The sequence below is a fragment of the Lutjanus erythropterus genome, chromosome 19, assembly GCF_056507025.1.
Source record: "Lutjanus erythropterus isolate fLutEry1 chromosome 19, fLutEry1.hap2, whole genome shotgun sequence".
In the NCBI taxonomy this organism is placed as follows: Eukaryota; Metazoa; Chordata; class Actinopteri; order Lutjaniformes; family Lutjanidae; genus Lutjanus; species Lutjanus erythropterus.
The window spans coordinates 1,548,816-1,617,279 of record NC_139335.1 but is presented as its reverse complement, the minus strand read 5'-3'; the positions used below and the strand labels follow the sequence as shown (position 1 = coordinate 1,617,279).

Here is a 68,464-nt window from a genome sequence, read left to right as displayed (position 1 = left end):
AGAGCTCATCAGTGACCGCCCACTTTTACGCTCCCTTTATGGTCCAGAAAATCCTTACAGAGTGGAAACTGAAAATCTGTACTCGAGTACAAGTACTGCTACACTGCTAAAATATAATAAAAACTCCATTATAAGTATGAGTGCTGGCATGAGACACTTAAATAAAAGTGGAAAGTATTTGTCGCAAAAACTACTCGTTGATGTCATCGTCACTTCTCCAAACAAGGGCTGCAAATTATGTTCATTTTTCCTGAACCAGTAGTTGAAAATACTAATTATCGATTAATCATTAATAATTGAATAAGATACAAAACACATTTTTCCCCTCATTTTCTATTCTATTTCTGGGGGTCATTTTATCAGGTGCAAATTACTGCTCTGACTATTGATTAAATATTTATGAACACATTTTTAATCGGTTGAATTAAGGGACTTTAATTGATGATTAATCATTAACTCCACATGTGCTACCACAGCATTTTTTTTTTTCATTCATATATCCTCGTTTTCATTGATCCATTTGTGATCAGATCACCTGATTGGCTACTAAAATGCAGATGAAAGTTTTGGATATTGATTCAAATTGTACTCAGTACTCAACTATGATTTTAAAAGTAACTGAGTACATTACACCCAGTAATGCATACTTAAGTACAATTAAAAGAACAGACCTGAAAATCTACTCATAAAAGTACAAGTACCCTCAAAAAACTACTTAATTATAGTAGTTTGAGTATTTGTAATTAGTTACTTCCACCCAAAAACTTAGTGCTTCCTATCTTATAAATTATTAATGATCAATCAGTTCTTTACATTTTAAACTATTGGTTCAGGAAAACACACAGAATTTGCTGCCTTAGTTTGGAGAGGTGACGTGACATCAACAGTTAAAAGTAACTAATACAGATTTTCAGTTCTCTTTCCACCACTGTGGCTTTGTTAAATGCTTGATTCTGATTGGTTGATTATTCTAAGGTCGTCGTTTCTTTATAACAGACTGTTGCCATGAAGAACAGACCTGTTTTATGGATGGAGTTCTAATCATAGACTCTGGAGGAGCAATACAACGATTTTTAAATCTGTAAAAATCATTTTAAAATTAATATTTTATCTCAAATTATTGATTTTGTGTGTTTGTGTGTGTGTGTGTGTGTGTGTGTGTGTGTGTGTGTGTGTGTGTGTGTGTGTGTGTGTGTGTTCAAATGATGGCTAACATATTTCAACTAGTTAGTGAGTTATGAAGGGAAATGTAAAACAAAAATGTTACAGTAGTCCCAGGTCTCCCCTGCTTCTTGTCTGGAGTTCTCCCTGCTTGTTCTATTGACTAAAATAAAAGATACATATGTACAGTGATAATTTTTCCTGTTTCAGTTGTTGGGTGTTGAAGAAGCGGACTGGACTGCACACAGCACTGACCTCAGCACCTCCAGGATTAACTGATACGCCGACAGCGAGTCAGGTCTTATCACCAAAACATCAGTGGCTGACCTCACTAAAGCTGCTGTGGCTGAATGAGAGCAAATCCCTGCAGCCAGCTTCCAAAAATCTGGTGGAAAGCCTAAAAAATCCCAGAGGAGTGGAGGCTCTTCCAGCTGCAGATTACAGGAAATACATGTTTATCAGTCACATTTAGAGTGTCCAGATACTTTTGGCCATATATGTCTGCTGCTAATCTAAAGTAACTGTCGTGGACTCTGAGCCAAACGCTGTGTGAAATGTCATCATCGTGCTGGACTGTATTATCTCAACGTGTTTTTAACATTGTTTTATCCTCCACATATGCAAATGAGGCTGGCAAAATATTAGAAACACCTTTTCCATTAAAATGCACTTCAAAACGGGACCACCGCAAAGTGAAGCGTCCTTAAAACTGGGTCAAACAATTATGCAAACCTCAATGACTGTAGGCATAACAGGTGTTTCTATTTTTTCTATTAACCTCTACTTTTCTGCTCACCGTGTCTGAAGAACCTGTCGAGCAAAATCTCCCCTCTGAAACGAACTCTGTGTTCATGTTTCTGATTAATTATTAAGCACCATGGTGCAAACAGACCCAAACATCAGACAAATTAACTGAGGTGCATTATCATCATCTGCCACCAGAGGACGACGCAGCTGAGCTCACACACACACACACTCACACACACACACACACACACACACGCACACGCACACACACACTTTGAGTGATGATCTTGAGCTTAATGAAGGATGAGGTTATTCTACTTCACTGTGGAGAGTCTTTATTTTCTCTGGTATCAGGTTCCATATGAATCACACTCAGTGATGGATCTGGACAGAAGAGTCACATGGGCCTAAAATGCCTGATTTCACACCAGCTTTTCTTAAAAAAAAATTGCCATGCATGTTGCGATGCTTTTAGGCACTTTTTGCAACGAATTTGCAGGACCAAGTGAAAATTGCACAAGAAAGTTGCATTTCTTTCATATTATTCATTAAAAATCAAAGGCAACTTGTTCCAGGGAGAACAGAACCGCACTTTGTTCTGAGTGTTCTAGCTAACCTCACCAAAAATTACAACATTTACACAAATCTGCTTTACTTGTAAATGAAGAAGTGCACCAGATGGGTATTTATCAAAGAAGCAGAATCTTTTTGGAGCTCCGACTCAGACAGAACAGCACAAAATTATAAAATAAAAGAGCACAGAGTGCTGATGAATGTCACTACAAATGACAGATGCTGTGTTTCTTCGATACCTGTGACAAAAAATTAAAATAAATACAAAACAGTGAACAATAAAACAAAACATTGTGTCGGTTCATTGAGACGTTCATGTATGATGTTGGCGCGGGGGACTGCTGTGATTGGTGGAAGGGAACCGGATGGAAGCAGGATGATTGGTCAAATTTGAACTGACTGAGAATTCCTGAAGGGAATTATGAGGATCAACACCAGGCGCCCATTCCTCTCTGGTTCAATCACCTGTACAGACCTGTAAAGGTGTGTCACATCCTTGTCTCCCTCTTCTCGATCACTCTCATCCCTCCGTCACACACCTGATCCCACCCATCATGAATCCTCTCACCAGGCTATAAATCAATCTGGACTTGACTTATTTATTATTATGTACTGTGGTTGTGTCTCTTTTTATGTTTTGGTGTCGCTCTGGTATTATTATGTACTATACCTTAAAGGGATAGTTCACCCCAAAAAATAAAAAACACATTATCTATAATCATTATCTACTCATCCTCATGTTTTTCAGTCTATAAAACACTGCTGGAGTTTCACAGGAAAATATGGTGCTGCAGAAACAGCACGACCAAACAATGTACATAAAAAATACATAACACATAATAAAGATTTCACACAAATATCTAATAGGACAATCCAAAAGGTCAAAGGTCAACTTCACTGTGACATCATAATGTTCAGATCTGTATTACTACTCTGTAAAAAAAAAAAAAAAGAAGAAGAAGTCTCTAAGTGAAGACAGCATGTTTCTACCTGGAATCACACATCAGTTACTAAAAAATACATTTAATAACATTTATTAAATCCTCTTTAAAGTCTGGGTGTAAACTGCAACTTGATTGGCTGACAGAGTCTTTTATAACAAGATTTTTTTTCATTTTATTGCAGTGATTTTACAGTATTCTACCATTTTTCATGACGCTCTGTATCATACGGTCACATACAGTCGGGCTGTTTTAGTAGTTTTTCTGGAAACCTGCTGAACATTTTGAGGTTTGTTGAGGTTTAAAATGCATCCATTAAGCACCGCTTGCTCTATTACAGCTATCTTTTTTTTATTGTTTTTTTTTTTTTTGGTCTAGATGATACTAAATTCGGTGCGACCACTCCAAAACCACTAATGCACGTCTAAGCATTGTAATTGTGTTTGCCGCTCATTGAGGTACTTAGCTTTTACACTTAAGGAAAACCAGTGTTGATGGATATCGATCCAAGACAATGTGACGATGAGCACCAAAAAATGGACGGCTTTACCTGCGATCTCGCTCCCTTCCTTCCTTCCTTCCTTCCTCCCTTCCCTCCGTCCTCCCCACCCTGCCGCTTCCACCTTCCCGGCTCAGGGGACGCAGGGGCCGACGCTCCTGAAGAAGCAGCAGCAGCCACAAGGTGATTCAGTTACACTGTTGAGATCCGAATGCTCTCCAGTATTGATCTCAGGACACATCAATTTTCCCACTTCCTACATCCTCCTTTGAGATCACCCCTGCAGCACCTCTGACTAACCCCCATTCCTGATGACCCTGACAGCTCTTCTCCATCCATACAGGCTTCTCTGATCCGCGTGTCGAGTCCTTTGTGTCTGTTGACCAGAATCACCAGAACTGTAAAGCAGTGAGTGTGCAGTTATTCAGTGATGGGCTGCAGCTCCAAATCATCTCCCAAATAAACGCTAATAATTCATATTAACTTCACTTCAGCCATGTTTGATTCCAACAACAGTGTAACAGAGATGTACTACAACTGTGAAATCCATCCATCCAACAGCCAGAAATAGAAAAATGTCCTCTGAATGTGAGCTCTATTAGTAGTGATATGGATATATGGATATGTGCTGACAGGGCCTTTGGTAGGATACATGTATTTTTCTCCGTACATATCACGTTTCCAGCCATACGATTGGTCAGCGAAAGGAAATGTCATGTCAGTCCACAAGGTCACTAATAAAATACAATCATGATGAAGATGATTCGCCGCCCGGCGGGAGTCGTCAGGCTGAGTAACAGAAGGGCAGCGACTCATCAAACGACCAGCAGCTCGCATTAATGAATTTACAAAAACTTAAAAACTCATAATTTCAAGGTAGCTGCCTTCACTACATTTTTGTTTTGAATCAAACTCTCAAAACTTTTAGAAAGTTTTAAAATAAACCAAACAAACTAACTAGTAACTAACTAGTCAAAGCAGTAGATTAATCAGACTGTTGTGTATTTTTCTCATAATTCTTCCAAATTTAACATCAAACATAATTAGATTAGAATTAAAAAGCCGACTTTGACATCTGAAAAGGTTGCTGGAAACAACAAAATATGAAAGAAGTTTTACAATTTCACAAAAAAAACATTTTTCTAAAAAAAAAGAGTTAAAGTGCTTATTAATTCAGAATACATCATGAGATCCTGTTACTGACCACAAACAAATGATCAAGTCACTATGATTTTCTGTTATGACCATCAGATAAAGAATGTTAATTCACTGTTACTTCATACATTAATGGATGTACATCAAGTTGGATGGATTCCAGTTACATCATGTTTATATCAGACTCATGTTTGTTCAGCCTCTCTGAAAGCAGAACTTATTCAAGCAAAGATAAATACATTTTTATGTCATTGAAATCCAGTTAATGTATGGAGCGACGGTGAATTAACATTCTTCAGTCGATGGTCTATCATCTTAGTGGTGAATATCAGGATCCCATGATGCATCCTGCATTAATTCATGGATTAAATCATCATAAGTCATTAGTTAAGCATGACTTGATTAGTGACTTGATGAGACTTTATTGTACTGAATTTGTTTCCTCTGGTTTAGTTTGGTTTCTTCTTTCTCTTCTCTTCTTCTCAGTTATTAATGAAGCCGACACTGTAAACCCAAATAAGTTCACAATACTTAAAAACTTTTTTTTTTTGAGTTGATAAATATAAATGTTGGGGGTTATCAAAGCTTAAATATAGTCTGTGCTCCATGCACTTTTAATTACAGTTAAATTTACATATTTGATTGAGCAAATCCAAATATTTTCATTAAATGCAACAAGAATTTTCACTCACACCTCCCACTGCAACAAGTTAATACACTGTATTAGCTAATGCTAATGCTAACTGGACTAGAGTCAGCTGAGAGTCTCCAGCTGATGTTTTAATGTTTCCATCTGACACAAGACAAGAACCCTGTGAAAGTGTTTATGTAAAGTTAGCTAACAGCTGTGTACATGATATAACATTAATGCTAACAGACTGAGGCTAAAGCTAGCTTACATCTCAGCAAACACTGGTCAGATGGTGAAATCCAGCAGGTATATCTACATGATAGATGACAGAAATACACTCATTAACGTGGGAAAAGGAAGAGCAGGGACTCGATTAGTGCAGCGGACCTTGAGACGGGTCACCCAGCCAGACCAGCTGGACCACGATCACCACAGGAAGAGAGCCGGGATAAGAGCTAAGCTAACCCGGCTTAGACCTGAGACAGCGAGCCAGAGAGAGACGCATCTTTGATTCTTTATCAGCCCACATCCTCCTCCTCAAACCCCCACAGAACAAATGCAGATGCAGTGGGATCTGACAAGTTAAAGCTAGCATTAGTTAGCCACACACGCTAACGTCTGCAGCTTATGTTTGAGCAGAGTTTAATCCATTCACAACACATGTGCTCTTGCGTTTCACGTTTTTGAGAGACGGAAAAAAGACACAACAGTCCAGACTCATGAAACGCAGAGTGTCGCTCTTCTCAGAGCCTCCTGCACTCCTGTAGTTACAGTTGCTAAACTATGATTGGACAGTTGCTGTTTGGAGGCGGGGCTAGGTGGAAAAACATGGCTTGAGCTCTAAAGGAAATCAGCTGAGTGTTCATTCTCCTCCTGCTGCATCTGTTGGTGGATATAAAACACAGATGTTGTGCTGTTAAGACACAGATAAGTCGAGTCGAGACAGTTTAAAGATGGCGAGAGCCTGGTATGAAGTTACAACAATGCAGTGATTTCTTATGCTTGTGCGGTTGGGACGACAGATTGGGGCTGATATAAGAGTTGGATGGCCACTGTATAAAGTTATGGCCCAGCATGTGTTGAGGGAACTGCAGGGAGAGGACGTCCACTGAGCTGAGAGGGGGTGGACACCACATGTTTTAAACAGCCTGCCAAGTGGGGGATAGGACATCACCTGTGGCTGGTTACACATCTAAAAACAAGAATTACAGTTCTCGTTTAAAACGGAGGAGGAGACGCATTCACCCTTCACAAATAGTTTTGCAAATATAAACCACAAAAAGTGAGTTGCTGAAAGCTGGAGCTGAGCCAGCGCTGCGAGGGGAACGTACACTTTTCTGCTGGCAGGCTGTCTTTACGCTGTCACGTTCATGGTTGGGCTTTTTTCTCCTTGGTTAACTTTAACTCTGAAAGATTGCCCACGTCCAGAATCTTAAGCTCAAATATCAGCGGTTCAAAGAGAAGGATAAAAATGGATTTTAAAGCAGCTGATCCCATCAGAGTCATTTAACTGGCCTTGTTGCAACGTTATTACAGGAACCAGAGAGCTTTTCTGACCAACTGTCCCCATATATATTTATGTAAAACAGACACACTAAATGCCATCTGAGCACTGGGAACTTTTTCATCTCAAAAGTCAACTTTATTTTTTACCACAGACCAGAGGTGGGGAGTAACGAAGTCAAGGATTTATTTTTCTGTCTTTTTACTTTTACTCCACACATCTGAACACGAATATCTGGACTTTCTACTCCTTATATTTTCAAAACAGGCTCGTTACTTTAGTTTTAATGCATTTGAGGGGAATTATTGATTTTAATTTTGCATCACCATGTGTAGGCTTAACAACATCAAGACTTCAACCTAAATGGACACAACAGTTATATATAATATAGATAATTCTTTGGTGAATCCATTGGTGCATATCACTCACGACAGACGTAACAAGACAAAACTAACATAAAAGACTTAAAAGGACAAAAATGACTTCACAGGACGAAAAAGATGCAGGAAGACCTACCAAGACCCAAACAAGACAAAAATGACTTAACAAGAAGAAAGATGATGTAAAAGATGTAACAAGATGGAAAAAGACATAACAAGACAAAATTAATGTAAGAAAAAAAGGATGAAAAAGATTTTTTTTAAAAAAAGCAATTTAACAAGACAAAAACAAGACCTAATGATGAAAAACAACATAAAAGACGTGTTAAGATGAAAACAGCGTAACAAAACAGAGGGAGACTAAAGAGAAAACAAGAAGTTAATTTATCTTTACACCGAGACAGTCAGTAGAAATGTCCTTCAGAGGACGACTTTTTACTTTTATACTTTGAGGACATTTCAGATCCTGAACTTTTTCACCTTTACTGCAGTAAACAGTATATATCAGTACTTGTACTTTTACCAGAGTCTTTTTTTTACAGAAGTATCTGTACTTTACTCGAGTACAGACTGTGTGTCCTGTTGCCCCCTCTGTCCCAGACTGTCTTTGTCTCTTGGTTTCCCTACAGTGACCAACATCTGCTGATAAATTTAGCCTCCCAGCGCTCTGTGACGTGTTCAAAGACACATTACTGAGCTTTTTCTCACCAGCTCTTTTCACTGTGAGCAGTGCTAAGTGAATTAGTTAAGCATAAATGAACTCCTCTGTTAATTACAGTAGGTGAGTGATTAAAGACTTCCACTGCGTTTGGATCCACTGAACAGACTGAAACCTCATTTCTCCTCACGTAGTTTTCATAAGGAGGGTGTGTGTCTGTGTTTGTGGAGGAAAATGTCCCCCTGGGTGGCTTCAGTGACTCGTGTTTACTCTGCATCTTTACAAAGCCACATTTTTTTTCTTTCTGTTCCTCAGTTCAAGAGCAAATTTATTGGAAACACTGTTCTGCACAAAATCAAAGCAGGGAGTCAAAATTCAAGTTTCTCTCTCATCTGTTGTTCTCGGATGTTCAAAGCATTGTTTTCAGCCACGTACTGCCAACGTACATTCCATAGTGAAGGAGCAGCAGAGCTGACCTGCAGCCAACGCGGGACGCCAAGCTGGAGGCAAACATCAGAAAACTGAAGCAGAATTACAGGCGTAACAGTTTACATAAATTACACAAATCCAGAGTAGATGCCAAGAAACAAATAAGGATTAAATCACGAACTAAATGCTGATAATTTAAAAAAAAAAAAAAAAGCATCCAGCAGCTCCTGATGAAGTCTGACTGTACGCAGCAGTAGAACATGATACGTTCTGTAATTAGTGCGTGATGATTAGTTCTGGATCTGCATCAACATAATAAAAGCTCTTGTTGTTCTGGTCTAGTTGTTCGACATCCCCGCAGAATCAAGACTACAGACTCCCATCAGCCTCAGCTGTACGTCGTGTTTAGGCTGCGGCAGACGTGGAAAAAGTCTCACATTCTGTTCTGTTTCTGTGTGTAACTGTTTCATTCATTTACCCTCAAATGCATTTAAACAAAAGCCTGTTCTGAAAATGTGAGGAGTCGTTCGTACAGATATTTGTGTTAAAATGTAGAGAGAAAAAAAAGTTGTCAGAAAAATAAATACTACTAATATTAAAGTACAGATACCTGAAAAATCTCAATAAGTACAGTATCTAAGTATTTGTACTAAGTTACATCCCCCCTCTGCTGTTTAAGTACAGGAGTGGACCTATGATGTACATGTGGCACTGTGTGTTTTATAAACATCAAAAGGGGTTTCAGAGACATTAACAGTAAAAGACTGGATTAAAATATCTTGCCCCCCATTTAAAATTGAAACTCAATAGAAACAGCTAAGGACTTTAAAACACGTTAAAAATGATTGTATTGATATTTCTGTGTGATTTCATTCATTTTCTAGCACGTCTGGTTATGTCTTACCTGGTTGAAATATCGGGTCAGCAGAGGGCGCTGTGCGCCTGAGGTCTCTAGGGGCGACGGCAGCCACTAGTAGAGTGAGACGTTAGGCCGAATGAGTAATATAGAAACAGCACAGACGCTGAGTACTGATGTTGATTTATGTCTGCCGTTTCTACAGGTAAGATGCCCAGAAATCATAACCAGAATGAATTAGGGAAACAATACAATGTGTAAAAGCCTTAGACTGTGACAGCGACATGTAATGAGTGTGAACGTAACTTTGAATGGAAACGAGTGAGCCCATGGTAATAAATAGCAGTCCAATGTGGCGGGTAATGCGCAGGATGCTAAAAATGAACTGTGAAACTGTCTTCTAAAGTGCAAACTGCGCAACGGTAAACAAAATCACAAACAGAGGTGATAGTTGGAAGTTAGCGTGGGCTAATGGACAGTGTGGGAAGATTTAAAACCGTTCATTTGTGTGTGAATAAGTTAAGGCTAATGACACCGGTGCTAGCCGTAGCGAAGCCCGCGCACATGTCAGCTCTGGTCAGTGGCGTACATGTCGGCTCTGGTCAGTGGCGGACCGGAGAGGCAGTAGGCAGTTTCCGGTGGGTTTTCAAAGTAAGAGCCTAAATGGTGAAATTAACATAGGTTTTACTATTTTAGTGCAAAACGAGTTTATATAGGAAACATGATGTCAGTAGATAAATTCATGGATGTTTTGGTGAACATGGGGTAAACAAAACAATAATAAATACTGACAGTTTAAAAACAGTTCATTTGAAAGCAAATGGAGAGTTAAAAGAGGAAGTTCATCACAGATGGGTTCATGTTTATAACGACTGTGATTTCATTCTGTTTGTTTAAATTGTAATGTGTGTTTGGAGTAAGGCAGCCACTAGTAGAGTGAGACGTCAGGCCGAATGAGTAATATAGAAACAGCACAGACGCTGAGTACTGATGTTGATTTATTTCTGCCGTTTCTACAGAAATAAAGATTTAATGTGCTACACCAAGGATCGGCCACATCTCCGTTCTTGAAAGTGTAACATACACAATTAAGTTCTGGCTCATATTGAAGATTGTGTAACCAGCAGGCCTCATGCATGAACGTTTCCTTATTTTTCTCTTATCTTGGCTCTACATACGATTCATGAAACCTAAACCAGCTTCTTCTGACCCACCTGAGTGTGCTGATGAACTGCATTTGATCTTCAACTGGACGCACGTGCCGGGAAGTTTGCAATTAGCATATAGAAACGCCCCATTCCAGGGCAGCAGACTTAAGAAATCTGTTCAAACCACAAACCAACAAACCGCTGATCGTCTGACAGCTGACGTTCGAGAAAAAACAGAAAGAAAGAAAGAACTCTCTCTGTCGAAGGGCAGGAAACTGATAGTGGTGAGTTTTTGCAGATGAGGTGGATTAGATCATTTTGTCTCTGATCTAAAATGAGGATCCAGAACAGCAAAAACAAGAATCTGATTATCTTTACGAGTAAACATTTAAAATTTTTAAATGAATAAATAGTTGCATGCGAGTTGACACTTGTGTGCGCTGGCTTACATGTGGTCAGGACAAACATTAGCTAAGCAGGTTTTCATCTCCTGCAGGTGGCGTGTGGCACAACCTGACCAAGTTCTTCGTAATGTTTCTTCACAAATGCACCAGATAAAGAAACTGCTAAACGAGTAAATGATGCACGAAAAGGATGTTTTGCACCTTTTCATCTTTCCTAGTCATCATTAGCTCGATACAGACTGAAGAAATGCTGCTCAAACGTAACCGACATGAAATATTTTCTTGCATGTAACGTAAAACATGAGTTGATGTTGTGCATCGATCAACACACCTTAAATGTCAAAATGACAACTTTCCATTTTGTCGAGCTTTTCAGGCCCAATTAAAGTTCTAGCAGGATTGAGTCAGTACTCACAGAACCACTTGCATGGCTGCAGACTCTTCATCTTGGTGCCTTGTGTCATTCATTCCCAGTAACAAGCTCTTCCCAGCCTGCGACATGTGTCACCATGATTAAGACCATGCTTATCGTCCAGCTTGATGCAGTAAAATTGATGCTTTGTGGCCGGTGAAGCTCATTAAAAATGTGGTTTTGATGACACATGATGTACATTTCTGTTCATGTTTTTTTTTTTTTATTATTGAATGTTTTTATTTGAAGGTATTTTTCCAATCACAATCAATTTAGACGAGAGTAAAAAGTTGATTTACTCCACACAACTGCACGCCAGATCTCCGAAGGTTACGGCTTTATGTCTGCATGAGATAAGAGGCTGTTTTGGAGCAAACCGCACATTTTTCATCCAAACTTTCTCACTGTGAAATGTGTTTTTTTTTTTTTTTTTGCTCCTAAGAATTCTCTTGTCTCCTGCAAAAGTAAAAGAAAAAAACTTCCAGAGAACTGGTGCGATTAGAACTTATAGAACAATTATTTAGACTATAATCAGTGCTGTTACTCCAGTAGCATCATCGAGTGAGAGCAAATCAGCAACCACAAAGTGTTTGGCCATCATAATTCCTATTAATTTATCAGCCATTAGTGAGTTCCTGATATTCTCCTCACTTCTTTCTGTGCAGCTCCTCAGGCTTTTGTGCACTCAATTGTAAACTATTAAATTTAGATTACGTGTCCTGCATAAGCACCTCCATCAGAGCTGTGCTTATGACCGAGGGGGGTCTTATTACAGACTCTTCATAACTTGCAAATCCTGTCTTAACTGTTTGGTAACCATGGTAACCTGATTTAGGAAAAAAGCCATTACAGATGAACAGTTCCTGAGTCAATGTTCCTATCCTAACTTAAGACAGGAAAAGTTTATTCCAGTTCAGTTCCAAGTTCTGTCCTACGTTTCACTTTCCCACATAGCTAACTTACAAACTAGCTAACAGTATCTAACAGTGTCACAGTCTGCATTCAGCTCCTCTGCTCTCCCAGCACTTTTCCACTCACCCCGCGTCTGCCTCACTCCACCTGTCCGCCACTCCCACTCCATCACCTCACTCCACTCACCTGGTCGTCAGCCCAGTATATGAGCCTCTCTCCATGCAAGACTCTCCAGCATTCTGAGTGATTCCCTGTTGCTGATCCTGCTTGCCTCTGACTCTTCCATCTTGTCTGGACCATCTCTGACCACAGCGGAGATGAAAGACTGTCTAGCTTCTGACGAGTGTTTCCAGTTCACATTGTGAAGACTGCCTGTGTTTCTCTGAGGAGAAAATCTACGTACGTCACCACTGGTGCCTCCACCAGGTGGACGATGCTCCGGCTTCTCTGGTTGCCCGACTCTCCCCTGTGCTCCCTGCTGGTTTGTTCGCTCAGACCACATACCTACCTGCCTCTCGACCCCCTGCCTGCCTGATGACATCTCTCATCAGCTCCTTCACGATACTGAACTGTACAAGTGCAAACTAACTGTACTGTGAGTGCGAGTCTGTCTCACACACCTTGAACTGTTGCCTGCCTGCTGCCTGTGGTGGAAATAAGTCATTACCAGCTGTCCTTGTTGTACTGTGTGCTGCACTGGGGTTTGAACCATACCTGCTAGAAAGGGTCGTTTTTGCTCACAGTAGCTAATGGCAGCGTTAGCTTCATTTTTTAATCTTTAACGCTGCTCTTTTTGCTTTTACACAGTGGATGCTGTCTTCGCCCACTCTTATCTCCTGAGTTTACATTGTAAATTTCCTTAAAGAACATCTTTCATCTTTCTCTACAGGTTTTACCAAACACGTGGCTCGTCTGTCTTGAAGCGGTTGTGGTTTCTGCTCCATTTTTGTATGTTTAAAATAATGTTTTCAAACATAAAACTGGAAAAAAAATACTGTTTGTCTGCTGTAATCAAAGTCTCCTAAAGTTCTGACATGTTTGCACACCGTCACACCACATCACACACACACACACACACACACACACACACACACAGTTCAGACAGTGTGCATGTGAACGTGGCTCCAAGCTAAAAATCTACAGTGAAATTTTCGGGCTAAAAACATGGAGTAAATAAAATTTTTAGCCATCTTGGCATGCTGGGGCTTTAAGATAGGAAGTTTCTGTAACGCAGCCTCTGATCCATGTGAGCAGGATGATCATATCTTTTCAGAAAGCCTCGGGTGGATTCTCTGTAGACCCCTGAGGTTCGTGTTCTGCCCTCTCTTCGTGCCCCAGACAGACACAGGATGCAGCAGCGGTGCAGTAAAGCATCAGCCTTGCCATGCTGCTGACCCAACACACACACAGACACTAAACACCAGCCCCTTTCATACCTGACAAAACCAGACACACACGTCTTTGAGCAGGTGCACTGTCTCATTCCTGGACAAAAAAAAAAAAAAAACACCAGTGCTCTTCCTGTTTCTGTCTCTACATGACTGGTGGTCGGAGCAGCGTGCTCGCCAGCAGATCCCCTGCTGTCACAGCGTGGGGGGGCACGAAGGCAGCAGGTTGTAAAACACGTGACCCCCCTCAGAACAGATGACCCCGAGAACCAGAAGCTGAAAGGTGCAGAAGAAGAACACGCAGAGGCAGGTCGTATTTTCACAGACAATCCTCCAGAAACTCATGTACAGATAATTTTACTCACACACTCACTGCAAAAAAAAGTCCATCTTGACAACTCATTTCATCTCATGTTTATTTAAAAATAATTTTTCTTGGGACAAGTGGAAAATCTCTAGAATAATCACTTTAGAAACAAGTGTCTTTGTTTTGAACCAGAAAGCAATGAGCTTATTTAAACAGAATAAATTCACAAATTGATCGATTTTGAGCCTCTATCTCACTTTCAGGAAAATAAGACTTAATGCATCATTTCACTCCAATTTCCAGAATTACATTTCCTCACTTACCCCTGAAGGTGACAAACCATCCACGCAAACAATCTGTGTTTTCTCAGGTTAGTAACTTAGTGTTTTTTTATAAGAGCAGTTCTCGATTATCCAGAGTAACCAAGAAAAACAATAACGTGTCCTTTCAGAAACAATGTGGTTCCTCAGAATGATCACAGACCTCAATGTGAACAGGTGGAACTACTTTCTACCGAAGAACTAGTCCCATATGAAAGCAACTGACAGTGAGGTCTGTGGATCTGTCCAGAGTTCAATGATTTACACTTGATTTTGTGGTGAAATCATCAACTCTCAGAGCACGTTGGATTGTTTACTGGCGGTTCTTGATCTCTCCAGTATGACGACCACACTGATGCATCACAAACATATGAATCAGCAACAAATTTCTGTATCTTTGCTTGGTGCTAAAGTAGCCATTAACAAACAAGTTAACTCCATTAGCCGTGCAGCTAACTATACAGCTCATATACAGACAGATCATCTGCTGTCCTCCACCAATGATTGGATTTAAATGAAAATGCTAACAAAATGAAACTCATGATGCTTTTAAATTTTATAATCAACAATTCTCTTACATTTAAGCCTCACATTCAGCTCCAACATGGTCTGCCCTGTCCACCCATAGACTCGGTCACTGGTACAGTCAAGGCTGTTCTTGGACTGCTTCCTTCTCATCTGCAGATCTACATCCAACAAAAAAAGTACAGGAAGTTATTGTCTTTGTTTCCAGGACTTATTCCAACTGACTGTCCCCAAAGTCCGTACTGAACTGGGAAAAAGAACAATTAAGTCTGCAGTAGAAGTGTCTCTGAATAACTTAGAGAGTTACATCTGGCTGTAGACACCTTTGAATGTTTGATATCTCTGATTTTATTTTTCATTTTATATTGTTAGGTTTTGTCTCATGTCTGTCTTGGTCTGGAGACTCTGCATGCATTAATGTTTTCTTATTTTTCTCTCATATTTGTTCTTAATCAAAGAGTTTGTACGAGGAGAATAAGAAGATCCTTTGTGGGATTCATAAATCGTGCACCGACAGACTGTTCTTACCCACCTGACTGTGTCAGTGAATCACATTTGATCTTTTGCATTCATCAATACTTTCGTTCCTCCTGTTAATTCTTAGTTAAGATCCAAAAGGAGCTTTTTGCCTTTCTTTAGAAAAGATAACCTGTTCTACAAAAAACAAGCTTGATAATGTTCAGACTTTTGCAAGTTTCTGGAGAGATATAATCACCCTTATCTTTAACTTTTTTATCCCTCAGGACTTCTTTAAATTTGTCATATTTTATTGTCTAATTGTCTGAGTTATTGCCTTGATCATTTTGTTCCTCTTAAAAACGACTGTAAAGATTTTATGAAGTGTTTTTGAGAGCATCCTTTTGTCGGTAAGCAATAAAACGGTTTCTCTATTTGTCACCCGCTCCTCCTTCAGGAGTGGAGTGAAGCGCTGCCTCAGATAAGACCATTTATGATCTGCTGTAATCGAGAGAAGTGGATCTTATCTGCTTTCTTACCTCCTCTCTGCGTCCTCTTCATGGTGACGCCTCGGCTAACCACTATAATCAGCCAAATGGATGAGCTGCTTCACTCAAGGTGATGGTGATGGAATATTGATGGCGCTGTGTGATTTTTAAACCTTGACGTCTATCGAGGCGTTACTCGCTGCTCTTTGAGTGCATCAGTGGATAAATGCACCACCATCAATCAGAAAAGCTATTGTCAGGATGCACAAATCGCCATTCAAATGTATTCAAATTTGAGAATTGCAATTATATTCTCGCTGTTTCCTCAAATAGAAGAAATAGAAAATCTACATAATTGCCCCGCAGGTGGAGACATTTACATTTCACTTGTCTAACGCAGAGCACAATGTCCCGGGATCAAAGGAGTTTAACGTCTGTGAATAAGGCAGGACATTGTTGTTTTGGGCTTCCTTTGGTCTGCGCGGGCATCCTGGGATCAGAAAGGCCGCCGCTGCGTCGACGGTTTAAACACCTGGAGGAAGAGAAAACGTCGTGCAGCAGGAGAGAAATTAAAACGAATGAAAAGAGGTGTTAAGAGCAGAGAGGAGGTAAAAAAAAAAAAAAAGTGAGCTGATGACTGAGAGCAACCAGAGGATGAATATTGACAGCAGGACACAGAAAGGAGAGTAACATGATTAGCTGGTTGGATGGTATTGAATAGCAATCATAGATAACCCGATCCTCTTCCTCTGCCTTCCTCCAAGTGTCCTTTACTTCCAGAATGTGATCGTCCCGAAGCCCCGGGCTTCCATAAACAGCTCAATAACGTTAAATAATGAAGGCTTTGATTAATCACTTTCCATGCACGTGAATATATGTGTGCATTTTGGTGTTTCCTCTTCCTTTTAGTCCAAAACAGAGGTGCAGAATCTCCCAAGAAAGTGGACAAAATAAGAAACAACTGATCGAAATTATTGCCAGATTGATCAGTAGTCGAAAAATAGGTCCAAACATGTGAAAACTGTTTACTGTCTAATTAAACATTATTTATAGTTTTTGTTTAATTTCATACAAAGTACAGCTTGTTAGCTCTTATTAGAGGGATCTTGTGTTTGTTTACTGTCTGATAAAATATATTATTTTTAGTTTTTGTCTAATTGAATCCAAATTACAGCTTGTTAAGTCTCATTAGTGTACTGTAAAATAATATACAGCCCATTTTTTAGGTGTGTAGTCGTGTTGTGTTTCCATCCCATCATGCTCCTCGTCTCATTGGCTGTGATCAAAGGCCGTAACCTCGCGCGGTTCGGTCGTGTTCACTCAACCAGCGTACATGTCTGGCTGCTAATGTCCTGGAAATCCTCGACTCAGACACAGAATAAATCATGTTTGCTCACATATGAGTTCATGTATTCTGTGGCTCCGTTGGCTCTAAACATAAAATCTGTATTCATTCGCCTGCATTTCTTTCCTGTCCTTGTTTTTTTTTCCATTATCCTGTTTTCCTGTGAGCCTCTTTCACACACCTCTGCATCCCAATAACCTCTTTACATCCCTTTATGTTGTTGTCATTCAGGCCACAGAGCTCAGGCTGCTCTGCTCAGACTGGAAAAAAAAGACCAGCATCATAAATCTACAGACGATTAAAGTCAGTCATCCAAATATAAAGTTACAGATCATATCGATGCCAGACTATCCATGGATCCTGCCGTGTATAAAATAACATCTGTTAGCATGTTGATGTGGCACAGCAAGTAAACATGTGATGAACTTTTTGGGTCTGTGACTGACTGAAGTCACATGATAAGATGTTTTTCAGTCACGTTTGAATGCACTTAAACCACAAAGTGATTTTCCCTCCTGAGATTGTTTCATTTGAATACATTTTGGAGGCGTAAAGAGGTAAAACATCCTGGCGTTTCACAAGAAAAGAGCAGAGATTGCAGGAAAATATTCGACTATTTGAATTAATCTGTCAACCTCAGATATCCAGGCTGGCAAAAATCAGTCCTCTCAGACTCCCAAATGAAAAGGACGGCAGACATAAACATGTTTACAGCGTGGTACAGAAAGTGGTTTTGGTTTCTGCAGCTAATTTCCCCGTTCATGACAGCTGTTTGGGGGTTGAACTTTTATGTAACTCACCCGTTTTGATTATATTAAGGCTTAAAGTCATGAAAGAGAATCACAATAGGCTCTTGAGAAACCTGTGGGTGACGCCATGAAGACTATATGTCCATGTTTGAGTTTGAGTCATTTTTAAAGAATCTGATAGTTGAGTTTTTTCAGTCAAGACCAAAGTGGTGGATCCACCGACAGACTAACATTGACATTCTGGGTTTAAGCTGCTAGCGTGGCTAAAAAATGACATAAATTGATCCTCTGACCCCTTTATCAGGGTCTCTGGGCTGGAAAACACACAAATCATTGAGTGAAAATGTTTTCATATGTGTTTCAAGCCCAAACTGCTTTTTCTTCACCGCTCATGCTTTGCTGTTCGGCTGCAGCTCTTCACACGGACAGCGGTGATGCTGTAAGAGCACAGATGGTTATATATATCTTATTTAAGTGCTACTGACATATTGCAGTGATAAAATGCTGTGAAAGCATTCTGCCGTCGTTGGGAGCTAACTGTCTGAAGGTGAAATCGACTTCAGGGTCAAACCACAAACCCAGTGAGCCTCCATTGATTTACAGGGGGCTCTCCTCTCATCCCTCGCTGTAACAGCTCCCGTAATAACCACTCGCGACGCAGATGGCGGCTAAATTTTTAACATGCAACCGTGTTGTTTTTCCTCTTTTGTGGTCTCCAGCCACGGGGTTAATGATTTAACGAGTGAGACCGTCTGAAAAACAGACACATATTCAGAATGGAAGTGGAATTCGGTTCGCTGGTGTGCAGTTATTTCCCTTAATTGTTTCCTGAACTTTGCCCTTGAGGTTTTCCCTGACCCGGCATATCCTGATGGAGCTCAGTGACAGACGTGGATTTGGGAAGATGGAGGAGTGTGTGTGTGTGTGTGTGTGTGTGTGTGTGTGTGTGTGTGTGTGTGTGTGTGTGTGTGTGCGTGCGTGTGTGTGTGTGTGTGTGTGTGTGTGTGCACGTGTGGGTGTAGTCCAAGCCAGGTGGCAGCGAAGCCAAATGTAGCTCATTTACTTCTGACACACACTCCTCCATCACCTCCACACTTGAAGCCTTCAGAGTATTTCTGAACCGTTCCAGGGAAATAGTTCCCATCAGGCTAAATGTGACGCTGTAATGGAGGCTCAGCGAACTTCAGTCGGACTTACGTCACTAAAACAAGGACTTGAGGTGGACTTTGCTGCCGTGAGACTGACTCATGAAGACTTGACTTGATTTACATCCATCCTTCCCAGAGGCCTGTCCCCTCTGAGGTCCACGCTCCAGCTCCTCCAGGGGGATCCAAAGGCTTTCTTAGTCCCAAAGGACTCGACTTGAAACTTGAAAGCAAAGGCCTCATCAACTTGCATCATGCAGTTAGTGGTGCTGACCCAACGTTTGGTTGAATTAAATAAAGAGAATAAAACAAAGAGCAGTTTTACTGCAGAGAATTTGCAACAAAGACGCCTCATTATAGCTCACACATAGTTTACAGTGGTTCCTAGTTTTTGAGGATTGAAGAGCAGATCATCTGACGCTGATTTAGCCTCTGAAGGCAACATGTTTCGGGACTTTCTGTGTAGCCAGCATTCATCTGGATGACAGAAATCTGGGCCATGTGCTGATTATTGTTTAGCAACTTGAGACAAGAGAACGATGACAGCCAACAGGCTCTGAGGTTGTATTTCCACTGATGCTTCACACAGACTACAAACTAAATAATGCTTTGTTCCTGCTGACTGTTGAATTTTGCCTCATAAATGTTGCACAACTTCTTAACAAACAACATAACTCTGCACACTAAAAATGGCACTTTGCACTTTGCACTTTGCAGTGATATTTGGACTTTATTAGCAAGATTTTCACATTTTGTATCAGAAATGTATATATTTATATGTCAGCATTAGTTCAGCGAACATTAAGTTGTTGTGTAACACTTACCTGTCCTCTGTTGTGTCTGCTCCAGGGTGTTTGGCCAAAAGAGTCGTCAGGCGACCAAACACTGAGATAAACCTTTTGGAAGGGACCAAATGGGAGGACAGAAGCGTGGGAAAACCCTAACCCTGGATGTACCTGTACATTTATTTATGGTAATTATACCTTGGGTCCTTATTTGGGGGGTTAAATTGCAATGAGAGGACTTGTGTAAATCATTTTTGAAAACATAATTTAGCCAGGTAATATTTTGTGAACATCTGTTGGTGGCAAAGTGCATGTAGTCTAACAGTGACACAGTATAAAACAGTTTTGTGTTGCTGGTTAGATCTCACTGATGTTGCTGCTGTTGTACAGCTGCTCTTATCACCTCATGGTTTGGTTCATCTTACCATTTGCCTGCAGATACCTGCATTCAAATGCAAATATGTTTATAGCGATTACAGTAAGAGGGACTGATGCAGAACCATCACCTGATACAGATGTTTCTGTACTCTTCTGTCAGTTTCAGCTCTTGTGAGATCAGTATCAGTGTGAAGTCATAATGCAGACTTTCTTTATGGGCTGGAAAGGGTCGAAAAGTTCAGTCCTCCCGCTGAGGTGGGCCGGTCTACGCCGCACCGCGTCCCAGACATCACCCCTGGGGGGCCGTCATCGTATCAGAGCACGGAGGGGAAGAGGAGAATGGATGAGCCCTTTACACCAGGTCTAAATCATCCCCCTCTTCCTCTCTCGTCTCCATCCATGTTCCCAGCCTCTGTCCATCTCTCCACCCGGCTTTCTTTTTTCCACCTGGAAAAATAGCAGCCAGTGAAACGTGATACAAGGCAGCGGGGTGGGATTGGGGGGTTGGGGGGTCGTGCTGGTCGCTGCGCCGTCCCGCTAATGGAGATGGATGTGGGCTCAAAATTGTCTCCCGAACAGCTTTTCAATGATGGAGAGACGGAGAGAGGAGATCCATTTCTCCTGCGCTTCCTTCCCAGGCTGCAGAAGTCCTTTAATGAGAGCTGAGCGCTCACGACCTGCAGGACTGCAGAGAGGACAGGATGGAGGAGGAGACAGAGACGAGAGGAGGAATGACATGTTGACAACAGAGGAAGATAGACGATAAGACAGCAGGGAGTGAGGAGACTGAAGGAGAGATGATATTCAGAGAGGAGGAGAGAAAACCCTCAGATGAAGACTGACACCATGATTGTCCACAAATCACTGCTTTTCTATTATACTTCCTATGAGTCCATCTTCAAAATGTCTCTGTCTCACTCCTGTGTCCCCGTCAGGGACGATAATCAATCAATCAATGATCGATTAATCGAATTTAATTGATCATGTGAAATTTAATCGCTATATTATCAATTAAACATCTGAATTATGTGGCTCTTTGTTTCTTAGGCTACACTCTTAGAAATAAGGGTTCTAAAAGGATTCTTCCTGAAGGGCTACGGTTCTACCCAGAACAATTTGCTTCTAAAGAACCCTTTACAAAGGGTTCTTTAGAAGACTAAAGCTTCCCTTATGAATCATTTTCATCCAAAGAACCTTTTTAAGAACAAAGAGTTCTTCATGGATTGTTGAAATCCTTGAAGAACTCTTTCATCAAGGGTTCTTTGTATCAATATAAGATGGTTCTTGGTAGAGCCTCCAGGGTTTGTTCTAGATAAAAACCCTTGGGATATAAAAACATTCTCATAGAACCTCGTGAATGTGTTCTAGATAAAACCATTGCAATAAAAGCAATATTAAGAGGTTCTTGCTAGAACCCCCGGTTGGATTCTTGTTAGCACCCTTAGAAAGGTAGAAAGGGTCAGAATAGAACCTCCAGAGAGGGTTCTAGGTGCAACCATTGCAGCATGAAAGGGTTCTCTGTAGAACCTCTCACAGGGGGTTCTAGGTGAAACCTGTTGGGTTCTATGTAGAACTGTTTGAAAGGGTTCCAACTGAACATTTATTGATTTATAAAGTTTTAACAGGAACCAAAAATGTTTCTCCTTCAGGGACAAGCTGAAGAACCCTATATGGTTCTAGTTAGCAGCATGTGTGTAACGCTGGAAATAAAACTGATTGAGGAGGAAGAACACATTGTAAAAAGTTTTAAAGATTTTGTAAGTCTGATTAATCGATTAATTAATCATTAATTTTTACCAATAATCAATTAAGGAAAGATCTTTCAGTTTTCAGCCTTTGACCCACAGCTGAGCTTTTCTCTCGTCTTTTATCTCAACATCACATCTTTTTTGGCTGAAGGTTTATCTGTCAACAACACTGTGGACGATCAGAGGCGAGAAAACAGAAACTTCACTCCAGCAGCAAAGAGGAGAAGTTTATTTAGAGCTGAACTTCACGGTTTTTATCTGAAAAAAACAGCTGTTCCATGAGTCACACAGTCAATAAGTGTGTCTGATACCAAATAAAATCTCAAAAAAGCGTGATTACTTCTCTGCAGAAGCTCAGTTTCTCTCTAATTCCATCATAAGCAACACAACGCCAGAATGTGTGACTGTTTCCTTCATGGTTTCATTTATCAGCAGCGCTGCAAGAAATTACCAACACAAACATTTTAATTCAGCTTTAATGTTCTCTATAACTAAACTTTAGACAACTAAAGCAGTGTTTCACAAAATCTTTATTCTGGAGAGACACTTTTTTCAAAATGACAAACTGGTGTGACCTAATTCACAACAGGCCTGATCAATAAATCCTGGGAAGAAGTGATTTGTGCATAAATGAACACTGTCGAACATTTTTTCTGCCATTTCTGCATCACATTATATTAACTTGATGCATGTGATTGAAAACATATACACTCGACGTTAAAGGCACAATATGCAGATTTTTGGCAAATCCTACTGATTCTGCCTTTAAGTCAAGATTTTGTTGTATCTTATACTGCAGTTATGAAGATCTCATTACTCTGACTGACACTTGTGACTCACGATGAGTATTTTTTATTTCTATCATGTTTTTGTTTTCTCTGCAAAAACAGGCGTACAAGAAGCAGCTAAACAAAACTCAAACTGCAGGCTCCTACACAGCAGTGGGTCAAACATATAAATCACCACAATGCAGGCAGATTGTGCGTGACATCGCCTTTCATCATATCTGGTTATTGAGGTTTAAATTTTTCAGGCGGTTATCTCTCGCTGCCATGTGGAGCCACGGACGTGCAAAGTTGCCCATAATGCAGCTTCAATAAAACAGATGGAAACACATTTGATATTGCTTCAATACATCAAACCTGAACAGAGATACGAGTGGAAACAGAAAAATGACGCTTTCAGGTTTCAGATATTCCACAGTTTCATTTACAGATCAGGAAACGACATCAAACAACTTTACCTGCATCGTAAAATCCAGCTGGTGTTACCGTACATTTAGATCTGTTGGTATTTAAACAGCGTCGACAGCAGAGGACTTTGACAGCGTTTACTCTGCAGAGAACCAGCAGCCTCTGTATTCTGCAGTCGTGTGCGTCTCTGTGTGTGACTCACCTTTGGTTCTGATGAAAAAAGGCTTTGAATGGAGGCTGTAAAGATTGGTTTCTTAACAAAGAAAATGTCATCTGGGTCAGCGTCCTGTTTTTAACCACTATCAGAGCGGCTGGTTTTGAACTTAGAGAAGCACACGTGTGCACAAATGCACACGGTTCATTTCAACCTTTAATGTGAGTGACTTGTGAGAGAAACATGCAGCCAAATCCCTGCTTTGTCAGTTATGTCTTCCTCTGGTTAAACTTCTCCTGGTGCCAAACAGATGTGGAATAATTTTACAAAAAAATGTGCCTTTTATTTTCTGTTTAGATCCTGGATCATCCTTAATACAGAGACTTCCTGTTAAAGCTGTGTTTTGAGTGTTACACTATATGACCAAAAGTGTTTGGACACACCTTTTGTGCTTCCAGCTTCCACTTTTTTTTAAGTTCTTCATCCTTCCTCAGATACTGAAGGGTAACCAGATGTCCTGGAAAATCCAGGACAGTCCTGAATTACAAACAGTTGTCCTGAATCCTGAATCTTGTCCTGTTTGTTCCCAAAATAAACCAGATGGTAAGAAATCAGTGATTCCCACAGTGTGAGCTGTGAAGGCCCTACAGGCCGGCATGCCAACTGGGGAGAAAAATGAAAAAATAAATAAATAAATAAATAAATAAATATAGTTCATCCCGAACCCAACTGTGAAATATGTGAGAAATAAGACTTGAGCCAACCCGGGATCTGCTCACCCTCATGCTGATTCAGGGTTGGGTTTATTTTTAATACCTGTGGCGACCTTCATGGAAGAGGAACAGCACCCTCTGTAGATATTATCAGCTCATTCTGAGGTTCTTCTGTCTTATTTTCAGGTGATTATACACCAATGAAAACATACTTATAAATATAACAATCATTTTCTGCTTTATTCTGACAATAAAAATTGATTGCATTAAGCTGAAGTCTTTTTAATGTTCTTCCTTCTGCACAAACACTAACAAAGTGGATAAAATATTATTTAATATACCTTTCCAGAACACATCACATTCCCACTTCCTCAGTCACACTCATCGCCATTTTCAGTTCATTCATCAGATGATGCCCTCAGACTTTTTTCTCCTGCTCCTGCCACTCCCTCCTGCCCTGCAGTCAAGTCATGGGTGGAAACATGCACAATAAAAACAGCCCTTCAGTGTCTGTCTGAGGCAAACTCTTCATCACAGGTTAGTTAATGATGTTACTGAGTAAATGACGTGTGCTGATTGTGTCTGTAGACCAAAGTGAATCAGAAAAGAGTCTTGGTGACAGTTGGACTTAAGTTTTTACTGTGACAGAATATGATCCTACCATAAAACACCTGATTTTAGAATGGAGTTTGGTTCAACAGCACAAAAACAGCCAAATAAAGTGTCTTAACAATATAAAAAGTGACAGATACACATGAAATACATGAGCTGAAGATTCACCTTCAATCAGCAGTTACTTTGAGGATTGAGATTAAAAGTACAAAATATAATAAGACTTTTTTAATGGACTACTTTTTTTTTCTGGGGACCCACTTTTTTAAAAATGACAAACCATTGCAGAATTTCTTCCATCATCTTTTATTTATTTGGTGACCCAAATAAAATCTCCTGTGACCCCCCTGAGGGTCACGACTCAGGGTTTGGGAATGATTAATGAATCAATAAGTATGATCCAATAACATCAAATACTCTGAAATTCTGCATAATGAATACTTTTACTTCTGGTACTTTAAGTGAATTTTGATGCTGCTTGAATGCAGGACTTTTACTCGTAACATGGTATTTATACACTGTGGTACTGTTATTTTTATTTAAGGAAAACACAGAGTTCTTCTTCACCTCTGCAGCAGTGTGATGGTTCAGTGGCCACATGGCCTACTCTTATACAAGAGCTCCCCCTTGTGGAGAAGTGTCAGAACAAAATTGTGGCCCCAGAGAGTCAAAGAAAGTCATGTTTTTACTATATCCTGGAGAAAAACAAATCCTCCTTCAGGGCTTTGATCAACTTTTTCTGACATTTTATGGCACAAACAGCTAATTGATTAGTGGAAAAAAATATTGCCATATTGAACACCAGTTGAAAAGTAGGCCCAAACATGTGAAAACTGTTTGGATCTATTTTCCAGTTGACAAGCCTGACTTGTTTAGTTTTTTTCTCTGACTTGCTGTATTTCCTTCCAGCTGTTCTCCAGACTCGTCCTCAGCTCGGACAGATCCCTCCTGATCTCCTCGAGCAGCTCCAGCTTTGAGAGTTTCCTGTCGATGGATGCGAGCACCTCCTCCTGCGCAGCCTCCTCCTCCTGCTGCTCCTCGGGGGGATGATCAGGCTCAGCCGGCTGAAACGACCCCATGGTTTGTTCCCAGACCAGCTCAAAGTACGAGTCGATGAAGGCCTCCAGCTCCTCCAGGCTGCTGTGGTCCGTCCAGCGGTCGATGAGGGCCTGCAGACCTCCACGCTCGCCGAGCTTCCTCAGAGTCCGCTCTCTCAGTGCAGGGTGACACAGGGACTTCACACTCATGACGTTCTCCTCTGTGAGCGTCCTGCGTTGTGTTTGAGGTGAAACCAGCAGCTGTTTGGATGAGAAAAGCTGCGCCTGGCTGTCACCGTTCTGCCTCAGGTGGAGATCATCAACACAGAACCCTACAGGCAGATTTATCATCCACCTCAGTCTCTGTTTCCCAGAGAGCACAGAGACCAAACAGGACATGACACTGTCTCTGTCCAGGATGGTGAGTCCAGTCCATCCTCCTGTTCTTCCTGCAGGCAGCGCCACGATCTGACCCCCCTCATCTGAGCAGTTCAGTGATGTCTGAGCTCTGGAATCAGCTGATTCAGTCACTGTGAAGGAAATAAGTGTCATTTCATGTGAGGCATAAAGATCCCACCCAGCCTGAGAATAAATCTGCTTATCTCTCTGTCACAGATCCTGCTACCTCACTGTTTACTACACCATAAACCAGTGATCCCTCCCCACGACACACCTGGTATCACTTCTACACTACAGAGCTTTCACTACAGTCACGCTGTGTGTTTTCTCCACTTCTCTGTTGTATGTTTTAATCAGAGCCTGATAAAATCACATCATGATGTTTTATACAGTGCATAATTTCTACGCACATATGTTTCATTATTCACTTTTTTTTGCATTTATTGACATTTATCAATGTTCTGTGCACATTCTTAGCTTTCTTACTGTTTTGACTGAGTTTGAGCTCCAGAAAGATTCAGTTTCTTTGTTAAATATCCCCCCTGATGTACTTCTTCATTTACAAATAAAGCAGATTTTTAGAATTTTGTAATTCTGAGTGTGGTTCTGTGGTTTTGTTCTCCCTGCAACAAGTTGCCTTCAAGTTTTAATGAAGTCTACAAAAAAACACTCATTTGGTCCAATTAAATGTCTAAAAATAGAAATCCTAGAGGGAGAAGATAAAAATATGTCGTTCACGTCACCTTCTCTGCTCCCATCTTAGTTTTTTTTTAGTTTTGTGTTGGATTTTAAAGTGCACAGTCTACCATGTTGTTGTTGTTTCGAGCCAGAACAAATGAAACATGAGCTTGCAGAATCAGCTGGTTCTCGGCCTAAAAGATCAGTGAAATGCCTGAAAAAATAAAGATAGTTTTCTCATTGATATCCTGTTAGCTGTTGCACAACCCCACAGATTTGTCTTGCAACCCCTTGAGGGATCTCTACCCTGAAGTTTGGAACCACTGCTCTAAAAGAACCAGTGCCATTACAAATGTTAGTGTAGAATAAATTGAACCTGAAGTGACAAAACACTGTGAGAGAAAACATGAGTGTGTGAGTTTTACTTACAGCCATTGGACAGCTGGTGTCTGCAGCTCGTAAGCACCTTTAAATCTCTTTTATGCAGCATCACTGCATCCGCCTGCTGCTCTCCTGCTGGACAAACACTTTCCCACATGTGATCACCTCTGTGAAGAACAGCCAGCCTTTCTTCAACCAGCATCTCCTCGATCAGTTCGATTAGGTCTCTGACCTGAGCTCCATCCTCCCGGTGTTTATTATCCAGGACGTGATATCTGTTCCCACACTTCTCCACCAGCCTCTGCAGGGCTCCTCCTTCACTCTCAACGCGCTGCTCGATGCTCGTGTCGCCCAGCCAGTCACCGTGGCTGAACAGGACCACAGCTCTGCTCCACATCTGGCCTCCTCCTGCCTCCAGCTGTTTCTCCATGGCCTCCCAGTGTGCGTCTTTGAATGAGGAGCTCACATTGACGACCAGGAGGAGAGCGCAGGATGGCACGAGGAGGTCAGAGGTCACAGAGAAGCAGCCTGGTGTGTCCACCACTGCCACCGTCACGCCGCTGATTTTGGCTCGTTTTTCAGAGCAGGAGGTGGTTTGTGTGTCGGTGTGGAAACGATCTCCTCTCAGGATGGTGTTTCCACAGGAGCTCTTGCCTGTTTTCCTGCCACCAACAAGAACTAATCTCAGTTCTGGAAGAGGATTGAGCTTCTCTGTTGGAGAGAAGTTTTACAAATCTGTTAGAAATGTGGCAAACAAACTCAGTCTGGTTAAACTGTGTCCAAAAATCAGCTAAATTAAATACTGTTTATCAGAGGGGGGAAGTAACTAAGTACAAATACTTTGTAACTGTAGTTAAGTAGATTTTTCAGGTATCTGTACTTTACTTGAGTATTTATTTTTCTGATAACTCTTAACTTTTACTCCCAACATTTAACACAAATATCTGTACTTCCTGCTCCTTACATTTTCAAAACAATACATTTGAGGGGAATTATGAATTATTTTTTTAATTTTGCAACATGCACACTGCCTTCCTGACATCAAGACTGATTTCAACCTGAATAGATGGGACATAGGAAGGATAATTCCTCGGTGTATCCATCAGTGCAGATCAGGCAGACTGATGTTACAAGACGTATACGATGTAAAAAATCTAAAAAGTCAAAAAAGATCAAACAAGCCAATAAAGATGTAATGAAAGGAAAAATAGCACAACAACGCAAAAAACAACGTAAAAGACAAAAAAAACAACAAAAAGCAATGAACAAGATGTAACAGGAAGAAAAACAACATGGACCAAGATATAAAATGATGTAACAAAATGAAAAATTGTAACAATGTAACAAGAAGAAAACAAAAAAAAAGAGGTAAACTCGACCTCAGAGAAAAGCTGAGGTTCAGTTGTTTTGCACAGAAACAGTCAGTCACTTTAATACTTTGATTATATTTCAGAGCCTGTACTTTTTCACTTTTACTTGAGCGAAGACGTTGATCAGTACTTCTAGTATCTGAGTGTGTACTTTTGCCACCTTTATTTAATAATAAATGAAATAAGTGAAGCAAATTGATGCTGAGATGGTTTATCAGACTCACCCAGCTGAGACCTCGCCATCTGCCTTTGTTTCTCCTTCTTCATCAGTCTCTCCTTGGCTCTCTCCTTCTCTTTTCTCATCTTCACCTCCATCTGCTCCATCACTTCTCTCTTGATCTCATAATGCCAGCCACCGTCGCAGCCAGCCAACATTTCTTCAATCTTTCCGATCAGTTCTCTGACTTGAAACCCGTCCCCTCTGGTTTTATTGTTTACAACGTGATACCTGTTGCCGCATCTTTCGACGAGCCGCCGCAGAGGCTCCCCCTCGCTCTCAATGCAGTACTCGGTGGTCGTCCCTCCCAGCCAGTCTCCAAAAGTGAACAGCACCACGACTCGACTCCAGACGTGCTCACTGATCAGCTGCAGGTGTTCCTGCGCCGCTCTCCTGTAGGTGTCGCTGAAGGCTCTGTCCGCACGGATCACCAGCAGGAAGACATGAGGCCCCGGAGGACAGAGAGACGAGCTGAACGCCACCTCCCTCCGGTCGAAGACGGGACTCTCGTCATAACAGTAGTTCGTCCACCAGCCCGGCGTGTCCACCACGGTCAGCTGTCGCCCAAACACCACACCTGTCCCAACCTGGCACCGGGCCGTCCTCCTCGGCTGACGGCTGCTCTCTCTGCCCAGGATTGTGTTCAGTGTGGAAGTTTTCCCAGAACCCTTTGCTCCCACCAACACGATCCTGATGTTCGTAATGGGACGCAGCCGCTCTGAAAGGATGAAAGTGGAAATGTGGAACACTTCAACATTTTGGGAGGCACACATCTTCACTTTGTTGTTGAGAATTAGTTGTAATTCGTACGTAACAAGACAAAAAAACAATGTAACAAAAGTTTTAAAAAACACATTGCATAATAAGACAAGAAAAGGACGTAACGAGACAAAAAATGATGTAACAAGAAGAAAAATTATGTATCAAGATGATAAACAGAAAACATCAGTCAGTCCAGGTGACATGTGACCCCTGACTGTGGTGAGCTGGTGGATTCACACCTGTACCTGTGATCATCCAGTCCTCGTGTTAATACCAGGATCAAACTGATGAACTCACCTCTCATGAGAGATCTGTGTTTCTTCATCGTCATAAACCTGTGCTGAACTCTCTCCTCCACCCTCCTCTTCTCCTCTGCAGTCGCCTGTAAAATCTTTTCCTGCATCTCAAACACTCTGTTTCCATTTTGTGTGACGAGTTCCTGAATCTTCTGCAGCAGCTCGGGGACTTCAGCGTCATCACCGAAGGTAACGGTGTGACACCTCTGACCGCACTTCTCAGTGAGCCAGCAGAGGGCGTCACCCCCCGCCTGCACCAGCTCCTCCGTGCGTTTAGACCTGTCTGCAGAGACGAACACCACCATGCAGTGACTCCACACCCTCTCACCCAGCAGGGCCACGTGCTCCTCCACGGCCCTGCAACGCTTCTCCGAGAAGGCCGAGCTCGCTTTGACTGTGATCAGAAATGCGTGGGGGCCCGGTGAGCACAGAGAGACGCTGCTGACGATCTCCCTCTTCACCAGCTCGGACGTGTCCTGAGCGCTGAAGTCGCACCACCAGCCGGGAGTGTCCACCACCGTGAGCCACCGCCCGGCCACCGCGCCCAGCCTCCGGGAGCACGACGTCCTCTCTTTGGTGACGAACTCCTCTCTGCCCAGGATGAAGTTCCCCACAGAACTCTTTCCAGAGTTTCTGCCACCAAGAAGGATGATCTTTAACTGTGACGTACACCAGCCGTCCCCTGACAAAGACAAATACATAAAAAACAGAGAGACAGAAAGAGGGACAACATGGCTGAGGTTTTATTTGTCTTTTGTGAAAGGAAAAGACAAAGAAACTTTTTGGCTGAAAAAAGCAGCGATTTAGATTTATCAGCTTAATCTCTGAAAAATTATAATCTATAGACCGAACAAGTGATCAAATAATTGAGAAATTAAGCAGAAGATTAATTGATAAAGAAAATAGTTGCAAGTAAGAAGTTGTTTACATTTTCATCTCAAAACCTTTAAAATGAAGAATCCAAGTCAAAATCCTGGAAGTTATTAATAAAAACTTACATGTTGTCACTTCGCTGGCTGCCATCAGACATTCATCTGATAGATTTTAACACAAACATCATATATTCACGTCTCGTCCGTGTTCTCCGTGTTCTCTGTGTTCTCTGTGTTCTCCGTGTTCTCTGTGTTCTCTGTGTTCTCCGTGTTCTCTGTGTTCTCTGTGTTCTCTGTGAAAGAACGTGACCAAAAGAGCAACAGCAGAAGTTTTATGCCTTTATGAGTCTGAAGGTTGTCTGTAATGAGTAATCACAGACAGTGAGGAACCACACCTCCCAGCAGGCAGGTCGACAGTCCACTCAGTGTGTGAAGCATTTATCATTGACCAAACACACACACACACACACACACACACACACACAGAGCAGAGTCAATTTACAACCAGGAAACAAGAGAAATAAGTCCAAAACAAGAAATATAATTTCAGGTACTTGAGTTTTTTAAAGGTGTTTATGTAAATTCTATGTATATTTAGATATTTTAATGATGTTCTTTTATATCTTGTTTTTCTGTCTCCATTTTATTGCACCTTCTGCTTGTAATGTTTTCTTTCAGATTTATTTTCTGTATCTTAACTTGTGAAGCACTTTGTAACTTGTAAAGTTTATTATTGTTGTTGTTGTTATTTTAGTATACTGTAGTTCAAATGGAAACATTGCACTTTTTGCATTTATTTGAGTTACTTTACTGATTAATATTTTAACAATTAAAACATCTGGTTAGTAAATGAAATATGATGCATATTGTAGGTCAAAACAGTACATAAAATAATTATAAAAAATAATAGCTCTCAAACTCAACTCAACTAAATACAGCAGGAAAATTCTACTTACAACTATTATTATTTTTATTATTATAGGGGGCATTTTACTGCAGTATTCTGATACTTTAACATACGGTATGCACTATGATACCAATTTTTAAAGAATTTTTTGCAATTTTTTGCAATAAAATAGACCAAGTAAACATAATTTAAAATATTTTTTAGATTTTTTTTCACATTTTATGGTGTGCTACCTGTTTAAAATCTGAGTAAAATTGATTAAAATACTTGAAATGGAACATCAGAAATCTATCAAACCAAACTATTATACTGCTCATTAAAGTAAGACAGTGAGTCACATTTCAGTGTTTGATCATTTGTGTTTTATTTTAATGGTTGCACATATCAAATAAAGTAAATTTAACAATTATACATTAAACTTTACTCGTCTATTATTGTGAATCTGTTTTTTCCAGATCGTAAAATGACAGAAAAAGATGTTTTTAGACGACAGAGATGGTGGAGCTGTGAGGAAGACCATGAATTCAACATGAACTCCAGAGTCATGAGATAAATTGTAACCCAGCTGTTTGTGTCCTCGGGCAGCAGCACAGTACCTGAGGTTTAAGGCCACCAGGGGTCACCAAAGCTTCACAGCAGATGTAAAGGCCTTCCTGATTTTAAGAGCTGTAAGAAAACCTTTGAAATATATATACAGTAGGCCTATATGTCAGCATTTCATTCACCTCTGTGGAGAAAACTAAATGTTGTTTTTAATGCTGGTGTCATTATTTCAGAAATAAAATCTGACAGGATGAAGGTGCGGTGAAGGAACGGTGCAGAACAGAACACAAACAGAGTCTTCAGTCACTGTGAAAACAGCCTGCAGCTGAAAAGCTCTCAGTTACAGAACAATAACCAAGAATCACTGAGCTCTAAAAAAAAAACTATTCAATAAGAATGGTTGTTAGAAATAAAAGAAAATACAGACAAGCCAACGACAAAAAATTATGTAACAAGATGAAGAACAATGACGTAACAAGACAAAAATGAAAAAAGTGAAGAAAATACACAATAAAACTTCCCCCTTTCATGAGAAAAGCTCGTAAAAGGGGGAAAACTCAACTGTGATGCAACGAACAAGAAATAATCTGCTCAAATTTCCTCCAAATCACCTGTTTTACACAAAATGTCTGCAGTTATTGTGTTCACTGTTGGTTTCAGTTGTAAAATTGATCATTTCTGTGCATGTGCTCTTATTGTTATGCAGTGAATATAACATGAAATATCTATCAAATATGCGTTTGTCAAGACTCATCAGTTTACCTAATGATAGAAGCTGCAATATGTTTCATATTCCAGTCAGCTTGAGCCTTTCGTTTCAGAACTGTTCTTATTTTATTTCATATCGAGTGATAACGAGTCCTGTGATCTGACGCCAACATGATTAATTATTTCTATCATTTATAATTTACACAGCTTTTCAAATTTGTTGATGAAGTAGAAGTTACTCCTATATTCAGCTGATTAAGTGAGAACAGATGAGCTACATAAACATTAGAAAACAGTCATATGTTTCATGTCAATTACATGATCAGACGTGTTATGCAACTTATAAATATGCAAATTGATTTTTTTTTTATTAAATCACTGAGATCAGTTGAAGTTCAGTGAATCTGAGACCTCTGGGGTCCTCAGGGAATTTTAAGGTTCTTGCTTATATTTTCATTTTCTGTTTCTTTTCTGGACTCCAGCTCATTTCAGATGTGTTTTTATTCCATTTAACTAACAGTTATATTTATGATGATCACTTAAAAAATTACATAAACTAAGCCAGCAGTTTATAACAGCAGGTTATACAAAGTCTTTTAAATATGCTTTATGTCAACCTGTTGCAAAATTCAAATGCTGTTAAACACTTTTACTTTTGATTCTTTAAGCAGATTTTTCTCATTAAACTTTAACTTTTTTATGTTGGATGCTGGACTTTTTCTTGTGATGGTGTATTTCTAACATGTGGTATTGATATTTTTTAGCTAAATACTTGTCCCACCACTGGTATAAGGCCCAGTAAATGTTTTCAGATGTGCTGAATTGTATAAAGTTAGAATAAGAGAATAAAAGACCTGGCTTCCCATGGTGCCTTTCAAAATAATAGCATGTAATCACGGCAGTCATTCTTTTTACTCTTAAAACATACAAAGTTGAAAATGTGGATTAAATGAATTCAGTTGTTTTTGGCAGTAATGTCCTGCACTCCGCCTGTTTTCACGTTTGGACACATTTTTAAACCAGTGATCAGTCTGACAATATTTTTTCCACTAATCAATCACTTATTTGTTCCATAAAATGTCAGAAAATAATCACTGTCAACAGCTCAAAAATATTCAGTTTACTGTCAGTAGTTAAAAAGTAGGAGCCCATAACTGAATACTTAATTCTTCAGTTTATCAGAGAAGTTCAAATTTAAAAACACCAGATTTGGAGATTTTTTTTTAGGGAAGGTATGAATATTTGTAATCTGGAAACTTTATGCCTTTACACTGTAAATAATAGTCCCCTTATATTTGGTTCCGGTCAGCTGCTGTATCCAGGGGAGTTTAAACCCCGCCCCTCTCCGCGGCTCGGTGTTATAAAACCAGCGCTCAGTCCAACCCTCACGGATCTGTGTGAACCGCTGCGCACCCAGAAGAAGAACAACAAAAACAATGGGGGGAGTTAAAGTTGAAGTCGAATACTGGTATTTATACCTTTAACTCTACTCTGTTTCATTTTGGTGAAGTTTTTAGATAACTTGCGTGTGTTAATGTCGAGGTTCGCACCATAAATCCTAATGAAAAAGCGGTTGTTACGTAGATTAGCATCATTAGCTCACAGCTAAGCTAACGTAGCTAGCTCGGTGACTGGGCAGCGCTGACTGACTGTGGCGTGTGTATTCTGATATCTGGTGTTTAAAGTACGTGTGTTTTGTCTCTGTAGTGGCGGATGAGGGTACGAGCCCCGCTATAAGGAGCTCGCCCACACCGTGAAGGTCGAGTTTCAGGATGCGGATGTGTCGGGCACCGTGGGAAGACAGGGTAAGACATAAATCAGGCTAACACAAGACAGATGACTGAACTACGACCCTGTACTACTAAAGGCCAGAGAGAGCATGACATAAAATCTTATTTCCTTGTTTATTTTGCAGGAAGCTTTGAAATTCAAATCAATGGACAGCTGGTCTTCTCCAAGCTTGAAACTGCTGGTTTCCCATATGAGGAGGACGTGAGTAACATATAGTTTCTGTATAACTTTATTTATAAAGCACCTTTAAAAACAAAGTTTACAAAGTGCTTTAACAGACAAAGCAAAAGAGCAGGAGGCAAAAACAACAGAAGGACAACTGGAGCAAGAAAAAATAAAACTGAAGTAAAACCAAGACACTGAATATCATAATAAATAAAATGGTAAAAGAGAAGAAAACATGAGATTACATAGACATTACATGATGATTAGTTAATATAAACAAATAAAAAGAATGAAGTAAAACAACATAAATAAATATTATATTATAATAAGTTCATTAGAATAGTTCTCAAAAATCTCTCACTCAAAAATGGAAATTGAACCATAATCTACTCACGTTAATGCTGACTGAAGGTCAGGTTTAGTTTTTTAATCTTCAAAACACAATGAAACGCCTCCATACTGCTCGTCTGGTTTAATCCAAGTCTCCTGAAGCCCTGACATGCCATTTGCACACCGTCACACCACACACACACACTTCAGACAGTGTGTGTGTGTGTGTGTGAACGTGGCTCCATGTGAAGATTCAGGCTAAAAACATGGTGTAAAAAATATTTTTCAACTCAACTTGTCATGTTGGAGCTTTGTTTGTTTAAGACACGATTTGGTGACAGTATTTTTTCCAACAGTGTTTAACATTATCAATTAATAAATTGTGCTCAATTTTAACGGCTGTCTGAGAGTTTTCTTACTGTTAGACTAGTCAACTAGTCTAAATTAAATTTTGCGTTTGATCTACAGGGAGAGTATTGACGAGGAACATCCCTAATCGTTACGTACCTCATACAACCTTAACACTGGTCATAACACATAAAGCACAACAATAACTGCTTTTGTTTCCTGCCACAGATCCTGAATGTGATCCAGGACGCCTTCGATGGGAAACCCCTGCAGAAGATCACCAGAAGCCGTGTCCGATGTGTCATCATGTAAAACCTCCCTCCGCCCCGCTCCAACATCAGCAGCATCAAGATAGGCCAGTGCAACTTTTTACTGCCAACGCCACCACGGGTCTACCTCAACCCTGGGATGGAACCTCGCTTTATACGAACCCAGCAGAGATGCATTACGACCACTAGGTGCTCTGCTCTGCCATCCGGTTCCCCTCTCTGTTCTCGTCGTGGTTCTCCTGGCTGTTAATGATTACTGTAGCCTAAAAGTTTAAAGGGTTATGGTATGATGAGTCCATCCATGGAGTTCAATCTTTATGAGAACGGAGACAGGGAGAGGATGTCGCAGAAATGTAAGAGGGAGTTCACTTTTATTTTACTACAGCCTCATTGCCTCGTTGATCTCACATGCAATTAACATTTTTCTTTGGATGCAGGGGCAACGCAAAGTAGTCGCATTTTTTAGCATAAAGGCTCTTTAAAAGCATTTTTCTGGGATTGACTTATTTCTGTACATGTTGTGTATAGTGAAGCAATGTCATATAATTTGTGTTTGAATGCAAAATTAAGCTTTTCTTTGTTTATACATATCAAATTGGAATAGTTAAAAACTTTAAAGCGATCGTCTGTGATGCTGCCGTCGTGGGCAGCAGCTCACCTCTGCCAAATGTCCCGATCTGAATCTGTCCTTCTGATTATAAGCACTTCTGTCATTTCAAACCTGGTCCAGTACGAGAGCGATCATCAGAAGTGCTTCTGAAGACCACCGCCCACTGGTCTGTCAGCTCACATGAACTTAGATGTCAGCTCATTTTTTTTTTTTTTCTCACAAATCATCTCGCATTGTTTTCTCTGATATCAGAACTGACCCAATAAAGATAACGGTTGTTTAAGAGCTGGTGTTTGTCACTTTTTCATGATGTCACAGCATCTTTTTCTTCTTTTCAATCCACCGTGCGACGACATGCAGACATTAAAATTATTATACAGGAATCTTCTCTGAGTGTTCGGTTCTCCAGTTTTGCATGTCTTCATATCTGATGGTGTTAAATGAGTCACATGTGTTTATCATACGTTTCCTAACCTCTCACAGGAGCAGCTTTAATATTAAAGCTGCTCCTGTGAGAGGCGTCGCTGTTTGTTTGTCAGGATTCAGTCTCCTGACAGCATTTCACAGCAACTAATAACTTTTCACTGCAGTTTTCTGTCTTTGTTCGCAGTTGGTTTCAGTTTCTGCACCTACATGAAAATGACATTTCTTACAACATATTTACATCAAGTTTCATGTCCAGGTGTCCAGTATTGTGACGTATTAACTCGGGCTGCAAATTATGAGCTCATTGGTAAAATTAATGATCAATTAATCGATTAATCATGCTTAAAAATTCTTGTAAAATTTGCTCATATCAAACTAAACCAAATGTATTTATTCCTGCTCAGAGTTTTATTTCCAGCATTACAGGCACCCTTAGAAAAAAAGCTGCTAACTAGAACCATACGGGGTTCTTCAGCTTGTTTCTGTAGGAGAACCATTTTTGGTTTCTGTTAAACTTTTTTGTAAAAGTTCACTTGGAACCTTTTCAAACAGTTCTACATAGAACCCAACATAAAGGGTTATACATAGCACCATCTGTGAAGGTTTCACCCAGAACCCCCTCTGGAGGTTCTGTCTAGAACCTTTCTGCCTTTCTAAGGATGCTAACAAGAATCCATCCAGGGGTTTCAACCAAAGAAACACATTCAGGATGTTCTACTGAGAACATATTTACATTCCAAGGATTTTATCTAGAACACACCCAAGGGCCTCTACTGAGAACCTTCTTAATTACGGCACAAAGAACCTTTGTTCGTCAAGAGTTTGTCAAGGATCTCAATGCTGGAAGAACTCTTTCTTCTATGAATGGGTTCTTAAAGGAACCTTAGTCTTAACAAAGAACCCTGGACAAGCCCTTTCTTCCAAAAAGGTTTCTTCAGAATCAGATTGTTCTGTGTAGAACCCTTGAGCTACATAATTCAGATGTTTATTTGAAAGTAGATCAATTAAATGTTAAACGTCGATCAAATTCTTAACGACTGATTATTATCATCTCTAATATTGACTCTTAATATATTTTTTGAACTTTATGTTCCCCCGGGGGAACCACAGATGATTTGACCACACAGAGGCTACAGTCCTGTGGTTTCTGATGTTTCCACTACAGATGAAACACATCATGAGTTCCACCAGTGTTCTCATGCTGCAGGTCAAAAGACAAATCATTTAGTTGTCAAGTATTTTTTTCTACCACTTCGGTTCCACTGAGGGGCGCCAAATCCAACAAAGACTGACATTTCCACTCCTCTGGTCCCACCCTCAAAAAAGATATACTGTCCTCCTGAGGACAAATTTAAAGTGAGACATCAAATGAGGACATGAGTATTCAGTGTCCTGACAAATACTGTTAGAACCCTGAAGGCTGTTTTCAGTTTGTTCTGCTACAGACTGATTTTTATACAGTAAACAATGAGAACGTTCTATTTAATTTGTGTTATTTGAAGTAGTGGTGTGACTCTACTGTATTTTATTTTTGTATATTACTCAATTACAAGTAAAAGCACAAAGTATTCATCTCAAAACCTACTCAGCGTATTAGTTAATCAATCATTAATCATTTATAACATACAAAACATGTTTTTATTTCCTGATTTTCTTTTTTTTAGTTGGTTGAATTCTTAATGACAATTAATTGATTAATCAATCAGGACTCAGCTATGGGTTCAAAAGTAACTTAGTAGATTACATCTTGCAATGCATACTTAAGTATGAGTAAAAGTACAGACTACTCACAAAAGCTACTTTATTGTAATTTGAGTGTTTGTAATTAGTTACTTCCACCCCTGGTTGTAACTACATGCCACAAATTTATTGGCAAAAAATTTTGAATTTTTTGTCAGAAAAGGCAAATACATCAACTGAGAACTTGCTAACGATGTTATAAATAAAGTTTTTCTGTGTTTTTGCTGCTGGTTGATGGACGGTAGGTTGTGTAGTTTAGTGTGACTAGGTGGGTCTTTGCTGCTGCTTCTGTGTCTCAGTGATAACTGACAGCAGGCTGCTTGTTCTAAAGCTGATAGAGACCATCTGTCTGCTCTGCATTAGTCCCACAATGAGACGTTTGGACGTGGACACCGACTGTAACGTGTATTTGAGTTGAATCGTCTGAGCTGAAAACTTTTCACTGCACACAGTTTTTCAGAGATGATTTAGTTCAGTTAGAGATGAATAACATGTATTTTATATTGGTGATTCATTTCTATCACTTTGAAGACATTAAATCAACGCTGTCAAATAATAAAACATGAAATAATAAGTTCTAAATAAGTAAGTAAAAAAAAAAAAAAAAAAAAAATTCAAATCATGTTTCATCCAGATTCCTGATGTTCATGTTTAAAGGTGCTTCAAGTCATTGGTTCTCAACCTGTGGGTCAGGACCCCCAAGGCGGTCATTTATAATAATGTTGGGGGTTCCAGATGCTTGTTTATGAGATTTAAATAAAATAAAATAAAATAAGATAAAATCGAATATAATAAAATAAAATAGAATAGAATAGAAATTAAATTAAATAGAATAAAATTAAATGAAATAAGAAAAAAAAAATAAAATAAGAAAACATAAGATAAAATAAAAGTAAAATAAAAATTGTGGTCAGCAGTGTTGAATACGTCTGGCCTCCAGAGATGTAACAACCACCTCACTGATGGTCAAAACTAAAACTAAAACCACCACTAACATCAACAATAATCAACATAAACCACCATGTTTTGTACAAACTCAAACACTAACGGAAGTATTTACATTTTATGACGACAAAATACAGCAAACATAACAAACTACCCAGCAAGCATGATGGGAAATGAGGCCATATTTTAGACGGGGAGTCATTTTTACATTATATATGGTACCAGTGAACCACCGCTTTAAGTTCATATACTAAATAATGAAAATGCGCTCCACCTGTTTTCACATGTTTGGACCTGTTTTTCAACTAGTGATCAATCTGGCAATAATTTTTCCACAATCAATCCATAAAACGTCCAAGATGACGTCCTCAGATGTCTCGTTTTGTCCACAACCCAAAGACATTCAGTTTACTGTCAGAGAGGAGGAAAGAAACCAGAAAATATTCACATTTAAGAAACTGAAATCAGAGAATTTAGACTTTTTTTTCTGTTAGGACTGAAGATGAAGATGTCTGTCTCTCTATATGAAGACTGGGAGTGTCTCTGCTCTGTGTGTTGAGACACATGGAGACGGCAGATAGCCTCCACAGCTGGTGATAACAGGCCTGTCCTGCAGGGTCTTCAGCTGGGGCCCACCGTTCCTCGCTGTTCTCTGTGGGCGCGGAGGTGAACTCGAGGGGGTGACAACAATTAATCGATCATCGATCATCATCGATTAATCGGTTGTTGAGAATTTATTTATTTATCATGTAAAATGAAATCAATCTATTATCAAATAAACATCTGGAACATGCAGCTCTTCATCTGTTTCTTAGGCTACACTCTTAGAAGTAAGGGTTCCACAAGGGTTCTCTCTGAAGGACTGTGGTTCTGCCTCGAACAATTTTGCCATTTTTGGAAGACAGAGTTTGTCAAGGGTTCTTTGTAAGACTGAGGTTTCCATTAAGAACCCTTTTCATCCAAAGAACCTTGAGAAAGAGTTCTTCAAGGATTGTTGAACTCCTTGAAGAACTCTTTCAAGGTTCTTTGCACCATAATATAAAACAGTTCTTGGTAGAACCCCCTGGGTGTGTTCTAGATGAAAACATTGGAATATAAAAACATTCTCGATGGAACCTCTTTAGTGTTTTCTGGATAAAACACATGGAATATAAAACTTTTCTCAGTAGAACCTAGTGAATGTGCTCTAGATAAAAACACTGGAACATAAAAAGGTTCCGTATGGTTGCATGCATTTTTACAAAACAGGCGCGTGCCTCCACGCACGAACAGACCGTTTCATCCACGCAGCCGAGCTCGTCACGTCTCACTGCGTCATAAGACGATGGTGAAACTGGAGGGTGAAATGGATTAGGATGTCGGGGACATCGTGTCTGATTTCACGCACAGAATGGAGGCTACTGTCTGTGAGAGTCACAGCCTGCAGAGACCAAACAATAACCAGCTGCTCTCTGTTTTCTCAGAAAGTTTACTGAACTCTAACAAACCAGATCCTGCTGACTCACATGTCGTCTCAACCAGACGGCTTCCGGATGATTCGTTCAACTTTACATGCAAGATTTGTTAAAAATTTCATGTGTAATTTATCCGTGAATTTCTTTAAAAAAAAAACTGATCTTGATTCCCTTTTCTTCAACCTTTTATTCACCTCTTTTACTTGAAGAGGAAGTGAAAATATAAGTTTGTTATTTTCTACCTCTGGAGCTTTGATATCATCATACTGATGCTGTTTTACATAATATTCATGCTTTGATTTCAGTCAGCTGTTAAAATTAAAGTTGCCAGTTAATATTACTGTATAGTTGTGAGTGAACCTTTGCTCGGTGTTTAGCTTGTTAGCTAAGTAGCAGAGGTGAGACCAAGTCATTGTTTTGCAAGTCAGAAGTAAGTCTCAAGTCTTTGCATTCAAGTCTCAGCTCCTAAAGTTTAATTTATTTAGTCCTAAATAAGTCATAGTGCACATGACGCCAGTTTAACAACAGAGCCTTGATTTACAGTTCTTGTCCAACTTTTATTTTATTTTTTTTTTTTTAAATCCAGGTAATGAAAAAGAAATAGCCTAAGACACTGCACCTCCAAACAACAAAAACAAAATCTCCACCTCTAATTTTCAACCCAGACATTTTGCAAACTGCAGTTCATTTTTTCTTGAACAATGCATGTGAACAAAATTATCTTTGATATCATTCAAATCAGATTTTCTCGCTCCTGTGTGACTCAGGTCTGTTTTCAGTAATATCTGCACCGACACCAGCCACAGCTTGGTCACTCTGCTGCCGCCATCGAGCAGGAGATACAGAAGTATCTGCTGCTGTGCCACCAGGCCATGAACTATAAATGTTCTTTTTCATTTATCTCTTAGACCAGTTCCAATCAGTCAATCAATCAAGGGGGAACCACACTGTAAACATTGTTAATAATAAATAAATCCCCTTACATCCTTGAACTGAGTAATGAGTCCATGTTGCCATCTTTGTAGCGTCCTTGCATAAACTTTCATGGTGTTTTTTCAGTTTTATGTTTTTTACTTTGAGGCTGTTTTTGGTTGTAATGATCTGTGAACCTCCTCTTTCACCCGTCTGCAGCCTTGTGTCAATATCTGTTATCAGACGGGGGTTGGGCCACCAGCGTCCACCTCCTGTCAACTTCAGAAGATGTCAAACTCATCATGAGACAAATCAAGTGAGCCTGAGGGCTGTGATGGAAAAAGTTGGGTTTAATTTCTTTATCTCATCACTTTCCTCAAGATAATCGAGAGCAGAGGAACCCCAGTCATCGTAAGGGAATCCCCAGTACGTAAACAAGATGACGTACCTAGATCTTCTGATACCACATGTTGCCCCCTTTCCTACCCCCTTTACCTCCAGTGTGCCCCTCAGACACGATGAGGTGAGGCCTTCTGTGCCCAGCCCTGGTGCATGCTGGGAGGGCGGAGCGGGCAAACTAGGGTTGGGATATCCCTGCCTCAAGGTGTCCCTGCCCGATAGGGCTGCCTCTCCGCACGCACAGGCCTTATCTCCCCCACGCCTCCCCCCTGCCAGGTTGCTCAGCAACCAGAGGGGTTGTGGGGTACAGCTCCTCTCAGGGTCGACGTAGTTTCAAATGGGTGTTCCCGCTCCTCCCGTTCTCTCTTCTCGTTCGTCCTGGCTCATTTTGTCATCGGGCTCGTCAGAGATCGTCCTGTTTCCAGTGCTGGGGACCAGGTGGGAGTACCTGCACGCAGGTAAGGGTGTGGCCTCCTCTGGACAGGGGTCAGACACACTTTGTGGCACTATTGGACTAGAGGGCAGAGGTCAAACAGGATGGATATCTCATTCTGATAGGAGATGAGCAACTTATGACCATAAGATAAGGGCGGGAGTTCAGTGCAAATTATTCTCTAGAGCTGAAATTATTTTCAGGAAAATAATATTAATGTCACAGAAACAAAAATGTTTCTTGTGCATATTACTGTAAAGATAATTCAAGCATTTTACAGTCATTAGAGGTCAAAGTCATGTTGTTTATTATCTTTGGTTTTATCTTTGGACAGTAAAAGCTCTTGAGGATTTGTCTGTTAGAAAAATGTTTCACCTGCTTATATCGTGTTTGTGCAAAAATATCTGTGTTTTCTCGGAGCTACGGACTCAAGAACTATTTCCTGTAAATAACAGTGTGTTGTTAATATGCAGCACTGACATGCTCAAGCCACATCTGTAGATTTGTTTCTTTCAAAATATTCCTTATCAATATTTCCTCACCAGTTTCTCACTGAAGCTCTTGAGCTTCATTTTGGTGATCTGCTTAGAAATATCTTCAACCGCAGTATTACAAAAAAAATGCCATGCTCGATCAGTTGTGATGCTCTTCAAAACAGTGTGTAATCTTACATTATGACAGATATATTGTTGTGAATTTTTAATATTTCTACATGCAATAGTTTTGTTTTATTTCATGTTATATTTGTTGCTTTTAAAACTGTTTACTGTAAATGAAGAGAACAGAGGAGGCTGGTTGAAGAAGGGTGTAACCCAGAGATAAGACTCTGTACGTCTTCTATTTAAACCATAACACAGTTCATATTCTCAACGGCTAATTGACTATCAGTCCTGAGCCGTGGCTCTGCAGGCAGATGGTGATATCTTCATCATAGCTGTCTCAAAGCCGGCCTTGCTGGTTCCTGTAGTGGCTCAGAAACTATTTTAAAAAAGTATTAAAACTCCCTGATATGTGCTATGATTGTTACAAGAATAGAATATGGTATATTTATCACAAATTTTGTGCTTTGGATGCTTTAAATGCACCAATTTGGATTAAAAGTACATCGAAATGCACAAATCACCACTGAGAAGAATTGAACTGACTTTTTCTGTCTTAGGGAATGCATAAAAGAGAGTAGAACATCCGAAAAACGTCGATGGAAAACAATTACAGTTTTGAGGAGGTTGGTCTTTTTTCTTTTATCGTCTTCAACAGTAAGATTCACAACAGTCTGATTTGTTCAATAAATCTTACAGAGATGCATGTTTTCCCTTCATTGTTCCATTTTGATCCGACTTTCTTCTGTTATTTAATTCTATCTTTTAACTTTCCTCTTGTCCAGGGCAGTGACATGTCTTATGAAGACTCAGCCTTCCCTTCTCCACTGAGACCGTGAGTCCTTGTCTCTGTTTCAGCAGGACTACAGACTGTGCAGGGTTCACTTTTCATGCCTACATTACTCTGTGTATCCACTGTATGCTGGAATTCTGCATCCTGTTTGTGATAAGATAAAGACTTTGGGTCTTTCTTGCAGAGAATTATGACAGTCTGCAGATCTATGGAGCATTTTAGCCTCTTGCATTGTTTTATTTGTGTGAACTGTAACTTTAGTGCTTTATATTTATTTCCAACTGCAGTATGAAGCTGTTATAAATGACAAAATCTCTCATAAACCTTCTCTACCCTGCCTGCCTTTTATGGCACCGACCGAATCGCTTTGATACTATTGGCTATCAAAAACATCTCATTTGATACCAAATTTCAGTATCTTTAAATCTCCAAGTTGTGATTTATTTTTATGGTGTAAAACTGTTTGATTTCAAAAATGCCGGGGGGGCAGAAACACAGAACTAACACTAGAACCAACACAGAACACACTTTTTATGTTTGGAACAGTGTGTAAAATTAATCTTAAGATTAGTAGTATGTAATTTTCTTCTTTTTTATTATTATTATTACTTTATTGCAACAATTAGAAGTTCATCAGTTATTTCTGTCATGTACACTGAAAAATTTTAGATTCGATTTTTTATATAAATTAAAGGACAAAAATTAAATGACACAAACGCAACACTACAACCACAAAAGATTAACAAGAATAAAAATACTAAAAATAAAACAAACTAAAAATGTGTGTGCAAATGGGTTTATAACAATGGTATAAAAAACGTATTGTTCGGGAAACAGAATCAAAGTCAAGCTGTTGCTAACGGAAACGGTGCTTAATCGCACTTCCTTCATATTATTCATCAGGAGTTGATGGAGAACAAACCTGAGCTAAAGGGTAAAGGCTGAGGGTGAATGTTGGACTTATATTCATCAGGTGGCCAGAAAAACAAATTCAAATGAAAGCTGAGAGTGTAAACAGCTGCTAACATGTCCACAATAACAACTGTTTACGGTTTAAGATCATGACAACAACTCGCTGATGCTGCCCCCAAGTGGCTAAAAAAAAAGTATGTATGTAAGTTCAAGTTTAGGATGGTGCTGAACTCATGACAGATTTCCATGTTCATGACCTGCAATCCATCTCATAACTATAAAAACATTGATTATTTCCAGTTTTACTTTCCAGTAAATGTTCCTTTATAGATTCACAGACATGTTTAGACTCAGAGTGATAAGTCAGAAAGTGGTAAATAACCATATTTCTTGAACAGCTTGTAGTAAATGTGCCTCTGTGTGTGTAAACTCAGGGTCGCACAACTAGTCCAAGCGGTCAATGATAAGAAATAGGTTGAACAATCCTGCCCTCTTGTGGCCAAGTAGAGTATAACACTAATAACAGAATCTGACAGCCTGAAGTGGGACTGAACTTGAATAGATTTTAAGTCATTTGCCTACAATTACAAACTTCAAAATCAATTTAAATTACAGATAAGGACTGGATTGAATTATTTCCAAGAAATGTTCTGTTTCTTCACATGAGCAGGACTCCACCGGGCCAGAGTGGCATCTATGACCTGGAGAGGAGGATGCAGGAGGAGGAGGAGGAAGAAGAGAATGAGCCACCTATGGAGGCCATCTTCATCCCCAGTGATTCAGAGGGTTAGGGTCCCGTCACTGTGCCACACTCCTGCTGGTGATTTAACTTTTTGTATTTGTGTACAAATCACTCTTCTGTCTTTTTTTTTTATTATTTATTTCAGCTTATCTGAACGTGAACACCAATGCCACCACAAGAGGGGATGCTCAGGTAAGCTGACATTCTTTGCATTTATCAGATACAAAAGTTAATTAAAGGGATAGTTCAGATTGTGTAGCAGCAGGAGCTATATTATAACCACCACTTTGTGTTGCTGTCAAACAGCTTTTTCCAACAGGAAACTGTCATTATATAAGTCAAATATCACTCTCTTTAAACTCACCAGACTCCACTGACAAAACAAGTAATTTTACCTCACTGTGCGCAGGAACTGCTGCTTAATTGGTGAGTTTATTTGTGTTACTGTGTGACTTCAGTGTTTTAAGGGATTAGTTTGGACTCACCAAATTCACACAATAACACAAACAGACTAAGAGATCCAGGCAGCGGTACACCAGCAACTCACACATCCTGTCAGGTAAAATTGCTGTTTTTGTCAATGGAGTTTGGTTAAAGATAAAGCAACATCCAGCTTATATAGCATTGGTTTTCCATTGGAAAAAGGCTGTCTAAGAGCAAGGTAAAGCTGTGAAAATATTCTAAATATAGCGTACACTTTTTCTGCAATAAAATATAATAGATTTGCTTCACTTCCTCACTCCTACTGTAATTAATACACTGGCAAGGGATAAGAAATTCAAACTATCCCTTTAATATTAGCCAATATTATTAAACACTGGCGTGTTTATTAACTAACCATGTTTCATTACCGCAGGCCTACGTGGAGCTGAATGAACTTGTGAACAACAACTGGCAGGAGACCGCCCGCTGGGTGGGCTATGAGGAGAACTTTAACCCCGCCACAGGAAACTGGAGTCCTTCTCATGTCTCCTACCTCACCTTCAAGAGTCTGATCCAGCTCCGCAGGACCATGAGCACAGGTGACTTTAAAACCTTCAACCGAAGCGTAAAATCAGCGCATGCCTTTTTCATCAATAAGTCCAATTAAAGGTGACCTCAAATGTACTCAGGCGCCGTCATCTTCGACCTGAACGCCAGCAGCTTGTCTGCGGTGGCTGAGAGGATGGCCGATGAGCTGGTGAACAAGAATGAGATTCGTGCAAGTGACCGGGACGGCCTGCTGCGAGCTCTCCTCCTGAGACGCAGGTAATGCACGCTTTCTCACGTTCATTCTTCAAGTTGATAATGCCGTGAAAAAAACCTCACGCTCACTTTATTTACACTTCCAGTCAGTCTGAAGGACCACAGGTCACGCCCTCTGGAGACATCCAGATGCAGACCTTTTCCGTCACCAGGAAGGTATATATTTTGAGGTTTTTCTATACAGTTTAATCCAATTTCATCCTTTGGGTCCTTATTTTTCAATTGAGAAGATTGTGACAGGATTATTGATCAACTTTCATTATTTTCTGACATTTTATGGACCAAACAACTACTCAATTAGTGGAAAAACTAGTGCCAGTTGAAAAATAGGTGGAGCACATGGACACATACGTATATTGAGGAATATATGTATTTCAAATTTTGGGGTGGACTGTCCCTTTAATGTAACAACGCATACACTTATTATTGTCCTGTTGTTTTGGCAGAGGGACACCTCTGACAACATGGAGGCCTCAATCGTCCTCTCAGGTATGTTCGTGTAATTCAGATGCAGATCCCTGCAGGATTTCGCAGGTCTTCTTTTGGGGGATTGTTGAGGCCTAAAACGCCTGATTTCACAGCAGATTTTCTAGAAAATTACAAAGCAAGTAGCAAAAGTTTTTAGGCTTTTATTTTTTGTGATGAAACATCGCAGCTTCCTGGAGGGACTGACAAAGGCTGTTTTTTCGACAGGCGTCCTGGACTTCCTGGAGAAACCAGTGGTGGCTTTTGTGAGGCTGAGCGACTCTGTGGTGATGGAGTCGGCCCTGGAGTCTCCTGTCCCCGTCCGTTTCGTCTGCTTGCTGGTGGGTCCCAGCCAGAGCGGAATGGACTTCAGGGAAAGCGGCCGCGCCATGGGTGCCCTGATGGCCGACTGGGTGAGAGAAAAAGAGAGAAAAAACGGCTTTGGCAATGAGGCCGCACAATCCGACCAGCAGGTGAATTAAAAAAAAGTGTTTCTTCCGCTCTGACAGGTGTTTTGTCTGGAGGCCTTCTTGGCCCAGAATGAGAAAGATCTGACCAACGCCATCGCTGACTTCATGGACTGCAGCATTGTGATCCCTCCCACTGAGATCCAGGAGCAGGGAATGCTTCAGCCAATCATCAATTTCCAGAGGAAATTGCTGGGTGACAGAGTCCGTCCAGCCGACACCCGCCTTGCCTTTGGCGACAGGGTCAAAGGTCAGCATGCAGACTATAACATTAGACCATTAAACGTGAATATTTTTCGTTTCTTTACTCCTCTCTGACAGTAAACTGAATTATCTTTGAGCTGTGGACAAAAGACATTTGAGGACGTCATCTTGGACTTATTATGGGGATATGTTTTTTTATTTCAGTGGTGTAAATGGTCTTCCATACAGATGTGACCTGTTCTGGAGAAACTACAATAACATTGTCGTGTTAAAAGAGTAACCGAGGCAGAGTTAATGTCATCTGTATTAAAGTACAGTTTTATGTCTTCGCTTTTTGTCCAGTTGACAAACCTCCGGAGCCGCCTCGGGAGGACCCCCTGGTCCGTACAGGTTATCCTTTCGGCGGGATGGTGAAGGACCTGAAGCGCCGTTACCGTCACTACATCAGCGACTACACCGACGCCGCCAACCCTCAGGTCCTCGCCGCCGTCATCTTCATCTACTTCGCCGCCCTGTCCCCGGCCATCACTTTTGGAGGGCTGCTGGGTAAACTTCCACATCCAGATGCATCAGGTCATTTTCCAGGTGTTTGATGAGGTTTGATATTAATAATAATTTTCTGTGATGCCTTCCTCCAGCTGATAAAACAGAGAAGTGGATGGGCGTGTCAGAGCTCATGATCTCCACCAGCATCCAGGGGGTCATCTTCTGTCTCATCGCCGCCCAGCCGGTTCTCGTCATCGGGTTCTCTGGACCGCTGCTGGTGTTTGAGGAAGCTTTTTTCAGCGTATGTATGAGCTGACAGTAGAGCTGCAAACTGTACGCTGTCAATTAATCGATTAATCAATTAAGCAAAAGTTTGCATTTACCAAACAAGAACCTCCATCAATCAAAGTTTTATTTTCACAGCAACATGTTCCATGTTCTCTGACAGTGCTAGATACACCCTTAGAAATAAAGGGGCTAACTAGATCCATATAGGGTTCTTCATCTTGTCCCCATAGGAGAACTATTTTTGGTTCCTGTTAGAGCTTTATAGGAAAGTTCACGTTCAGTGAAGAACCCTTTCAAACAGTCCTACATAGAACCCAACATAAAGGGTTATACCTAATCCTCTCTGGAAGTTCTATCCAGAACTTTTCTACGTTTCTGAGGGTGCTAACAAGAATCCAACCAGGAGGTTCTACAAAGAATCTTTTATACTCCAAGGGTTTTATCCAGTCAGGTGGTTCTACCAAGAACCATTTTTTATTATGATACAAAGAACCCTTGACAGGGAGTAGATTGATTAAATTCTTATGGACCGATTAATTGATTATTGACTAAATGTTACCATCCCTCACTCACAGTCCTGACATAACCCTTCATGAAGGTTCTTCATTAACATCTTTTTTTCTTTTCCTGCGTTCATTCCATCGTAGTTCTGTAAGTCCCAGGGCATCGAGTACATCGTGGGCCGTATCTGGGTGGGGATGTGGCTGATAGTGATCGTGGTCATCATCGTGGCCGTGGAGGGCAGCTTCCTGGTCCGATTCATCTCCCGCTTCACTCAGGAAATCTTCTCCATCCTCATCTCCCTCATCTTCATCTACGAGACCTTCGCTAAACTCATGAGGGTACCCTAACCTAACCGCATCACCCCCATTTTCACCATTTCACCATCTCCCTCCAGCCGCCGCTGTAATTGCCTCATTCGGTGTCTCCTCATTTCACTTCCTTCGACTTCCCTCTGCAGATCTTCAAAACCCACCCTCTGATTCTGAACTACGACCATCTGAACGAGACGATGGACAACCCCTTCCACCCCATCATCAAGGAGCACGTTGAGTACCATCCGGACGGTAACGTAACCGTTCACGAGCTGGAGATCGAAAGGCCCTACCCCAACACCGCCCTGCTGTCCATGTGTCTGATGTTTGGCTGCTTCTTCATTGCCTACTTCCTCCGCTACTTCAAGAATGGTCATTACTTACCCGGCCCGGTAAGATCAGCTCTCTGTGTCTGAACCAGTTTCCACCTATAAAAATTTTTCCACCATTTTGGATTTTTTGGTTTTGCGTCTTTTGGCACACATTTCATCCAATCATCATTAAATTTGATACTTTCTATATTTAGAGGACTGTGAACAAAACTTTTGTTTTTGCTGATCAATTGGTTATCAAACTTTTGAAGCCATGGCCCTGTAACTTTTCAATTCTTGCAACCACATATAACCACATTGCACAAGTATGTAACATCTCATACAGTTCTACCCACAGGGGGCGCTGCAGTAACACTAAAACATGAGGTTGTGCACGACATATCAAAGTGTGCTACACGTGTGCTCTTATGTTTCATATTTTTGAGCAATGACAAAAATGATGCCACCGTCCTGACTCATGAAACGCAGAGTATCTCTCTTCTCAGAGCCTCCTGCTCACCTTCAGCATGGAGAGAAATGGAAAGCTTGCTAGCCCTAGTTACAGTTGCTAAGCTATGATTGGACAGTTGCTGTTTGGAAGTGGGACTTGGTGAAGGGTCAGTTACCAGCATCATTGCATGGAATCTTCAGACCTGAATTACCAACACTTCAGCAGGCGGCAACAAGCAGATGCAGCAATTGTGCACATTTTCTTCAGAAAATCCAAATATTCTAGTTTTGAAAAGACTCTAAAACCCTTTAAGTGGGTTGTGTGATTTTAATCTTTGATCTCTGTCTCACCAGCTTCGTCGTCTGATTGGAGATTTCGGTGTCCCCATTGCTATTTTCATCATGATTGCTGTGGACATCAGCATTGAGGATGCTTACACTCAGGTAAGTGTTGTGTCATGGTGAGTAAGTTCTATAAATGCTCATAACAACTGTAACTACACTGGTCTAATACAATATCAAAAATATAATCTAAAAATAATGGCCAGGCATCATACAGACATCTTTTGAAGTTTTATTTTCCCACATTCAGTCATTAGCAGACAGCATGAAATCTACAAAAAATAAAAGACCAAAACAAGGTTTAAAATATAAATCTCTTAATTATATTAATGTCTCTGCATTGAATTGTACAAACAAAGGCACGTAAACAAATATTACACACAGATATGAAACAAATGAAAGTGCAGAGTGACAGTTTAACATGTGTGACTCTTGGATCCTGCAGAATATCTTTATTTTGTGGCTGTATGTTTTTCCTTTGCAGCCATGTCGCTTCTGCCCATAATGCAACATCAACATAAACGTACATTTTTAACCAAACATTATTTTCAAACATGGTACCTTTTACAATGACAATGTGAATTCAAACGTTATGAAATTTTGACAGGTAGAATAATAAAGATAAACATTTCAATTAAATTTCAATGAAAAAAAGTTTCTCAGACAGTTAAAAAAAAATTATTTCATTTGTCTTTCTGTAATTTTTGTTTTGGTTAAAAATGAGCTGATTGGATGTAATCTTGTCTCCTTGTAGAAACTGGTTGTGCCAAAAGGTGTTGAGGTGACCGACCCCAGACTCAGAGGCTGGTTCATCAGCCCCACGGGACTGAATAAGCCTTTCCCCATCTGGATGATGGCCGCCTGCTGCGTCCCAGCACTGCTCGTCTTCATCCTCATCTTCCTGGAGTCCCAGATTACTACGTGAGTGACTGTAAATTAATTTATTATTCTTCAATATTAATTCATGTGTGGTTAATATAATATTCTCCGTGGATCGTCAGGCTGATCGTGAGCAAACCTGAGAGGAAGATGGTGAAAGGATCCGGTTTTCACTGGGATCTGCTCATCCTGGTCACCATGGGGGGCATCTCCTCCATTTTCGGGGTGCCCTGGCTCAGTGCCGCCACCGTGCGATCTGTCACCCACGCCAACGCTCTCACTGTCATGAGCAAGGGCCCGAAACCAGAGATCGAGAAGGTGATTGAGCAGAGGATCAGTGGCATTCTGGTGGCCATCTTAGTCGGTAGGTGCTACAGTGCTGATGCAGACACAGCAGCATCACGGTAAATCAAACATTTTCTTTGTAATAACTGTTCCCTTTCTGTGATTTCAGGGGTTTCTATTTACATGGAACCTATTCTGAAGATGATTCCGATGACGGCCTTGTTCGGCATCTTCCTCTACATGGGTATCACCTCCCTGAGTGGGATCCAGATGTGGGACAGGATGCTTCTGTTGATTACACCAAAGAAATACCATCCGTCTGACGCCTACGCCACCAGGGTATGCAACCTCTTCCATTATAACTTTATTATATTTATTTATATGTTTTATAGTTTTTATTTATTGACATGTTTCATTAAGCAGGCACTTTGCTCACTGTGCTATAAGCTCATATCATTGTGTAAATCATTACCAGACAAAGGACATACAAATATAAGTGTCCTACATCCAGTCCCTCCAGGATTTCACAGGTTTTTTGGGATTGTTGTGGCCTAAACTGCCTGATTTCACTGATTTTGCCTTATTTGTGGTCGTAATTGTCACTTTGTAGTAGTTTTTGTGTCTCTTTGGAGTCAGTTGACTGACTTTCCAACAAGAAATACTAACGGTCACTTGTCAATGATATATGCATCAAACGGTAGTGCATATGTTTATCAAAACTATGCCATGGCGAACGTGTGCCGTTGTCAAAGCTAAAGGCAGTCCAACAAAATTATCCCCAAATGTCTTGTTCTCAGTTTTCAGGTATTCAGTTTACTGTCAGAGAGGAGTAAAGAAACCAGAAGAAATTCACATTTAAGAAATCAGAAGAAATTTGTACTTTTTTCCTTTAAAATGACTCAAACTGATTAATTGATCATGAAAATAGTTGGCATTTAATTTAATAATCATTTAATCATTGCAGCTCTACTCAAGCTAATATAAAGTGACGCAAAAATGGAAGTAAAAATAGTGATTTATGCTCAAATTAAGGAGGGAATCACTGCTCTAGGCTATTCTATATGATCTCCTTTTGATAACTAATGTAATATTTTTCACTTCCCTTCACTGAACCACCCCTGAACTTTGAAAATCTGCTCTGTGATCGTCTCCCTGTCAGTTATCTTGATGTAAATTAGCCTTCTGTTTATTTTCATGTCAGTATTTGGCTCCCCTGCTAACATAACGCCCTCCTGTGTTGTCATTCGTGCAGGTGAGCACATTGCGGATGCATCTCTTCACTCTGATCCAGCTCGTGTGCCTGGCCGTCCTGTGGGCAGTGAAGATGAGTCCCTTCTCTCTGGCGCTGCCGTTTGTCCTCATCCTCACCATCCCCCTGCGCATGCTCATGACCGGCAGACTCTTCTCCACCATGGAGATGAAATGCGTAAGTACCTCTCTCTGTGTCCGCTCAGCCACAGGTTATCTGAAATGTGTTTTAACTGGATGCGTTTGTGCTGCAGCTGGACGCAGACGATGCCAAAGTGACATTTGAGGAGGAACCTGGGAAGGACGTGTACGACGAGTCTCCGCTGCCATGAACAACAACACATCTTTAATGTTTCATGCACAGACTTTCAAATGAACTCAACTCTTGACTGCCAGTAATCAGGTGTCTTTTTAAAAAGATATGCATTTGTAGACGTATACAGTTTCAAACTATTCTGTTCTGTTATTTATCTTTAAAGGAAATTACCTCTCATTTCTAGAATTCAGATGTTATTCCTGCAGCTGAACCACAACAGAGAACCAATAATATCAGCTTCACATTTCATCGTTTCATGTGACTTTGGGTTTAAATTTTTTTTTCCTTCATGTTTCTTACTTCCAGCCGTTAACTTATTTTAAGATGCAGGAGAAGCATTTGATTTCTTTGAATGAGAGGTATTTTCCCTTCAGATGTGAGGTAAATCCATTTATTATATTTTTTCTTTTAGTGCATAATTACAGTATAGCTTTAAAGTGACTACCAGTGCTGCCATGTTGTAGATTTGACCATGTTTTATTATTGTGATCCCAAATAAATTAATGTTCTCTATTTATACTGAGCAAATTTAATCTATTTAGCTCTCTACACATGCACAAATGATGGATTTTTGTGCAGCCTTTGCCCCATTACAGTAGCCTTCCCTTTGTTTAGTCTCAAATTTTTGTTTTAAATTGTGTTACTTGAGTTTGCCTCATTTGACATACTGAACAATTTGGCTTTTTCTGTTCAGCTGACATGTTTAGAATGTGTATAGAAAGATGTGTAATGCACTTATATCTTATTTTGAGCGTGTAATTGCTGTCATGATTATAAAATGGAATGGTAGATAGTGAATTATGAGATATTTGTTTGAGATGATTGTTGCACTGACAATATAATCAGGGAAAACATGTTTGTAAATGTGTCTTATTATGAATTAATAGGCATTAATGCATTTTTGTGTTGCATATCATGTGTTTGTGTGCTTGAAAACTGTACATGCTTTGGATTTTCACTTTATTAAAAATAAAAAAACAGCCTTTAAAAGTGTTTTTTTAATCAATGCATTGGAAAATACATTTAACATCACTCACAGGTATACCTCTCTACTATCATTTTGTCCTATTAGTACAAAAGAGGAGAGAGGGTGTTCAATTGGACCAAGATGCCTGCCACTCAGCTGCATGCTGCCTTCAATGTTATCACGTAAAATACAAAACTAAGCACCACGACAGGGTTTTTGTGCTGCAGCTGTCAAACTTTGCTCTTACTTTATTTAAATCAGGTGTGATTAAATAAAAATGAAGCATTACAGAACAGATTGAAGGGGTTCAATCACACAAATTCTATTCTATTCTATATAAATTCTAAATTCAACACATCAAAATATGTGATACAGACGACGAGACACTGTTAAAAAAATAATAAATAACACAATATTATATGAATAATCATAAAAATAACTGCGGAAAAGATGCATAATGAAATTGTGGCATAACCCAACCCTTTTCAAAACTCAGCTCATTGTTATGAAATGTGTTTTTTACTGTTACAGATCTGATTTATTTCATCAGAGCGGTGTCTATTCATTTAGACTTAGGAGTGGTCAGACATAGTGGAACAGTGAGATTCAAAAAAAGAAAAAATGAGGCGAAAATATTAAATATCAAATATACAAACTTTGGAAAAAAGATGAAAATAAGTAAAATATAATCTGCAATCATCTCTGATGTGAGTTGAGTTTTAAAATTGCTTTGGATTCACTCCCAAGTTAAGGACATTACATATTAGTATTAACTTCATTATGTCTTTATGTGTATTTGAACATTTGAACTTATCACTGCTCTTGTTTTGTGAGAACAAGATTTCCGACAGCAAGAGAACGCAGCACAGTTTAACAAGGCTGAGTGCCTGAAAGTCATTTGTTTTCCTTGAATCGGACTGACTGGATTGGACGGCCGGGGGTTCCGCCCACAAACACACAAGGTGGAGTTGAAAAGAAAAAAACATGCTGGGCCAAAATGAAGCTGTCAAACAGCCTCTTACAATTTGCTAAAAGAGGAATCGAGCAAAGTGAAAATACACCGAGGCTGCTTTGAAGACCAGTTTTAGGTGGTTCTCTCTAAAGTGGGGGATCTGGCGTTGATAAGTGAAAATGATAAAGTTTTGAAAAATTCTTATGTTAATATATTAAGTTATTGGAGTATGTGAAATAAGATGGTTGCACTTAAATTTGATAACTGCACAACTTTCCGATGAAACTTTAAGCTATTCGTAGTGCAAACTTCGGCTGGAGATCTGTCAGGGTCGGCCGACGGGAAGTTAAAATAATCGCCTCGGTTGCGTTCAGAAACAACGGGTGCGAGGTCGGAAAAAATGTGGATGTCTCGGCGTGGCGAAATGGTTGGATGGAGAGAGAGGAGCTGCTGCGCGTTGAGTGGAGGGAGACGGCGAGTGAGATGGAGGCGGGGGGGAAGGACCATCTCTGCGGGGACTGGAGCCCAGGACCGACGGCGCAGTGCTGGCTATCGTTCAACCCTCCCCTTCTTCCTCCACAACGACACCGAGGCTCACGCCGAGAGACAGGTAAGCCAACAGCACAGGCGCTCGGTTTCATAATACGGCGAAACTGAACGATAAACAAGCTCGAATAACCTTCTAAATCCTGCAAAAAACATCTTTAATGTTTGCTTTTATTTCCTTATAAAGCGCCTCGGTCGGTAGCCTCTTTGTAGTAGCGAAACAAACCAACCGCTGTGGCAGCGCACAGACGAGGTCGGCCATAGCCGAATTTCTTGTCCTCTACAGCGGGGAAAAACTAGATGTAAGACCCGGAGGTAAACGGGGTATTTGCTCAAAATTTCACCAAGCGAATCGTTTATGCTAATTCCTTTGATCGAAACTCGACTATTCGCGCTGAAACCAGGGCATTTGCGTGGGGGAATTAACGGTGGTTTCCGCGCCGAGACCTCCATGCGGCTGTTGGCGGAACAGCCAGCCGCCTCTCTCGGTTAGCCATCAGGGATCTCGGTTTAATATCTCACCGTGCAGAGACTCGCCCTCTCTCTCCCCCTCTCTCTCTCACTGTACTAGCCCAGAACCACCGACGACCGAGCTCGGAGAACCCGCCTTCTTCATCTCGCTTATGCGCTTTTGGACCGAGGGAAGGCAGTCTGCAACGCCCTGGCTTTAGTTTTAAGCTCCGTTTTTCTGTGTTTGCAGTGCGCCATTGGACCTTGTCACGGTAGGTTTCCTTGTAGAGCAGAGCTGAAGCATGGCGGACCTGGAGCTGTTTGTCGCGCCAGTGAAGCTGCTCTGCCTGCCTCGGATGTTGTTAACATGTTTCCTTTGAGCTGTGAACCATTAAGATACGGTTTAACCGCGCGCGATACTGTAGTCGAAAATGAACTCTTTTCGTAAAGTCAGATCGAGACTGTAACTGTAACATATTTTCCATTTTCTTCTTTCTTCCTGCGCCTCCGCGAGTCCTTCCAACCCACCACCATGTACTAATGTATCCCGGACACTTTTTACAATTTCTTAAAATTCGGTTTTCCCCAAACTCGAAGAAGTCTATCGTTTATGTATCAATGTCGCTAAAATTATAGTTTCAAATAATTCGTTGTAAACAGCAACGTTAAGTCGAAGTCTACCCTCTGTGAAACGGTAAATTCCAATTAAATGCAGGCTTAAAGTTTTGTATTAGCTAACCGTTAACGTCGTTTAAATGTATAGTGATAAATATTAGCGAAAAGTCCCGTTTTAATTTTTCATTTGTCGTGCCAAGTTGCCCTTGGCAATGTAATGCTTCAGCTACCAATTTTTATCATCCATATGTTGTAACATAACATCTATTAAAACGAGATTTGAGATATATTTAATGCAAAACGGTTCCCGAGGTACGTTATGGCAGTTTTTTTTTAGTTCCCTGTATGATAATAATGGTGGTTTTAATGAAGCTGGGTCACACCGTGGACACCACAGTGAGTTGGGGCCACCAAGGACACGATGAACAACGAGCAGCCGCCATCATTGGAGCACAGCTCGGCTACGCCTCGCTGAAGAATGCACTGGGTTTTGCTCTTAAATCGCACCATTTGACTCCAAAAACCTAAATAAAGCGATCTTTAAACACCCTTTGACATACATTTATTAACTGCGTGTGAATGTTGCATCGATTTCGTCGCTCCAGCCTCAGTAAACATCTGAAGAGAAGATTATAGGGTTGCTTGGCGGAGCTAGATCCGCGTCCATCGGTGATGAGGCGCCTCTGCCGAGTGGCGCATTTGGCTGCAGTACTTCCAAGCCACCATTCCCCCTCGTCGGAGACCGAAAGCAGATCCCCCGTCCGTGGTCAGCTGGTCGCCTACAGCTGCCTGTCCGTCCACGTCCATTCGCTTCCTTCTTCCGTGTATCCACCCCAACCTCCGTTCCGACAGAAAATCCTCCATTACCGAGCAGACCGAGCGAGAAAATGGTCGCTCCCGTGCGTCCACGATACTTTAGTCGTGGAATAAGGACAGTACTAATACGCCAAATTCCGGTTGGCGAAATTTGCTCGACGGAGACTCCTGTTGTCGTAGCTAGTTGTGCTAGTTGAAGCCCTCCGCAGTGTTATTTGAGATTTGAAGCCGTCACAAGCAATAGCCTATGTCTCACCATGTAGCGTAAACGTTTAAGGGGCGGTGTAATGAACATAAACCATTATGTCGAGGCAAATTTAAATCCCACGACGTGAAAACAGCCGAGTTTTACTTTTTATATCACAAATAAAACACTTTTATGAGAAATCACCGTCGATCGTATGAATAATTTGAACATTAAAACAACATTTTCATTACACTACCGTAGTTTAAAATCGCAACTGTTTTTGGTTGTAGGAGCGAGTATGAAGTTTTTTTTTCTTTATTAAAGTTAATGATAACGTGATTTTTGTTGCTTTTGTAGATTCAAGACAGAACACCCACCAATGAATGGAGAAATGGAGGCAACGACCCAAGTCCAAGGTGGGATTTTATAACATTTAGATTGTTTATAAACAACTTCACAGTGATATCTGTCATTTTTATTAGTGATGCATTATATGGTGTTAAAGAAAAAAACAGAAATTACAATGTATTTCATGATTATTATTATTATACCACAGTGTTAATTTTCACTGAAAATATCACGATGATATGACATTTGTTGGGATCTTTAGAAGGGTTGCAAATTGCAAGTTCTTTCTTTAATCAATTATTTGTTAAATTAACAATCAATCAATCATACTTAGAAAATCTTTTAAAATTATGCATTTACCAAACAAAACCAAATGTATTTTTCCCTCAATCAGAGTTTTATTTCCAGCGTTACATACACCCTCAGAAATCTAGCTGCTGACTAGAACCATATAGGGTTCTTCAGCTTGGATTTTGGTTCCTGTTAGAACTTTTTGTAAAAGTTCACTTGGAAATCATTCAAAGAGTTTGACAGAATCTAACTTAAAGGGTTATAGAACCGTCTGTGAAAGGTTTCAGCTAGAACCCTTTCTTTGGGTGCAGTGGTTCTACCTAGAATCCAGAACCTTTCTACCTTTCTAAGGGTGCAAAGAAGAATCCAACCAGGGGGTTCTACAGAGAACTCTTTTACATTTCCATGTTTTTAATCTACAACACCCAGGGGGTTCTACTAAGAACCTTTTTATATTATGGTACAAAGAACCCTTGATTAATGAGTTCTTCAAGGATTTCAACAATCCTTGAAGAACTCTTTCTTCTATAAAAGGTTCTTAAAGGAATGCACAGTCTTTCAAAGAACCCCTTTGGAACCCTTATTTCTAGGGTTCTAGTTTAGCCTAAGAAACATTTAAAGAGCTACAAAATTCAGATGTTTATTGATTAGATTTGACATGATTGATTGAATTCATAACAGCTGATTAATTGATCAGTGATTATCACCCTTAATCTATACCTAATATGTTTTCTTACATTCTTTTTCTTGTCACATATTTTTCTTTCTTATCATAAAGTTGCAGCTTCTGCAATTCTGATATTGCACTTGGACATATTGCGATTTGAGTGATATTTTATTCATGTATTGTGCAGCCCTGTTTTTTATGAATACACAGATGCCTGTAGAAATTACTGACACATGAGATTAAGTACAAATACATTCACAATCTCAAAAATCACTACATACATTATTTTATACATAAAAGGATACTGTACCCGGCTTTGTAACTTAGCAGACAGTTGTAAGTGTTGTTGTTTTTTTTGTGTTATGACAGTGTGGGCACAGGATGACCTATTAAAACTGCTGGAGGCCATGAAGGTGGCCCTGCCTCAGAAAGACCTGACTAAATACAAAACATCAGAGTCCCACCTCGACTGGCAGAAGGTGGCCTTCAATTCCTACACGGCAGAGATGTGTAAGCAGAAGTGGCAGGAGGTCTCAAAAGAGGTGAGACTTTTTTTTTTTTTAAAGTAATGTTCACATTAATTTTTCTTTATAGTTTGTTTTGCACTCAATTAAATGTCTTTTGTTTGCCGTATGCACAGATTCGTAAATTTCGGACCCTGACGGAGCTGATAGTTGATGCCCAAGACTACATCAAAAACCCTTATAAGGGCAAGAAAATAAAGGTGAGATTATCGGTCCCTCCAGGATTTCACGGTCCTTGCTGCCTAAAATGTCTGATCTCACAGCAGCTTTTCAAGGAAACTGCAAGGATGCGAGGAGAAATTGTAGGACCAAATGAAAATAGCAAAAGAAAGCAGCATTTTCTTTTCTATAATTCAGTCCCTCCAGGAAGTTGTGATCACAACAATTCACGTAGTTCAACCAGTCCCTGTGAATTTTGTTCACCTTCAGCCATCGTTGCTTCCATTCAGTTCCACCAATCACAGCAGTTCCCTGCACTAACATCATATATGTACGTCTCAATGAACTGTGCACTTCTTCATTTACAAATAAAGCAGATTTTTTAAATAATTTCTGTAATTCTGAGCCTTTTTGGTGAGGTCAGAATAGAAAAAATCTATACATCACGCAACTAATGAAAATCTGTCCATCTGAGTTTGGCTCAAGTCTTTTTCGCTTCTTCTCCATGGCGCGCAGAAACACCCAGATTTCCCCAAGAAGCCCCTGACTCCATACTTCCGCTTCTTCATGGAAAAGAGGGCCAAGTACGCAAAGTTGCACCCAGAGATGAGCAACCTAGACCTCACTAAGATCCTCTCCAAGAAGTACAGGGAGCTGCCGGACAAGAAGAAGGTCAGTTGGAAACAGATGCAACCACTAACGCGTTTGACATTTGAAGGATGCGGTACAGTTTCTAACAGAAATATTGCTTTGTTTTCATGTCTGCAGAAAAAATATGTTGACGACTTCTTAAGAGACAAAGAATCATTTGTGCAAAGCATGATGAAGTTCAGGTGAGATTACAGCGTTCACAATTAATTATTATTAACACTGCAGCATATTTAAGGATGATAATCATGATAATTGTGCTTAAATGTTGGTTTGTGATGTGTAAATCCAGGGAAGAGCACCCAGACCTTGTGGAGAGCATGACTAAGAAAGGTTCAAATGTACCAGAGAAGCCCAAGACACCCCAACAGCTGTGGTACAACCATGAAAAGAAGGCCTTCCTCAAGACACACCCAGATGTAAGTTCAGGGAATCTTCAGTAATACAAAATGCAACTTTCCTCAGCTGTAATTGAGTTACAGCACAGGTGTTAATTTTCTTTATTTGACACCAGGCGACCACCAAAGACATTAAGGAAAGTCTTGGCAAACAGTGGACGCAGCTGTCTGACAAGAAGAGGCTCAAATGGATCACCAAGTCTCTGGAGCAGAGGAAACAGTACGAGGTGAGACTGCTGAGCCTGCTGCAGTGGAAGTATGAAGAGCAACGCTGGCGTACCTTCCGTCTTTCTTCACTGTGAATTTTTGTTTGTATTATTCCAGGAGACAATGCGGGAGTACATCCAGCAGCACCCAGAGTTAAACATGACCCAAGACGATATCGTAAAGTCCACACTGACCAAGGCTGAAAGGCACCTGAAGGACAAATCTGACGGCCGACCCGACAAACCTCCTCCGTGAGTCCCAGCTGCAAATACCTCAAAAACACACCGCCAGACCGACACGTGCCGGATGCTGGAGTTACTTATATGTATTTTGTGCACATGCTTTTAGGAACGGTTACTCGATGTTCTGCGCGGAGTTGATGTCGAACATGAAGGACGTACCGAGCACAGAGCGTATGGTGATGTGTAGCCAGCGGTGGAAGCTGCTGAAGCAGGGTGAGAAGGACAGCTACCAGAAACGCTGTGAACAGGTGAGTTCAGAATCAGCACAGCACACAATTTAAAAAGGTGCTGGGAATCTTCAAATCCTGTTGAGCAATGCTTGGACTTTGGGTAAAGTTTTGCTTGTTTATAGCACAATAACACGTGATTTAAAGTGATGAAGAAATGATGTAAGGCCTAATCATTTTGAACACATAAATATGTAGGATCAAGGATTTTTATTGTCATTTTCACTGTGCATTTACATACACAAGAGAATGAAATTTCATTTCTCGATCAGTGACTGCAGTGCAATAGAAACATCAGTAAAATAGTAAACATCACAATAAAATATAAGCATTATAATAAACTAATAAATAGGAATAAAATCAGATAAAAACAGTCCATTCTCTCAAAGTGCATTCAGTCTTTTGACTTGACAGGTGCCTAGCTGTCAAGGGTGAGTGTGGGTGTGTATGAACTAGCTATTCAGCTTCCTGCTAGTCTTCCAGCTGATGCTGCTGTATCTCCTCCCTGATGTAATTTACCTCCGCTGCAAAGGTGCTGGAAAAGCTTGAAATTGTATCTTGAAAATACTTGAAAAGTGTTTGAATTTGACCCTGGAAAAGGGTAAGGACTGCTGCTGCAAAAAAAGTTTGTCTAAATATGTAATATTTCTTCTTTTTTTTTCAGAGGAAGAAGGAGTATGAAATTGAGATGAACAGATTCCTCAGTGTAAGTCTGTTTTTTTGTTTTGTGCATAGTTTGCATGTCACACCTGACGCTCTTCTCATCTGTGCTCTACTTTTTGCTGCAAGACTTTCTCATGTACATTTTCCTCTGCTGTGTGGATGTGTAGAGTCTGTCAGAGGAGGAGCAGCAGCGGGTTTTGTCTGAGGAGAAGATCGGTTTTAAGAGGGGCAGTGGAGCCAGCAGTCCTGCCTCCAAAAAGAAGAACTCAAAAGCAAAGGTCAGACCAAGTATACAGCTAAACTTCATTAAATCAGGTGCAGACTGTAGTGAGACTATAAGCGCCAGTTCCCTACATTTGATTCTTTGTATTATTTCTTAGATGCTGTAGTGTCCTTTTCTGACGTTTCCTCACTCTGTAACTTTTAGGCCAATCCAGAGAGACCCAAAAGGCCGATTTCAGCCATGTTCATCTTCTCTGAGGAGAAGCGTCCAAAGCTGCAGCAGGAACGTCCAGACCTGTCTGACAGCGAGCTCACCAGACTCCTGGCCCGCATGTGGAACGAGCTGCCAGATAAGAAGAAGGTAACCAGAATGGAATGGAGCTCATTTGGTCAATGGAAAAGCAAAAGCAATTGTTGTACTGTTTAACAAACTGAACTGGACTGATTGGTGGGAACATGTCTGAATATTATCCTGTATAAGAAATGTAAAGCCTGTAGAGTGCATGATGGGAGCCAGATCATACTGATGTGAATGGTTTTCTAATGATCTGGTCATTTAGGAGAAGTATAAACGCTTAGAGACGGTCCTGAAGGCAGAGTCGGAGAAAAAGGAGAAGGAGGATCGCAGTCGTCTGCCGGATCCGCCCAAGACTGCCCAGGAAATCTGGCAGCAGAGTGTCATAGGAGACTACCTGGCCAGATTTAAGGTATGCATGACTCCTCGTCTTAAGAAGAAAAACTGGTAGTTTGGTTTCAGCCAGTCAATAAACTAAAAAGGCAGAGGTAGATCACAGGTATCCATGCTCATGCATTTAATTTGGGTACAGTGTTTACTTTTTATCACAGTAGAATAAAAGGTTTCAATAATATGTGTATCTGAACTGCCCCTTTAATAGTATTGAGAAAAGAGTACAGCTGTCTATTCTGTACCTTTTAAAGAGCAGAAAAAGGGGCCTAAAATACTCACGTTAAATGTGAATCTGTGTTTTGCAGAGCGACCGGCCAAAAGCTCAGAAAGCGATGGAAGCGACCTGGAGCACCATGGAGAAAAAAGAGAAAATTATGTGGATCAAAAAGGCAGCAGAGGACCAGAAAAGATACGAGGTTAGTGGGAATTCACTGACGACACCCAGTAGAAACCCCACAGCTAACAAACAGAGAGCTAACAGTTGATTTAACTCCTGTCAACAGAGAGATCTGTGTGAGATGCGCTCACCTGCTGCTGCCATTGCCTCAGGGAAGAAGATGAAGTTTGAGGGTGAACCCAAGAAACCGCCATCGTAAGTTTGTCGCCTCCAACTTGTCTGTGCTGCCTTCTTTATGCGTGGACTCTACTGAAATGTTAACATTTTGGATTTTTGCTTTTTCGCTCACTAGAAACGGATATCAGAAGTTCTCTCAGGAGATGCTGTCAAACGGAGAGCTGAATCACCTCCCGATGAAAGAGCGGATGGCTGAGATCGGCAGCCGCTGGCAGAGGTTACCGCTGAAGGACAAGGACCGATACAAGAAGATCGCTGAGGAGAAGCAGAGGCAGTACAAAGTCCAGCTGGAGCAGTGGCTCGCTGTAAGAAGGGTTTGTTTGTTATATACGAGGGGCATTAATCAAGACGTCTTTGGCTCTTATCTAACACACACTCTTATCCTTCCACAGAGTCTGTCCTCACAAGAGAGAAACACTTACAAAGAATATAATTCACAAGTAAGTCACTGATTTCACTGTTCTGAAATTCTAGTGTTGCTCTGATGTTTTTAATCTTTCTAATATCTTACATTTAAAACTGTTTTACCTCTATGATGTTACAGAAAAGGAGATCTACGGCAAAACCAGGAGGCCCCAAGGCAAAGTCCAAGAAATCTGTAAGTGCTGACTCTTCTGATTCTGCTTTTTATTCTCTCATAATATAATAAGATTTTATTGATGCCAATACCATTATCGATTCTAGAGAGCCAGCTGTAGCAACAGTCCCATCTGTTGTCATCTAAAACAGATCGATTAGTGGAAAAATGATCTCCAGATTGAACTCTAGTTGAAAAATCAATTTTTCAATTGACAGGCTTGTGACAGAATTAATTAATCGATTTTCTTTATTTTCTGACATTTTATGAAGCAAACAGATCATTGCCAGATCAACATTTTTCACCAACAACAATCATGAATATAATGGACAGATTGATTTGATTTGATTTGGCGACCTTAAATAAAATCTCCTGTGACGCGTCTGTGGTTTGGGAACGACTGGTGTAGATGAATGAATGCCGTTATCGATTGAAGGAATTGATCAGATTAATCTGCCTCTCTCTCCACAGGACACGGAGGAGGAGGAGGAGGATGACGACGATGAAGATGATGATGATGATGAGCAGGAGAAGGCTTCCTCTGACGCGGACTCATCCAGCGAGGACGATGACGACGACGATGACGATGATGTGAGACCCGTCTTTCTTTGCCAGTACGCAGAGTTAACGACGAGACGTTGTTCGTACTAAATTTATTTTCTTTGTTGTTTGTTTGTTTGAAGAAGGATGAGGACGACGACGAAGACGAGGACGACGACGACGATGACGACGATGAGGCAGAAGACAAGGAGAACAAGTCGGAGGACAGCAGCAGCGAATCAAATTCGCAGGGCTCGTCGGACTCTGATTCAGACTGAAACGTGATGACGTCGCCGTCGCCGCCGCCGCCGCCGCGAGACGAACTGAGCAGCGCTGAGCTGAGCCAAGAGTCAAGGGAGCTCTGCCACTGTGCCAACCCTGCTCTCCTCCCACCACCAGGGGGAGCCCCGCCCCCCTGCATCGCCTCATCCACTTCACACTCACTCATTTTGTGTTGCTGCGTTGGTGATCTTCTCATGGAGGGACACTGCCCTTATGTCCAAAATCAGTTCCATTCCCTCCCCGGTGTGACGGTCACGTGACCGCTGACGTTTATGCCAAAAACAGCATCCCCACTGGTTTGGTGATGTCACGAACTTTTCTGCCGCTGGTTTCGATCTCGACTCACAGGTTCAGTGGTTTAAGGTCAGAGTTTTATTTTATTTTCCTGGTAATTAGTTGAAGACAGGTGGCTTCATGGAGCCAAAGAACATCGTCTGGTGGATCACTTTAGGGAGGGGGGTGGGGGGCGTGCAGGGTACTGAAAAATTGCACTCTTCAGAATGTTTCCATTATTGTTTTTTTTTTTTTTTTTTTTCCTCCAGAACATTGTCACGTTGTTTTCTATTCTCAATTTATGATGTAGATTTTATCCTTTGGTTCTTAAAGAGGTGGTATTTTTTCAGGAAAAAAAAAAATCAAGCCATTATGAATGTCTTTTTGTTGCTGGAAAATTTCATAAGATGTTACTCACCCGTGTTCTCATTTAAAGGATGACGGCGCACACAGAAAGTGTTCACCCGTCTCTTGGGAATTTTTCATGTTTTATTGTTGTACGGTGTTGAACCACAGTGGATGTCATGAGGCTGATAACACTGCAACACAGAACTGAAACTGACATTTAACTCTCAGTAAGTTTTCCTGTAATGTCACAAGAAAAACAAATCTCTACCGATTCATCTAAATTAAATGCATGATTTAAAAACCCAAAAAACTATAGACTGCAAGTTTTCACCCCCTTAAATATGTAGTAGAAACACCCTTTGGCAGCAGTTACATCCTTTTGTCTTACTTTCTTTTTGTGAATCTGCCCAACAATTTTTTTTATTGGATTAAAGTCTGACCTTGCTAATGCACTTCTCGCACCAATTTCCAAATGATTGACCCGACGTCAGTCTGCAGACTATTCTGTGCCTTGAAAATGTTCTTCTAAGTTGTTACTTTATCTTCTCAATGCATTTTTAACGAGAAAATTGACCAACTTAAAGAAACAGATGAATTTACTTCATCTGACTTGTGAGACCTCTGTCATCACATATATTTGTTTTATTTAAGGACTTAATTTAGATGAATTTGTTGAGATCTGTCCTCATGTTTAAATCCTGATTGCATCCACTTTTCTTCAGACTTGTGAAACAAACAAACAAACAAAAAAAAGTTTCCAAGAGAGGCGAAGACTTTCTGTCATCGCTGCAGGATCCGTCGCCATGTGTCTGTCCTTTATCAAACTTAACTGACATGTCTTGTAAACACAGATTCCTCAGTCTGGAACAATTCTGTCTGACACATAAGTTTGTTCTGGCCTGACAATAATAAACAGTGTTTTATTTGTGTGACCAGAGCAGTTTGTTATTGAAGGGAGAACGCTTGTTTTTCCCACATTTTAGAGCTCAATCTGACTCTGTTTTTTTTTTTGTTTGTTTGTTTTTTAAGAAAAATGTCACACAGTTGGTGTTTGTTTCTTCTCTGAACCGTTCTTTTACGTTTCATTTGCGGTTTATTTGAATTGTTAATAGGTTTTGTTTTAATTGTCGTGTTCTGATCCATCTGGAATCATTTTTTTGTGGATGTTGAACTTGAATGGTTTTCATCAGAAGTTCATTTTTGAAAATTTTTAATGGTATTGACTGCGATCCATGTGGATTTTAGTCCGATGCTTATCCCAAAAAAGTGTGCACTTAAACGTAAATCTGTCCCTCTGTGTGAGTTTGTGTGCATGCATGCACAGAACTGTGTATATATGAGGGTGTGAGTGTGTGTTTCTTGCTTTAATGTGTGCTGTTTTTACTGTTTTTGTTGCATACCATGATGTGACTGCAGCATGCATGTTTGTGCCTGTGTGGGGACATCTTACCAACACCATGAATGTAGATATTGTTAAATCTTTTCTCTTTTTTTTTCCTCCAAAGGTGTTTAGTAATTTTTCTGCTCATGTCATTGGTTACCTGAAAAAGGACCAATGACGAGACTTCCATGACTGTCATTTTGGGTCCACAGACAGATGAGAACATGGCAACTATTAATAATCTGTTAGTAATGGACTGATTTTGATCATTATGAATCTCATCCCTGTCTGAAACAAAACCAGCGTGGACTATTTAAATAATTTGGGGAGGGGGGAAGGAAAGTGATTGCTGATAATGATCGATTTGTAAAAAAAAAACAAAAAAAAAAGGGAGTTGCCAGAGGACTTGGGGTTAAAAAGAACTTGTAATTTTTCTGTAAATACTGTTTTTGTATCGAGTGCTTATTGTTTTGTTAGTGCTTTAAGTTTGCAAACCCTCATCTGTGACTTCTGAGGCCAGTGAGTTTTTCACTCACGGGGGAGAGTTTTTGGTTTAATTCACCTGTTTTAGTTGTTTCTTCTCTCCCTTCTGTTGGTTTATAGAGATATCTAAGACAGCAAAGCTTTACAAGTTTGTACTGCTGATCATTTGACAAAATTTGATGTTTTCTATAGCTGAGGGTGTTCTTATGTCCTTGTAGTTCAAGTCTTTGGGCAAATAAAAATTCTGATCTTTAACAGTTCAAAGTGTTCGTCGTAAACTCATGCAAGTATGTGTGGGAACAAATACACTGAGTGAACAAAACAAGACGTCAGATATCTGAGATGTAGGGCTGAGTGATTTTAAAGAGATATATCATTTTGATTATTTTTGACAGATATTGCAACTGTGAATTATTCTGGGAATTATTCTCCCTTTCCTTTTAAACATTAAGATGTTAATGATGTGATTTTTGCAGGGCTCTTTAACAAACAGATGTTTTCAGTGTGGCTGGTCTACATGACTCAGTCTGTCAGCTGCCTTCACAAAGAGTTCGTAATGATTCTGAACTTCTGAAATCTTGTCACCAACAAATACTGCTCATATTGTAATTTAAAAAAAAAAAAACAACTAAAA

General features: G+C 40.4%; 4 protein-coding genes across 4 annotated transcripts; 3 read left to right on the top strand and 1 right to left on the bottom strand.

Moving 5' to 3' along the window:
• Window positions 1-25,442: 25,442 nt before the first annotated feature.
• On the bottom strand, window positions 25,443-31,002 carry LOC146308984 (GTPase IMAP family member 8). Its single transcript, XM_084745255.1, has 5 exons — window positions 30,855-31,002; window positions 29,858-30,538; window positions 28,806-29,516; window positions 27,260-27,922; window positions 25,443-26,283 (listed from the first exon to the last, which is right to left on the bottom strand). Exons 1-5 carry the CDS (start codon window positions 30,877-30,879, stop codon window positions 25,589-25,591), a joined length of 2,775 nt encoding a protein of 924 aa, XP_084601381.1. The 5' UTR covers window positions 30,880-31,002; the 3' UTR covers window positions 25,443-25,588.
• Window positions 31,003-34,227: 3,225 nt separating this feature from the next.
• On the top strand, window positions 34,228-36,684 carry LOC146308983 (migration and invasion enhancer 1-like). The gene is made up of 4 exons (XM_084745088.1): window positions 34,228-34,354; window positions 34,594-34,691; window positions 34,802-34,878; window positions 35,749-36,684. Exons 1-4 carry the CDS (start codon window positions 34,323-34,325, stop codon window positions 35,830-35,832), a joined length of 291 nt encoding a protein of 96 aa, XP_084601214.1. The 5' UTR covers window positions 34,228-34,322; the 3' UTR covers window positions 35,833-36,684.
• A 5,897-nt stretch (window positions 36,685-42,581) lies between these two features.
• Window positions 42,582-54,545, top strand: slc4a1a (solute carrier family 4 member 1a (Diego blood group)). The gene is made up of 21 exons (XM_084745144.1): window positions 42,582-42,733; window positions 43,868-43,933; window positions 44,093-44,142; window positions 45,683-45,798; window positions 45,900-45,946; window positions 46,611-46,776; window positions 46,867-47,002; window positions 47,086-47,155; window positions 47,446-47,488; window positions 47,693-47,877; window positions 47,974-48,181; window positions 48,478-48,681; window positions 48,774-48,922; window positions 49,557-49,751; window positions 49,871-50,116; window positions 50,840-50,929; window positions 51,582-51,748; window positions 51,829-52,070; window positions 52,161-52,330; window positions 53,244-53,417; window positions 53,494-54,545. Exons 2-21 carry the CDS (start codon window positions 43,907-43,909, stop codon window positions 53,569-53,571), a joined length of 2,763 nt encoding a protein of 920 aa, XP_084601270.1. The 5' UTR covers window positions 42,582-42,733; window positions 43,868-43,906; the 3' UTR covers window positions 53,572-54,545.
• Window positions 54,546-54,879: 334 nt separating this feature from the next.
• ubtf (upstream binding transcription factor) lies at window positions 54,880-65,362 on the top strand. The gene is made up of 21 exons (XM_084743639.1): window positions 54,880-56,084; window positions 58,446-58,504; window positions 59,764-59,936; window positions 60,035-60,118; window positions 60,594-60,749; window positions 60,846-60,910; window positions 61,018-61,144; window positions 61,240-61,350; window positions 61,448-61,581; window positions 61,679-61,820; window positions 62,464-62,505; window positions 62,630-62,740; window positions 62,890-63,045; window positions 63,245-63,391; window positions 63,678-63,788; window positions 63,876-63,964; window positions 64,062-64,251; window positions 64,339-64,386; window positions 64,491-64,544; window positions 64,995-65,114; window positions 65,207-65,362. Exons 2-21 carry the CDS (start codon window positions 58,468-58,470, stop codon window positions 65,339-65,341), a joined length of 2,232 nt encoding a protein of 743 aa, XP_084599765.1. The 5' UTR covers window positions 54,880-56,084; window positions 58,446-58,467; the 3' UTR covers window positions 65,342-65,362.
• The last annotated feature ends 3,102 nt before the right edge of the window (window positions 65,363-68,464 follow it).

Bases quoted from the DNA above. Each gene is read 5' to 3' on its own strand.
- LOC146308984 (XM_084745255.1), bottom strand. From the start codon at position 30,879: ATGGCAGCCAGCGAAGTGACAACAT. The intron at 30,539-30,854 runs GTAAGTTTTTAT...TGTCTTTGTCAG, and splicing joins AGCCAGCGAAGTGACAACAT to GGGACGGCTGGTGTACGTCA. The intron at 27,923-28,805 runs GTGAGTCTGATA...TCTCTCCAACAG, and splicing joins GATGGCGAGGTCTCAGCTGG to AGAAGCTCAATCCTCTTCCA.
- slc4a1a (XM_084745144.1), top strand. From the start codon at position 43,907: ATGGAAAACAATTACAGTTTTGAGGAG. The intron at 45,947-46,610 runs GTAAGCTGACAT...TCATTACCGCAG, and splicing joins CCACAAGAGGGGATGCTCAG to GCCTACGTGGAGCTGAATGA. The intron at 52,331-53,243 runs GTATGCAACCTC...TCATTCGTGCAG, and splicing joins CTGACGCCTACGCCACCAGG to GTGAGCACATTGCGGATGCA.
- ubtf (XM_084743639.1), top strand. From the start codon at position 58,468: ATGAATGGAGAAATGGAGGCAACGACCCAAGTCCAAG. The intron at 58,505-59,763 runs GTGGGATTTTAT...GTGTTATGACAG, and splicing joins GGCAACGACCCAAGTCCAAG to TGTGGGCACAGGATGACCTA. The intron at 61,582-61,678 runs GTGAGTCCCAGC...ACATGCTTTTAG, and splicing joins CGACCCGACAAACCTCCTCC to GAACGGTTACTCGATGTTCT.